We start from the raw sequence: 67,030 nt of genomic DNA on the forward strand, positions 1-67,030 counted from the left end.
CAAAGGTTCGAGTTAACGAGACCATCGAGTAAATTATGTTCAAGTTAACGAGATCATTGAGTATATAATGTTTGAGTTCTGGAGACTCTCTTGTATAACTTTAATAACTTTTGTCAGATTAATTAAGTAGAATTTCTTTATAATTTTGATCGAAAAAACAGGCCTTCGAGAAGCTCTCTATATCACTAATCAATCTTATCAAACACATAACGATGATATTCTTAATTTAGTTTTATATACATTAAATTTTGAGAGGATTTCAAAATTTGGAATAAAGATAACATTTTACAGAAGAACTGGATTTTTTATTTAACACTCATTGTCTCCGTTTTCCCATCTCTCTGAAGTTGAAATGCCAATAACTTAAGGTCAATTGCACCCAAGATTTGGGGGTCAAGATTTTCATCAGTCAAAATTTTAAATTTTTGTGGTACCATCTTTCTAGAGAGCGGTATCATAATCAGAGAATGAATAAGGGTCTGGTTTCGAGTTTGGATTATTCCTGGATATTTTGCATGGTATCCTCTCGATATTTGGTCAAATTTTCACCGGTAACCCGTGGGGGGGGTACTACCCTTCTCGAACGACGGGGGTGCTCCGCTGAGGTTTGAAAAATGGACCCTACGTGGGACTCGAAATTTGCGAAAAAAATGACCCTGAATGGGACTGAAATTCCAAAAATTTCTCAAATTTTCTACTTTTTCCCCAAATTTTCCAAAAATACGCACCCTACGAGGGACTGATTTTTCTATGTTGGTGTTTTTGCGACCTTACCTGGGACTCGTGGAGGTTAAAAAAAGTACCCTGACCAGCGGAGCATCCCCGTAACCCATTTTGCCCTAGTACCACCCCCCCGGGACCGGTAGTGCCTTGAATATCCAATTCTTTTAAAGATATCTGATACTGTGCATATTTGAAAACCAAAAAGATGCTTTAGAAATTTGTCCTGCTGTCACAAAACGTTGTTTGAACGTTCATCTAACGTTATTTGGACGTTATGTCAGACTGCAGATAATGTCAATGCAGTTGAAATGAGAAACTAAGATACACGTTTTTTTTTATAAGAACGTCAAAAATTTTCGAAGTCTTTGGATGTTCTTAGTTTTTTGGATTTGAAGCCTAAAAATGTTCTTAAGATGTTCTTATTTCCAGCATTTTTTGAGCATTTTAATGGAATTTCTTAAGAAAATGCATGTTTTTAAGTCTCCAAAGCCTAAGAATGTTCTAGAATGTTCTTAAACTTTTGGGCCTCGAAGCCTTATGTTCTTATATAGTTTTTCTTATAAAAAAAAAACGTGTACAATAGTAGGGGAGTATGAAATGCTGAAGTTTTTAATAAGAAATTTTTAATTACATTACACATTGTATAAAAATGTTCATCACACATCCTGCTGAAACTGTCAAGTTTATCTCGAAATAGTACCTTTACATAATGCAGAAACGTCAATATGCTAATAATATGAGTCAGGTAATGTTATTCATTACTGAATAACTGTAAAACTTTTGTTAACTCTGTAATATTGGGTGAGTCGTACAGATCAACTATAATCTGCGGAGAAGCTTATCACAACTTAATCAAGGTTACTCTTCTCCCTTTTACTTTGTCAATTTGAATAGTATCATTGTTTTTTTATAAGAACGTTTAATATTTTTGTCGTCTGAATTTTTTCGTTCTAGGCCTAAAAATGATCTTAATTTCACCATTTTAAGAGTATTTTTTTGTTTTTTTCCTAATAAATTGGGAGTTTAAGAGTCTTCAAAGCCTGAAAATGTTCTCAATTTGTTCTTAATTTTGGCCATCGAAGTTAATGTTCTTATATAATATAGTTTGTTCTTATAAAAAACATGTATTTGCATTATGCATTATCATGAGTCTTCATGGGGTATACATGAGGGACAAATTGATTGAATTAAATACTTAGTTATGACTTTTTTCTTTTTATGAAATTTTCGTAAAGGGCGGTTTAAGTCAAGCAGAGTTTTTTTTTGAATTTTTTTTTAATCGCGAAAGGACGCTTGCAGAGATAAAGTTATGTTTTGAAAGCTGAAAAAATTGAAATAAGTTTTTTTTATTACGAAGGAATTGAGAAAGATAATTTTGGACGTTGTAATTGAAACGCTTTTTGCATTTTTTATTTCATCCATATCATTACAGTGGCGTAAATTCTGGATTTCTGGATCCGAATTGTATTAGAAGGATCTATTTAACAGACCCTCTTAAGGAGAGTTTTCAAGATTGTTTTGTTTCGTGGTTTGATTTCAAGCTGGTTTAAAAATGATTTAAAAGGTACTTATTTTTCTAATTAACATTCTAAAATCACTTCTCAAAAATGTTAACTTTCGAATTTGATTTAATTGCTAAGGAGGAGCTTGTTGGATCTTGTTCCTTTGTTGCCTCAATCAAGTTCCCAAGATAACCAAATTGTAGTTGAAAATTTGACCAGCCAGCTTATTAACCAAACAAAATATATAAACTGATTCCCAAGATAGTGCTTTGATTTCTTTAGCCTTAATTCCACGCTAAAGTAAAAACAAATCCACACATGTATATTGGTCAGTCTGTCAGTATTACCGTGAAATAGCCTATCAAGTGATAGGTGTATTCTCTACCCTTAGATCTTTTTCTTAGAAGGTTGCTCTTCGAAGTAGTTTTCGAGGTTGGCATGGGTCAAATTTGTTCCCCATGTATTGCTCAAAATCTAGGTATCTTTCCCATAGTTTTTGAAAATGCTAGTTTCATTAGAAATTGCCATTATATTTTTTCATAAATCCATGTAAAAGTTTTGCAATTCGTTCTTTGACTTAGTCGTCAAGTAAACGATAAAGCGCTTTCACAGCATTAATCTTTGATACGTAATTCGGCGGGACGCTGGCGTGACTAAGTGACTAACTGTCGTAGCACCTTAGCTTTATAATATTTGTATGACAACTTATTTGGGTAAAATTGTATTTTCAAGCCCCAGTTTTCAAGTCTCGGAAAACTGTGTGCCAAAAAAAGAAGCTTAAACCCAGTACAGTGGAACCTCTAATTAGCGGACACCATCGGAGAAAGGGGTTAATGTCCGCTAATTAGAAGTGTCTGCCTTTTAGAAACTTTTGATCTCGGAGCTCCAATTTTGTAATTAGGCTATCCCAGGGTGTCGAAAATACAAAATTGGGGTCTAAAGTACTTATCTGCAGATACTAGGCCATAGAAGAGCTCGAGTGACTGGCAAGAGGTTAAATCGAGGTGGTGGGTACGGACTTGAAGTACCAGTGATTTATAATTCCTTTGGCCCACCTAATTTCGTTGAATGGGTCAAGGGAAAACTGGAAATTTGTAGAAATGATTTGAATAATAAGACTAATAAGTGCTTGAAATAAAAATATCTAAAAACATTTTTTTCAATTTTGGACGTCTGTGACCCGCTTGATATTCAACGTTCGCTAATTGGAGAGCTAAAATAGGGGTTTTGGACATTTCGTGCGAAAAAATTTGTTCGCTAATCAGAGGGTCCACTAATTGAGTGTCCGCCTTTTAGAAACTTTTTTATGAGGATTTGACTAGGAAACGGCCGGGGAAAATTAAATTGTCCGCTAATCAGAGGTGTCCGCCTTTTAGAGTGTCCGTTAATTAAAGGTTTTACTGTATATCTATTCATGAGTCTGTTTGCTTATTCTGCAAAAACATTACACAGCTCCATTAAAAACATTGCAGTGTTTAAACGAACAATTAAGTTACGTCACGCGCTATCTTTTGTTTTGATGATTGGTTGAATAACTACAATCTTTATGCAAGCTCAGCGTTTTTGAAGGAGTAATTCGGAAAAACATAATGTCAATCTGGCTTTAATGATCTTAAAGTAATACCTTTACATCTCATTAATTAGATCTCTGGCATCTATTTTCGATAATAACCTTAAGGGGGCTCAGATCAATTAGTATTTGTTAATCTTGCTTCATAAAAGCGTGGTATTGATGATTGAATTCATTGAGATTTTTTTGATCAGTATTTGCAACAGAGAGGAAAATTAACTGGGTTTAAAGACCAGTGCTTCATTAAAGCGTGCTGTATTGATAATTGAATCTGTTGAGTTTTTTATCAGTTTTTGCATCATCTTTGATAGCATTCGTGTTTCAATCGAGTTGTGTGACCGTTTGGGTCTGAAATAATCTTAATTTTGATTTGGGAGGAAACTCTATCCTTTCCTGACTCGCGAGTGGCAGGATATACTTACTCAAGGTACGGCACCTGATCTCAGGCTTCGGTCTTCAGCTTATCACTTCCTTTTGTGTCTAGTGCATTCTTTTTGTTTTTTCTTTTTTTAATTCTTTCTTCCAAAATGTATGTTGGGTTTTTATTACAGATTGTCATGGTTAGTCGCTAGCTTGTATCATCTTCAGTGCATATAACTTCACTATATTTCTCAAGTAAGAAAAAGCGAAGCCGAATTTTTGCGCCACACTTTTATAATATGAAGGACTGAAGAACGCTGTTTGAACGCAGCATTTTTTTCGAAATCTGGCAATGGATTTTACAGTTACAGTCGCTTATTCGAACTTCTATTATTCGAATTTTTCTATAATTCAAACTTGTTCCCAGTCCCCATCAAGGAGAAATCTTCTTAAAATACTTTATTCAATTCGAATCTCTCTGTAATTCGAACAAAAAAAGATTCTCCCGCCTTTAAGAAATAAGTGACATCCAGGAGTTTGAATTCTATTCCCCTCGTGGTTTTCCATTCAATGGCCAGGAGTGATTTCATTGCAAAAACAGACTATATACAAGAACACAAGGCTTCCATAACCGAAATATCAAGAACGAGTTAAGAATATTTTAAGTCTAAAAACTCATTTTCTTAGAAAATTGCACAAAAATACTCATAAATAGCTAAAATAAGAACATTCTTAGACTTTTTCAAAAGATTAAGAACATCCAAAGGCTTCAAAAATTTTGGATGGTCTTATAGAAAAAACGTGTAACTTTCGAAGATAAGTGAAATGGTCTTAAAGGGACATTTAAGTAGTAAAATGTAAACATTGCGGAACCACGTGTCATTAAAGAGAACAATTAAAATCACGTGTCCAAAACAAACTTGTAAAACAATTGAACAATCAAAATTAGCCATATTTGGTTTGATTTTTTATTTTGACATGTGACATTTGTTTTGATTTTGTATCCGCTGCATATAGTTTGTTTACAAATTTCGCAAGTACTGTTATGTCCCTTTAAAAGCAGGTTTACGAAATTTAATTTGGCTATATTTTCTATGGAAAAACCCTGGTTTTTGCCATCAGTAACAAAACTTTTTTTTCTAGCTTGAAAAACCGGGGTTCCCACAGAAAACATTACGTAATGAATATCATGAATAATTTTAATTAGTTCGAGTCGTTTGATGATTTACACGTATTTCTTTAAAAGAGCATTTCACATTTTTGAAAGTTTTGGATGTTCTTAACTTTTTGAATTTAAAGTCTAAAAATGTTCTTCACATGCTCTTATTATTACCATTATGTGAGTAGGATAATTCCCTAAGAAAAGGTGTTTTAGAGTCCGCAAAGCCTTAAAATGTTTTTAACTTTTTCTTAACATTTTGGCATCGAAGTCTTATGTTCTTATATAGTTTGTTCTTATAAAAAATAACGTGTAGTTTTCAACGATGAGGAGGTTACGAAAGTGGATGATTTTTGACAGCGTTTATCAATCTTCCATGTATCTTACTTTTTGAATATTGCGAATTCAATTTGGTATTGTCTAGACTTGTAGCTTGTGGTCGTGTTCTATCTGTTTGATTTTTATGAGGACACAACAAAACTTTTTTTTGGATATGTATCGATAGACCAAAATTTTCTCGAAAACAAATCATTTCAAATCCCCAGCCATAAAAAAAGCATTAATTACTAACCCCCTTCGAGTTTTGGTCCGTTATATATTTTAACCCCCAATGGCTAAAAGATTCCCACCGGGTCTGTGAGAGGGGGTGTTACAAGTGAAAAAGATAATTTTTTATTATAATTTTCAACTCCAAGTAGTTTTTTTTGGAATTTCAACATTTTCTTTTAAAACTGCGCCCTCGTCAAATGCTCCTAGTCTACTTCACTGGACTCATAGCGTCATCAAAGATTATCAAAAAATAAAGCTCAGCAAGAAGTACTACACTTTATAAACTAAACTCATATAAAAGTAACATTTTAAGCCTCAAAGGGTTATAATCACAGTGATGGTTTGAAAACGAGGCAGTGATTTAACCTAAAATAATGAAACATGTCTGTCCTTTTTAATTAACTATGCTTACAGTTTTCACGGCTTTCCAATACACTGTGTCCAAAAAAAGCGGAGCAGCACTGCCATAAAGAAATTCTTTTAAATTTTTAGATTTTAATGTCCCATTTTGAGTTCTTTTTTACAAAACTTTTCAGTGTCACAGACCCACTTGGACCCCAGCACCACTGGAAAGTTCTGCAAATATTGGGATTTCAATAGAAATTTCTATCCCCACTGAGGAAAAATGTCCACCGGGGCTGTGAAACGGGGATGTTCAAATGCTAACCTTAAAGTCAAATCCTATAATAGTTATCATTCCCCTCCTCTATTTCAGTCCCAGGAAAATGACCTATAGTTGTTAAATGTTGACAAGTTTTCTTTATACGGGTATTTCTTTTTAGGTGGCAGATTTTTTTCTTTAACAAATGAAAATGGTTGTTGATATTTGAAGAGACTTTCCATGAGCAAAATAAGTGATTCAAATTCTTCGTTCACAAAAGGAGGAGGTGGAGAAGGTGAAGACCCTAACATGGCAAGGTAAGCTGGTTCACTTACAAATTATATAAGAACATAAATATTACTGAAAACAAGTCAAAAGAACATTTTAAGGCTTTGCGGACTCCATAATACCCAATGTCACAACTTGATAGAGGGGTTGAGAATATCCATGAATTTTGTTCTGTGCACCCTGGATATACAATCATCTTGTCCTGTACCCCCCTCCCCGACTTAAAATTTTACTGTATGTAGCAGTCTTGAAGATTTATATATCGGACGGAAGATAGAGACAAAAATACTATTAGATGCTAGAAATTTCCAACATGTTTCAGCCAGGACCGTTTTCAAAGCCGATTGTTATGAATAATCAGAAATTAATTATTAGTTTCTCTCTGTCTTTTTTAGAAATGGGAATTGCTTCTACCGGTTGTGGATTCTATGGATCCGATTCTGTCGGGCAATCAGCGATTTTATCGAGAAAATATTCGAGAAACATACTCGATTCATTACGAAACATCATTCGAAAGTCATTATTGGGAGTTTCTGTTTTGTGGTGTTGATGGCAATGGGGGGCGTTTGGTTTAACGCCCTTCAGCGTAACGAAGAACTATTTATTCCACAAGGGAGTGAAGCTTTCAAAAAACTCGATGAAGCTAAGGTGCATTTTCCAGACATTAAGTTCAGAGTACAGGACGTTATCCTAGCTAGAAGCGACAGCAGAAACATAATAAACGATACAGACTTGTTTATCAAAGCACTTGAACTACACAAAGAAATAGAACTTTTAGAAAATTACGGTAATGTGTGTCTACGCGACAAAGATAATAAATGTATGGTCGTAACAACGCTAGAGATTTTTGATTATAATTCAGCAGACATAAACAACATTGAGACTAAATTCAATACGTGGTTACGAGATTCGTCTAAATTACTTAGCAATGGTCGACCTGCGGAACTGAATTTCCCAAACATACTCGGTAATTATAAAGACCGGAATATAACTTCGGTACCACGAGATTATACGGAAATTGTTTCAACTGATGCTGTCCGGATCACATATTACACAAAATATGCGGACACGTCCGGTGATAATTACGGAAGTATTATAGCTTGGGAAGACCGGTTCATTTCAAAATGTGGGAAGGTTCGAGATCAATACGAGGACCTGGGAATGACGTTGAATTATTTTGCCGCTCGTACCAGGGACGACGCTATCTTATCAAGCACGGTCGGTGATTTACCTCTTTTCAGTGTGGCTTTTATACTGATGGTTGCATTTTGTTTGCTTGTGTTTTTCCGTTGGAAGAACGTCGTCACAGGTCATCTAACGGTGGCCATCTGTGGTATTTGCGTTATCATGTTGGGCGTTGGGTGTGGTTTTGGGCTCGCCATGTGGATTCAAACGGATTTTGTAGCGTTCACTGGAATACTTATGTTCTTGATTCTTGGTATAGGTAAGGCAGATTTTTTTTCTGACTGCTTTTAAGAGAAGTTTCTCAATATAGCTGTGTCTAAATTACAACACTTATTAATGTCGGAAGCCTCTAAAGACTCTGAGAAATTAAAGAAAAAATATATGTTGAATTGCGACAATTTTCGTTGTACACATTGTTTTCATAAGAACATCCAAAATGTTCTTAACAGGTTCTTATTTTCACCATTTTTAAGCAATTTTGTCCATTTTCCAAAGAAATTGGGTGTTTTTGAGTCCCCAAAGCCTTAAAATGTTCTTAACTTGTTCTTAACATTTTGGCCATCGAAGCCTCATGTTCTTACATAGTTTGTTCTCATAAAAAAACAGGTATGTGATAAAAAGCGACATAATTTTAACTTGTTTAAAAAAATGGACTGAAGTACTTATTGTATTGAGCATCAACAGTCAAACTTTCGGACAACGGTTTTCCAAAAAAAGGGTCTTTTTCCTTCGCTCAAATTTACTAAAATTTGAGCCGCACTACATGTAAATCGAACATCCCCGAGTCTTAAGATTAGTATACTTTTTCGACCGTAGCTGCCAATTGCCGCGCGGTTATTTTTGTCCATTTTACCAACCTAAAACCGTCCCAGTCTTGTTTTTGCGCCTATAGACAATAGAAAAAGGTGTACAAAAAAGATTGGGATCGAGATTAAGGGGATAATTAAATAATAAAGTGGCACGTGCCTGACTGCGCAACTACAGTCTCAAGGTTGATGCTTTATTCTTCTCTTCCAAAGGTATGGACAACATGTTCATCATTGTGGAAGCTATGGAGTCTGTCGATCCTGATATTCAAGGAGACGAGCGATTGGTCAAAGCCATGAAACATATTGGAGGTAGGTTTGCAGAACCTGAAACCAGATCGTCATTGTTTTCTGCACACCACGCTGAAGCTGTAAAGTGATGCGTTGAAACCTAATTTTTTGAACTCATTGAGATAAATAAAGTCGGGGGAGTAATGACCAAACCATTGAAGCACCAGCTAAACAAACAACACATTGTTACTATGAGTTTGTTCAACCTGTCTTTAATTTCCTTGATAAGATACTTAGATGTATAATTTGGATGATTGATTAAGTCTTTTACTTAATCCATTTCTCCTTGTTGTATCTCTAGGTTCTATTACCATGACAACGAGCACCGATCTGGTCGCATTTGCCGTTTCGACAGTCTCTGATTTCCCAGCTGTTCATTTATTCTGTGTTTACGCCGCTCTTTCCATCTTTTTCGCGTACGCAATGCTTATTACGCTGTTTTTGGCGCTCCTTACGTGGGATATTCACCGCATTGAGAGGGGACAACGTGATATCTGTCCGTGTAAAAAACCAATCGAAGAAGCAAAGAGAAGTCCGAATCCGTGGCTGAAAACTGAAGAAGATTTCTCCAAAAGGGTAAGGGATCCAAAACGAACGTTAAAACAACGTTAGAGCATGAAGGTGTTGTTTGCAAGCTATATTTGTAAAAGAGTTCTTCTGCAAATCTAGCCATTACTAAAATGTTCTCAAAGTCCTCTTAAGTTTTTGTTTGATTGTAAAAATAGATTATGTCATCAAGACTCAAGATTGTTCTACATTCTTTCTTTAACATGTATGTTTAAGGAGTTTATTCGATCTTTTGCGGCTGGGTTAGATTTGGCTTTTGTAGACCTTTTCATAAATTACATTACGAACATCATTTGCCTCGTTTTGAAATTATTACCATGGTGATTAACTCCCAGTGGATTTTATTAAAACTACCTTCTATTCATGAAAAGACATTTAATGTCTCAAGAGACATAATCACCATATGGTAATTGTTTGAATACGAGGCAAGTGATCTTCGTGACGTAATTTATGAAAAGGTCTATTGCATTCATTCATTTTATTTTCATCCAGATGTTGAAGAAATGGGGAAATTTTTTAATGAAGACACCGACCAAAATATTCGTCTTCTTGGCGGCTTGTGGTCTTCTAGCTGCTGGGATTTACGGTGCAACAAAAATCACACAGAAATTCGAATGGAAGAAACTTAGTCGTGACGGATCGTATTTCCGGAATTATGCCGATGCCCGGGATACCAAATTTCCGGCTGGTTATGACGTGTCTGTGATCTTACCTGAAGATGGAACAACTTTTGATTATAGCACAGAAGACGATCAGCTAGCGATTGTTGCACTGGATACCATTGCGGAAGAGAATTCAAAATTCGAATCAATGACTTTGAACTGGATGAAAGGTTACCGTGATTGGGCATCTAACATGAACATAAGTCTTACACAAGGATCTAACTTCTACAATAACTTAACTGATTTCCTATCCGTCGTTCCTATGTTTGAGGCGGACATTAAGTACACTAAGGGCGTTGATGGGCGGGCCAACAAAATCACCGCCTCAAGGGTGGTTTTCTTTTACGAGAACAACAATGACGCAATAAACCAAGCTGAAGCAATGAAGACAATCCGATCCGACTTAGATTTGAAATCCAATATTACCGGAATATATCCGATTTCAATCATGTTTATTTACGCAGAGCAGTTTGCTGCTGTTTTAGACGACACCATTCGGAATCTGGCAATCGCTGGTGGGACCATTCTCGTCATTACTATCCCATATCTGATCCACCCTGGAATTACCGGGCTGGTGTTCCTGGGATTCTCTAGTCTTTTATTTGAATTGTTGGGAATGATGGCGGCGTGGGATGTATCACTTGATGTCATTGCCATGATCATCATCATCATGGCTATAGGTTGGTGACTTCCCAGCTGGCACACAACGTTGTTTCAACGTTCATCTAACGTTATATGGACGCTGTGAACGTTAAACGAACGTTGAAAGAACGTTGTGTGCCTGCTGGGTTCTTTGATTAATTTGTGGTTTTTAATTACATATTTGGTGAGCAAATGACTCCATTGTCTTTCAAGCCCAAAGGGCTAGATGCAAGACTCCTGGATAGGAAAGGAAGCCACTTATTTCCCATCCAGAACGCTCGAGCTTGGTTTTTACACAAACACCGGATTGAAAGTAAAATATATCGCTAGATTTAAAAAAATGAAGTCCTCAAAACCAAAGGAACCGCTAGATACAATCCATTGTCATGATTACGGCGCGTTCTGGATGGGAAATAAGTGGCTTCACTTTTTCTTGCCTGTGAAAGGTTAAAGGTTAGAGGTTCTACACTAGCCCTTCGGGCTTCAAATTCAATGGTTTGAACACTGCTTTTAAATGAAATTTTTATCACTCTTTTTTTGTGTAGGTTTCTCTGTGGATTACACTTGCCACATTGCACACGCGTACATGATATCTCAAGCTGAAACACCTGAGAAAAGAGTCGTCGACGCGTTGTCTACTATGGGAGTCAGCGTTCTGAACGGAGGTAAGATTTAGTATTGAATGTGGTTTGCTGTTTTGGTTTCATTAATCCTTTATCATAGGCCCGGCGGAAGCGGGTAGACTAGGGGGACTTCAGGCTCCCCACTTTTGAGCGAATGAGATATTTTTCTCAAATTCCTAGCGAATTCTATCTCATTTTGAGCCTTCAGCCTCCCCACTTTTACGGTTGTTCCTCCGGGCCTTTATCAGAAAATTACCCCTTTATAAACTATGGGCACCAGCCTTCTGAACGGAGGTAAATTTTTGTTGAATAAGATTTTTTTGCTTTGGTTTGAGGTTAAAAGCTTTACAAAGACAATAACAATAGAATATAATATATTTTGTTGTCAATAAAATGATGACAAGAAATTAATTTTTTCAATGTCTTCCTCGCATTTCCCCCCTTTAAATTGAATAGAAAAGAGTATGAAGCAGATGCACAAATCAAATGAAAAAGTCCTGTAAGAGTCAAATTTAATGATTATGAAATTTTTAAGCAAATAATTTTTCCAAGTACAAGACCATTTTTAAATTCAGTACAACTTTTATTTCCAATCTCTCATTAGGTGTGAGTACCTTCTTGGGAATGTTGATTACGGCTTTTTCCGGTGCTGAAGGTTTCCGCATTTTCTTCAAAATGGTGTTCGGAATAGTGGTGCTCGGTTTAATTCATGGTCTAATCTTCTTACCCGTCCTTCTTTCAAGTAAGTACTTTAAACCTAACATTCTGGAGGGCTAGATGTCTTGCTTTGGCTGAAAAGTGTGCCATACCTTATCGGGGAAAACTTTGTCGGGGAAAAGTAACGAAATTTCGGCCAAGTGAGGAATATTTTTCCCCGACGAAAATTTTCCCCGACAAAGTTTTCCCCGATAAGGTACTTCGGATGGAAAGCCTACCTAGGTCACGTGACCATTCGTTTATGTTCCTCACATCACAATGCAAGGACATTTTATTTTTTGAGACCACGGGATTTTAACGTCAAAGCGCGTCTTGAATTCAGAAGACCATTTGTTAAGCTCATTTGCTATCTATAACCTATTAATAGGCCATTTCACAGTCAGAATGGATCACAGGTAATCAGGACTGATTGCACCTCCATAACGGCCTTTTGTTTCCTGGAAGCAAAAATCTTCAAAACATTTTCAAAACTTTGGACCAATAGTAAGCCGTCATTAGCGCGCAGTGGTCCTGATTACCCATCACGCTTTGCGACTGTGAAATGACCTATGAAACTGGTCTAACTTTTTCAACTCTCCTTTTTTATTTAGTTTTCGTTCGTCGGGATTTACGAGAAGACATGAAAGAATTTATCAAGAAACACGACGACGAGGAACGACGAAAGTCGCAAAAACGATTCCAAAATATGTCGGAAGCCGAGAAACGACGACAATCAGTTCAATACCGAGGATCAAAACCGACTTCTCCCGACAACGATTATAAAATGTACGGTATCGCCGAGAATGGTGACGTCAAAGAGAAAGAGCCAATCAGTGATAAAGTTCCAGAGAAACAGCCAATGAGTGATGAAAAAGATTCGAATGGCGTTCCAAACAAAGGGTATGAGGATGGAAAACAAGGCACTGAAATACCGATTTATTACAATAACGCGTTGGCAAGTTAATTCAGAGTACAGACAACTTACAATGAACGCTCGCATTGATGCAATGATTTTTACAGTAAATATACAATACTGAAATATGCTTTTATAAAAAACATTATTCAAGCTCAGGACAGAATCAACCGTATGAGTGCAGTCAAAAAAGTTCAAAGGTTCTTTAATATTCATCTCAAATCTTATTGATGAAAAACATCAAAGTGTTCTGCGAAACTTCTCTAATTCGGTTCTTTAACTTAAGGAGGATTGTATTTTCAATGTTCCAGAAAAAAATCGTGCACCCCCTGTTGAGGAGGTCCATTTCCGTTCCAAGGGGGGTAAGGTTTGAAATGCAGTGGAATTCCATAAGGGTAGACCAAAATCTGTCAAAAATTAGCGGAATTCCAAGGGGGTAATGATTGAAAATTTGTAAAAATTCGGAATTCCAGAGGAGTATGATCCTAAAATTGCCTGGAATTCCAAGGGGGTAGGTCACAAAAGGTTGGACCTCAACAGGGGGTGCACGTTTTTTTCTGGAAAAGCCCAATATCATTGAATAAGGATTTAAGAACAGATTTGTTTAAATGTGTTCATCATCATGGGTTCATCACCTACTCTTAGGTGCCAAATAAACGGGGGGGGGGTTCGAATAAATGGGGGGGGGGTTGGAAAAATTTTTCAAATTAAATAAACGGGGGGGACCTAATTACCAGGGGGGTTGGAAAATGGACCTTTAAAAACCCTAAAAAGGGTCAAAATAGACTAAATTTAGGCTTTTTAAACAAGGAATTTTCCTTTTTGTAGCTGGGAATTAATAAACGGGGGGGTCCTAATAAGGTCCGGGGGGGTTGGAAAAAAATCGAAAAATTAACAAGCGGGGGGCCCGTTTATTTGGCACCTAAGAGTACATGGTTAGAGATATTTGACGTACAGAAACAATCATTGAGTTTCCTAGGCAAGAAAAAGTGAAGCTACTTATTTCCAAACGTCCTAAAACGCGCCGTAATCATGACGACGGATCGTATCTAGTTGTTCCTTTGTTTTTGAGGACTGTATCTTTTGAAATCTGGCGATAGATTTTAGTTTCAATCCCGCGTTTTTGTGAAAACAACGCGTTGGTGTTCTTGGTGAGAAATAAGTGATTTCATTTCCTATCCAGTCTAGCCCTTTGGGCTTGGAAGTCAATAGGAAAAAACCTTCGATGGTCCTGAGTGATTTAACTTCCAAATATTTTTGTAATTAACTTTTTTTCCAAAGTTGAAATATGAAAAATTGAAATCTCTTAAAATGGGTTTTTACGTTATCATTCTAATGTTTTCTAGCTTTAAAGTCAAAACTATCAATTGAATATCTCAACTTTTGGAAATAGTGGGACAAAAAAAGTTTTGTCCAGGACTATGAAAAGGATCTACATGCCGAATATGGCGGATAACCTCTAACAAAAACTTTTATCTGGCACCCAAATACAGAAATTTTCATCCGACACGCTAAAGCTCTAAAGTAAACATCAAAACCCAACTATCATTTCTCTCCAATTGGAAATTGGGCTTGGGCGTGGGCGGTCGCCAATCCGCCATTGGAATATCAGATAACAAAATATCCAATCTTTTACCATTGTTTTCAAAGGTTTCGTTTTATTAAAACGCATATGTATATTTTTTGTAACATTTTAATATCGCTTCTGTTTTTATGTCAATTTGTTTTATCATATTTTGGAAAATAAACTTTACTCAATATAATTGGAAATGTAAGCACCTTAGTTCCTTCTTCCATTGAGTATGGAACTTTGATGATGGGGACTTTGCTGATGTACTTGCTGCCTCTCTACACGACTGATCTGTGCTTAGGCTTTCCAATGAATTGCATCGCTTAGAATTAAGCTTTGTATCAAGTGCGACTACTACCTGTCGAAATATCATTGCTCATAACTAAAGCATCTTGTATCAAATACTTGGACAGGCTTGGGAAGGGCTTCTTTTGCCTGCATGATTTTCCTTGTTTCGAATTTAAGCTTGTATGAAGTTCTTATACCAAAGAACTTTTTCTTGTAAAAACCTTTTTTAAAGCTCGCATCTAGTGCTTGTACGAGTTTTCAATTATATAAGTCCCCTTGAGTTTCAGCTTGTAATCAAGTATTTGTGTTATTCAGCTTTTCTGTATTCAGCTTTTAATTTGCTTAATTAATAATTGATAGAAACATCAAATCGGATTTGGAAACCAATTACAACTCCCGTCCCTTCTCCCAGCCGGTGGTGATAAAAATAACGGACTAAAAGTTGATGGGGATTGATAATGATATTCCCATATTTTGTATGGCTGGGAATTCTTTTGTTCTTAAGTCAGAAAATTCAGCGCGCTACCAATAGGTCCGTGAGAAGGGGTGTTTAGAAGAACATACATACGAAATTTATTATAACATGTTTTCTTGGTAAAATAAATGAAAAATCTCTGTACAAAATTTAACAAAATTTCTGAACAGTGTTTTTTGGATCTGTACAGATGACGCTTTCTAATTCCATTTTCAAGAGATAGCATTGTTTATGAGAGTTTCTCGTTGAAGGTGAATTTTAATATTATCGAATAATGGAGCGTGTCAAATAGACGATATCGGCTTTCCAAATTTTCCCCAAATGATTACCCATGATGCATTGCGCAAAAGAATTCACGGACGATATTGACTTTCCGTGAATTTTTTGCGCAATGCATCATGGCTAATCATTCGGGGAGAATTCGTAAAGCCGATATCGTCTATTGTAGAACGCTGAATAATAAAGTGTCAACTGTATATATAATCCACTCATTTCAGCGGATTCAAATGCTTGCTTAGCACGTGTTACATGAAAGTTTACAATATTTCTTAACGTAACCATTTGAATCACAATAACCATATTTTGACCATGCTGCACAATAACGGTTGTGGTCTTTGCAACCTAAAAATTGAAAATACAAGTTTAAAGTAATTTGTAAAACCTAAGAATGGGGGAGAAGGGTTTAAGGTCAGTTACTGACCGTTAGGTGCAGTCTTTAACCTTAAGGGTCCTTAAATGCACCGTTAGATTCTAAAGATGGGCTAGTCTTTTGGGTTAGTCATATATATAACTCGAAACTTCATTAACATGAACAAACGTGTGTTTTCCGTTCGAGTTTGAGTTATGAAGACTCCATTGTATTTAAAATAGTTCAGAAATAAATCATTGATCGAACGTAAATCAACACACCTTACATCGTACATCTGATTTTTAGTGATTTACTCGATAAAACTAAGACAAGGTTAGCAAAAAGAATTTAAGTATTTTATGTAGTTTGGTTTTCTTCAGAATACTTACGCCCGCAGACCTTAGGTAGCCTATCAAGATGCGGCACTTACTTGGAGGAGGCTGTGTAGTGTCAGGAATTGGAGGGATCGGATCTTCCGTGGTCTGTGGTTTAGGAGCATCTGTTGGTGCTTTGGTTTGTGGTGCTTGAGTAATAATTGGTCCTGTTCCATCACAGTTCATACGGAGGTTCGATCCAGCAGCATTTTCTATGGCGAATTAATAATGATGTATTCTATGGTCATGTAAAATAACAATGATGTATTCTTAGTATGCTTAAGTCATTTTCTTATGGAGAACACCCGAAAAATCCGGGATTCGACCCCTCTCTGTTACTGGCAATAGCAACACGGTGGTCAAAATCCGTTTTATTTTGGGTGCTCATGTCAAGAAATATGACGTGATCTTGACTTATGTATATCAAGAATTTCCAAATAGATATTGTTGACTCATTGACAAAAAAGCTATCCACGAAAGTCTCTTTAACTTGAACCTCTGTGACTCAATTGTCCTCTTTATATACTCGGGCAAGTTTTTTCGTTCCTTCAGTTAACAAGCACTTTGTAAAACTTTACTCCATAACTCAAAGTTTTATCAACTCGAACAAATTTGTGTTTCCCATCCATGTTTAAATTATGGAGACTTCAGTAGGCGTACCGCGTCTTTGTCTTTGTCTTTGAAAAAACCCTTAAATTCTAATTTCCAATAGTACTGGATGAGTTATAGAAACGTTATTCCAAACTTTTGATTAGGGTGATGATACTTTTGACCAATTGCAGAGTAAAAGGCCACAAAGCAATGTGCAGTAGAATTTCGCTTTATTCAAACCTCTATTATTCGAATCTTTCTAGAATTCGATCTTATTCCCGCCTCCCGTAAAAAAGAAACCCTTTCAATATTCTCTCTATAATTCGATCTTATTCCAAGTCCCTGTCAATGAGAAACCCACTTAATATACTCTCTACAATTCGAACCTCCCTGTAATTCGAAAAAATAAGATTTTCTGCTCGAGTTCGAATTAGAGAGAGTCAACTAAACTCAAAATAAGAAGCTATACGTTACCACCATTGCAATATCTTCCACGGACCCAACAACTGATTGGTTGCAAGTGACGTATCAGGAAGGGTGTTTATTGGAGAGAAAAAAAATTTTAAGGCAAGAAAGGCGTTTATTCGAGGGGGCGTTTAGCAGGGGGCGTTTAATAGAAGTAATATGTACAAGAAGCTATAAAGGGTGTCCCTAATTAAAGTATCGAGTTTGAACATGCGATTGAGTAGAAAAGTTTGTGTGTGTTATCGCTAAAATATAAGAACGTTCTCCATCACACAGGCTTATTACAAAAGGTAGTTACAACGTATAAATTAATCGTAATGACAAAGAAAAAAGAGGGAGAGCTTAAAATACAATTTTGTGAATACACACTTAAAACTTTCTACTCAATCGCATGTTCAAACTCGATACTTTAATTAGGGACACCCTGTATAAGCAGATGCAAGAAGCACTACCTTTGCACCAATGATAAGTGTTTCCACACGGGTATAATTCTTTGATTAAATTATAGAGTCCTGGGTCATAAGATCTCAATTCAGCACGTGTGTTGATTGGTCCATGGACTCCATTGGGTGGATTTGGTCCTTCGATATGATTGTTGAAGTAGCTCTGAAGACCTGCATGAAGGAAATGAAATCGTTGATCAGTTACCAAGAATCAGTTAGACAATTCATCAGGGAAAGTTTCGTCGGCAAAAACAATCAGTCGGAAAAATTTATATTTTATAATAAATTTGTCACTTTTTACCAATGAAAAGTTTTTGACGACCAACTTTTTAATGCGTCGTCCAGACTTGAGAAATTAAGGCTAGAAAACAAGACAAATTGAGGCTGGCAAAAAGTATTAAACTGATAAATTGTAGCTTTTCCATCAGTTTCCTCCTGAACTCAATTTTATAGTTCCAGTGTCCATTTTTGATACGTAATAATGTTCAAAGTTATCAAAAATCATTTTGCAAAGAGATTCCTCGGCAAAAAATAATCAAAAATAACCAGCGGCAAATAAAGAAATTCGTCAGCAAGGTATCAAACCGTAAGGGCAGTCAATAAAAGTATTACCCGAGGGGGGGGGGTTGATTTAAAAACGACCATACGTGCGGCCCAAAATGAGGCCTTTTAAATCGGATCTTTACAGTGCAGAGAAAATTTTGCAACATTTGAGCAAATTTCAGTGAAAAATCGACCCTTATAGTGCACTTTCTTGAACATTTCTGACTATTCTGAGGCAAAACATGGTCAGATTTTCGAAATTTTACACCCTTAGGGTGCAGATTTCTCATCTTTGCTGATTTCGACCCTTACACTTCACTTTAGGAAGCTTGGAAAATATATCCTTAAGGGCCGCACGCATGGTAGGTCATTTACCCCCCCCCCCCCGGGCAGGATTACAAATTTATCGACGGACCTTCAGCAAAGTATTCTCTTGAATCAGTCATAGCATAAGTGTTTCTCCATTTGCCGGATCTGCGAGCTGAATTGTATAATCCCTTCAGTCTTTGGTACATTGATTGCAAACCACCAGCCATACCAACTTCCTGTAAGTATAAAGTGAAAGGAGGTGAAATTACAGTTGGCTCTCTAATTCTTGATTTCCAACTAAAATTTTCTCAGTCTTGGTACTTAGGTAAAATGGGTGTCGGGTATCTGGTCGTCCTTGAAAGTCCCTCAAAGAGGTTTTAAAATCAGTAAAAAGCTGTAAGGTTCCCAAAATTACTAAAATCAAAAATCAACCCTGTCAAAGGGTTCTTGAAATTTGGACTAACATTTGAAAATTTTGGCTGAGATTTTGTGGAATTTTACGAGAGTTTCTTGTAGAGTGACTTTCAGTATTATCAAATACTGGAGCGTTTCGAATATTAGAATGCCAAATTAGAAACATCGACGTATGTCTCAACGTAAGAGTCATGCAGGCCCGGTGGAACAACCGTAAAATTGGAGAGGCTGAAGTCTCAAAATGAGATAAAATTCACTAGCAATTTGAGAAAAAATCTCATTTTCTCAAAAGTGAGGAGGCTGAAGTCTCCCCACTTCCGCCGGGCCTGTGACGATGTACGTTTTAACTATATAGCAAATTACAATAACAGACTATGATGAAGCAGCAAACGCTTGCCTTACATTTACTAATTTGAACCCCAAAACGATTTTTTCTTAGAGGTCGATGATGGTTCATTTAAGTATATCCTAAGTTGTCTTGATCAATGAGAATTAAACACGTTGTTAATCACTTTCCTTCGTTTTCTGCCAATTATACGTATTTGCAACCGATTTAAGCTACAAATAACCTCATGAATTTACAAGGATACTCCTGACTCGTAAAGCTCTTCAGTTAGGCCACAGAGGTTGCGTAGTATTTTCACATAGTAGATAAAAAAACTCGAGAAATTCAACGAATTTAAGTTTGGTGGAAAAACTTTTGGACGTTTGTGGTTTGATTATTAAATTAGCAGAGACCTCTACCCCCAGGGGGTACTTAGGCAAAAATGGATGATGGGTATGTGCGGACGGTAAGGGTAGGTTTTTTCACCTTTCAAAGTCTCTCTGAGGGTCGGAAAAATCAGAAAGTTTTAAATTAGTCTCTCTAAGGGTTGGAAAATTCAAGATTTTTAGGAAATCTTTTGATTTCCAGAGAAAAAATTGTAATAAAGTCTCTCTAAGGGTATGACTTTTTTCAAAAATCGAAAAAAGAATTTCAAAAAGTCTCTCTAAGGGTTACCTTTTCAGCAAAAATCAGTTTCTCTAAGGGTCTTCTTCCTTTGAAGGCTTAAAAACGCTTTTCCCCCAAACGGTGTAACGAGACTCCTTCTAACGAATTATTTTGAAAAACAACTTACGGCGACGCCATGTGCAGCCTCATGGAAAAAGATATCATCACCATAGTAACGGTCTTGTCTTAAACAAAGAACATTTTCCTCTCCTCCACATGAGATGGGCCGTCCAAGGACCCCACCAAGACCCCGAGCACGCTGATTCCACCACGCCGGTAAGTGGCTGAATTCTGGGATTGTAGTCGTTTCTAAATAAGGGGAAAGAAAATAAAGAAAATTAAACTCCGACTTGCATGCCGTCATTTGGACGTTCCTCTTTTAACTTTAAATATGGACGTGGACGTCATGTATATCGACGTCATATACATAACGTTTGACGTTCTTTGTTAGCTGGTTCTCGAATAGCAAATTTACGCTCGAATACGAATTTTCTATGTTCTCCAATAGCAGATTTACGCTAAAATATTAATTTCTTACGCTCTTGAATAGCATATTTACGCACAATCACAAATTTCTTACGTTCTCGAATAGCAAATTTACGCTAAAATACGAAATATTTACGCTCTTGAATAGTAAATTTACGCTCAAATAAAAAGTTCTTACGTTCTCGAATAGCAATTACTGCAAATCGTCCTTCGTTTTTATAAAAGGAATTGCGCAAGTCATATCGATCGGCAAACAAGAACCGTGTGATATGGCAAGCTCGTCGGAGGGCTTTGTCGCTGACACTTCCCGATGAAACGACAGGGATGCCGTAAGCTTCAGTATATTTTTGATAAAATCGATATCTAAAAATAGAAATAAAAATTTTAAAACTTGACCCTACCTGAACTTTTTGACTTTTCAAAGTTTATCCCCTTAAAAAATGGTTTTCCTTTTTGAAATCACGCCTCTAAAACTTCCTAAAATTTCTTATGGAGTAGGTAGGTGTTATACAGGGTGTCCCTAATTAAAGTATCGAGTTTGAACATGCGATTGAGTAGAAAAGTTTGTGTGTGTTATCGCTAAAATATAAGAACGTTCTCCATCACACAGGCTTATTACAAAAGGTAGTTACAACGTATAAATTAATCGTAATGACAAAGAAAAAAGAGGGAGAGCTTAAAATACAATTTTGTGAACACGCACATAAAACTTTCTACTCATAGTTGTGTTTCGACTCGATACCTTAATTAGGGACACCCTGTACAACTTAAACAGCTAGAAATGCAAAAAGCTGACAAATACAAACGATTGTAAGCATTGATTATGTCTGACGCCGTTGAAGTATCATAACAACAAGTCTTTGGGAACGAGGCTTTCAACTACTTTATGCATTTCGAGAAGTGTGTATTCTTATCGCTCGATGATTTTAAACGGATAAAAATGACACCACTGTCTCACAGCCCCGGTGGAACTTTTTCCCACAGTGGGTGATAAAAATTTCTATTGAAATCCCAATGGGGATAGAAATTCTATTGTTCACGGCTTAACATATCCAGTGGGGATGGTTTTGGAGTGCAATTTTTTGTATTGAATTCTAAATGGGGACGAAATCAAAGTCGATTTCCAAGTGGGCTGCAATTGTAAGGGTAATGTCCACCGTGGAGGAAATTTTGACCAAATCTTTCAAAGGGGCTGTGGTCCCAGCGGGTCTGTGACACAGGGGTGTAAAATGCTAAAAAATACTAGGCTACTTTTCTGAACACTGATCCAAATTCCATTTTACCTTGTGATAAAAGTCAAATGACGTGGTACTTGATTTCTGATTTGATCACAAGAATGGGTGTTAGTGGCGGCGCCAGGGCGTTTGGCGTAATAGCTCTGCTGGGCGGAAAAAGATGTGGTTGTGGAATCATATTTCGTCCAATCTGAGAATTTAAATGAAGCATAACAGTGACGTAATCTTTTCGTGAAGAAAAATCTAAACTGGTATTTCAATCTTACACAGGAAAAGTGAGCGTATGATTTAGGTAAGTGAAGGAGGCCTGAACCGATCAGGTCCCTCTCATCAACGTTCCCTCCCTCTCCGACGCAGCTCTTATGCCCGCTCGTTTATTACTACCCATCTACTGACACGATGATTAAAAAGGCTAGTTTACTAGTTTAAGATAAATAAAAGATTTCTCGTATAGTCCTTTAGTTTGACCAGTAAAAATGTATTGAACTTTGAAAGATTCAACATTGAAGAATTGTTGTAATTTACACTCAATCTTTTGCTTACGCCTGATAAAGGTTTTATTTTTATATAAGTGTTTCCGTTTCATACCAGACACATATTTCATATTAGGACAGTGTCTGCCTAATGTAATATTGTGCTGATATAAACAAAAAATATGCTTTTCTTTCCCTCTTTCTGGCCAATCTTGCTCCACATCCATGTCAGTTCAATTTCATAAAGTTTGTAAATTAAAATTGATGAGTAAGCAAACGATATCACTCTTATTTAAAAACAAAACCTTTTAAATAAACATATATACTTACCGTCTTCAAAAAGAGGCTTCTCGACTGTAAAACCATTTGCAAGGTCTAAAACGAGATGAAAATACGTTAGCATTTGAACCACTATCCCATGAAGGGTGAAGTCAATGAAACGAAATCAAACCCTTATATTGTGAAGAGAAAATTGAGCCAAAATTTAGTAAATTCGAGCGAAAAGTCTACGCTTACGGCAGTTAGTCACACTAGCGTCCTGCCAAAATGCGCATCAAAGATTAATGCTGCGAAAGCGCTATATCGTTTACCTGACTCTCAATCAAAAAATTGCGCCGCAAAACTTCTAAAGGAACTCATGAAAAAATTACCCGGCGCTTTTTAATGAAATTAACATTCTCAAAAACTTAAAATTTTAGCCATAGATGAAGAGAAATTTGAGCCAAGCCAACCTTGAGAACTAATTTGAAGATCAACTTCCCAAGAAAAAGATCTACGGGGGAGACGGAACCCACTTACATCCGTGCACTGCCGGATAGGATATTTCCCGGAAATTTCTCCGGATCTCAAACGCTGACCCATTTACATGTGCAGAATTGTTTTTACTTTAGCGTATAAACAAGGCCTTAAAAATCGAAGCGCTGTCTTGGGAATTGAATGACAAAGTTTGGTTGGTTGATTTAGGCTGCTGCATGTCTTATTTTGTTTCAAACTTTCAAGTTTTAATTAATTGTCTTGCGAACTTGATTCAGGTAATTCTCATTCTTGTTGTTGTTTTTTCTGAAAGGTTGATTTCCTAGTGTGGCTAACTGTACGGTGAATTTTCTTATACCAGAACAGAGCTCTAGTTTAGACGGCTTTAGACTGCTTTTTAAGGCTTGGGTAAACGAAAAGTTTTTTCGCGTTTCAGATTGGTGAGATGGAGCATGTTGCATTGCACCAACGCAAAAAAAACTTCTCATGTACCCAAGCCTTTAGAGTGGGCTTAAAGCAGTCACAAAATTGGCTATTTTTAACTTTTTATCTACTTTAACTCAGCATAGAACAACATAGACAGGGCGAAAAGTGGATCGTTTAAACCAGAACTAAATTTCACATTTTTTAGACCGGATAATGACCGGATAATGAATTTAAAAAACTCAAATATATACAATCTTGAAAAAATCTCTTACTGGACCAAATAACTTTAAATAAAAATGCGAAGACGAAAAATAAAATTTTTTGCATCTTTGACGTTTTGATGACTTCTTTTTATCATAATCACAATACTATAAGTATATGAAATTTGACATTTTCCAAAAGGTCGAAACTAGCACAAATTTAGGATAAATCACAGCAATAATTATAGGTAATTAAGTACTTCACAGAATAACAAAACAAAACAAAAAACTAGAAAAGCTCAAGGGGATATGACGCAACTTTTTCATTCAAGTCCGGTTTTCATTAAAGAATCGTTAATAATTAAATGTTTACGACCGGTTTGTAGAGGTTAAAATACCAGCATAATGACAAAAAAATAGGCTAAATACCGTCACCGTCTGATTTCAAAATACCGTCACTTTTTTAGTCAAACCCCGTAATATTGTACTAAAAAAGAAGGGCTAATCCCGTCACACCGTAAAAGTACAACCCTCTATAAAAAAGTGTAGTGGCAAGGATTTTTCTAAGCACTTTTTTACCACCGTATACCGGCAAAAATACTCAATCCAAGATTGAGTTATGAAACTCAATCCGAAATATACTAGTACATAGCTTACACTAACATGCCACCGCAGCAATATAATATTTAAAAAATTCTATAATAAATTGTATAATCATAACAATGTCAATTTCAAGATTATAAGAAATGCATGGGGACAAAAAAATAGTAAGTAACTACACGTTTGGTTAAACGAAGAAATAAAAGATTTTCTTTTTTCCTGAAAATAATAACAATAACACTCCATCTAAATAAATAAAAACGATGGCCTAGTTATAATTAAGGTTTCGACGAAGACATGAAAAAATCTAATTAAAAAGAAATGACTCTTATGTTTTGCAAGCTAAAGTTTATTCCACTTAAATTGGCATTCATTTTTTCTATCATGTGGAAACCATATCAGAGTAATTAGACTACTCGAGTACCTAATAAACGTACAGTAGCGAATAAACGTACAGGGTCGAAAATGGAGGCATGCAAACCTAATTGAAGGATCTTTTTAATGAGGTTAGGGGGTAAATATTGGGTAATTTGCTTTCTTTTGACGAGTAGAACAAACCTCAAAAGTCAAAGATGGATATTTATCATTAGAAACAAAAGTAGGCACTTGAAATTGAGGAAAATTTTTGTTAAAATTAATAAACGTACATGTACGTTTAATAGATACCCGAGAGTATCTTCCTTGAGAGTGGTTTGTACATGGTAGCAAAACAAACTTCCAATTTACATGGAATAGATTTTAAATGTAAGACGGGTTCAAGAAACGAGCTTGTCGGAACAGGTTGACGAGATAAAGCTTTTAATGCTTTAAAGATTGAAACATAAAAAATAATCAGGAATAATTAATTGATTTGATTATTGATTGATTTAATTACTGATTGATTGATTGATTGATTCTCTATTGCTACTTTGCCTAATAAACAATAGTCAAGAGGATACTGCGGATAAAATTTATCAAAAAGTTCTGTGCCATCTTAAATAGGGCGAAATAGAAACCAATCCTAGCTAAGGCCCGGACTCCACTCGCCTACGCTTTGATTGTACTTCTCAAGCAAAATCTTTTATGTTGTTGGTCAAAAGAAAAATAAAGATATGCCATTGTGGTCCATTCAGACGTACAGTCGAGAAAAGTTGAAATGTGCCTAATTTTTTTTAAAGTGCATAGTACTTTTTCATGATGCAATCTTTTCTCCAAACTAAAAGCTGATTGAATCCATTAAGATGATCGCAGCGCAGACAATGAAGAGATGTGCCTTCAGGAAGCTAGACTTTTTGAGTTTATAGCTATATACTTTCACTTTATGGTGTTTCTGTATGACTGTCTGTGTGCCTAGTCTAACCACCGTTAAATGCCTTCGGGAAGGTCCCTCCTAACTTGGAAAGCCAGAATTGGAGCTATTTCACCAAAACTACTGGAGCGCAAGTTATTACGTAGGCTATCACAACTGAAAAAGTTGAATGTATGCGCCTATACAAACTTTTTTCAGGTTTTCCAAATAGATTTACCACACTGAACAAACAGTGAAAACACTCTAAGTGAGGTAAATCTATTTTGAAGACCAAAAAAAAAGTTTGTTTACATCGATTCACATTCAATTTTGGATTCATATGCTACATTCTACTTTTTTGTACTTTGCCGGTATCTTGTTTTACCGTTTCTGTATGACTGTCTGTGTGCCTAGTCTAACCACCGTTAAATGTCTTCGGGAAGGTCCCTCCTAACTTGGAAAGCCAGAATTGGAGCTATTTCACCAAACTACTGGAGCGCAAGTTATTACGTAGGCTATCACAACTGAAAAAGTTGAATGTATGCGCCTATACAAACTTTTTTCAGGTTTTCCAAATAGATTTACCACACTGAACAAACAGTGAAAACACTCTAAGTGAGGTAAATCTATTTTGAAGACCAAAAAAAAAGTTTGTTTAGATCGATTCACATTCAATTTTGGATTCATATGCTACATTCTACTTTTTTGTACTTTGCCGGTATCTTGTTTTACCGAGTTAAGAAAGATATTCCCGAGTTACGACCATATAATGGTCTTTAAAGCTTAAGAAGCTCTATAAACAATAAAGGTAGTTATTAATAAAATAACAGACAATATAAATTACAGTTTGATAAGTTTGAACAAAAATATCAACAAAATGTACATTTGAAAACTTGAGCAAATTTCTTTAAAGATTCCCGAAAAAGAATTGAAATCATTGCTGAAATGAACTTCTGACTAAATTACAGTATTTATTCAGTTTTAAAGACAAGAAACAAAATTAGACATACAAAACACTTTTTCCATTCAATGAATCGAATCAGCTCATCATCATAACCAGTCTGCCATTTTGTTTGTTTTGATTTGCAAAAGTAATATTGTAATCCTTGTTATGGTGATGTTATATACTTTTTCTATAATTTGCATTTATAACACTCGCTTCAGCTTTTCAATCCTAAATCAAAACTAATGAAATGCAATATATAATAATGGTAATAGCATATAACGTAATATGAAAATGTGTATAACATTTACCGCTGTATAATTTACCGCCATATTTTTGCGGAATACTTAATTGGCCGGAACAGAAATACGAACAAACGCGCGCGCAAAGATTCGAGATTCCTGTCCAATATCCTTGCGTGAAGCTATGAAGGCCTCCTCACTCGCTACGCTCGTTGCGGGGGCAAAAAAAAATTTTACAAGAAAAAAGTTTCAAAGCAGTTTTCTCAGAAACGCCAATTATTTGTTTTTAATCAGTATAGAGTAAAGACAAGAGAATGGAAAAAAATGTGTTCTCTCGTTATGTTTCTTGGTAGGCGGTCACGTCATAAATTCGATGTGTTTCATTGTTTTCATCAGAGAATTCATTCATTGCTATGTTTCACAAACTTTTTTGTTTTTCACTAGACCCTTTTATCTATGTATCCGGTGTTTACCAAAATTAAATTCTTGAGGGTGAGATAATTATTGATCTTTTCAAGGTAGAAAAAATTAGAGAGAGAGATAGTCTCGTTCAGTTTGACGCCACAGCTTGATTGAATTATAGCTTCGGCGTGAAAAACGGTAGGGTGTTTTTTTATGCGAGGATGAATTATAGCTTCGCACTTCGCAAAATGCGAAGTGAATTTTAGATTTAGCTACCCAAAAAAATTTCCTAATTCGAAAATGCGAAGTTAAAAAATTATAAGAAAACACCTATTTTGCTACTTCTTTCATTCGTTTATCTATTGCTTTATCTACTTGCCACTTCGCTACTTTATTCATTCGTTTATCTATTGCTTTATCAACTCGCTACTTCTCTACTTTATTCATTCGTCTATCTATTTCTTCATCTACTTGCCACTTCGCTACTTTATTCATTCGTTTATCTATTGCTTTATCAACTTGCTGCTTCGCCACTTTATTCACTCGTTTATCTATTACTTTATCAACTCGGTTACTTTATTCGCTCGTTTATCCATCGCTTTATCATCTAGCCACTTCGCTACTTTATTCATTCGTTTATCTATTGCTTTATATACTCGCTACTTCGCTAATATATTCGCTCGTTTATCTATTGCTTTATATACTCGCTACTTCGCTAATATATTCTCTCGTTTATCTATTGCTTTATCTACTTGCCACTTCGCTACTTTATTCATTCGTTTATCTATTGCTTTATCAACTCGCTACTTCTCTACTTTATTCATTCGTCTATCTATTTCTTCATCTACTTGCCACTTCGCTACTTTATTCATTCGTTTATCTATTGCTTTATCAACTTGCTGCTTCGCCACTTTATTCACTCGTTTATCTATTACTTTATCAACTCGGTTACTTTATTCGCTCGTTTATCCATCGCTTTATCATCTAGCCACTTCGCTACTTTATTCATTCGTTTATCTATTGCTTTATATACTCGCTACTTCGCTAATATATTCTCTCGTTTATTTATTGCTTTGTATACTCGCTACCGCAACTTTCTTCATTCGTTTATCTATTGCTTTATCTACTCGTTACTTCAAAACTTAAATATACTTTGCTTTGTCTATAACCTCTTACTTCGCTATTCTAGAGAAATGAACTGAAGATACTTTTGCATTTTCTTCCAAATAACATCGCAAAATACTAAAAATGTTTCGCAAACAATGTAAAAATTTCGCCTGCGGCGCTCCTTTTTTACCTCGCTTCTCTAGGAAAAATTGCGAAGCTCCTTCGCTACATTAAAATTCACTCGTTTATCTATTACTTTATCAACTCGGTTACTTTATTCGCTCGTTTATCTATCGCTTAAAATTTATAATTCGAACCCTGGGCGTAAAATGGGCCAAAATCTTTCTATTTTTACTTAAGCGGCGTTAATGTTTTCACCTTTTGTTCTTGTTTAAAGCAATCCAGGGCCAAATTTGGAGTAAAAGTTTTCCAGACCCCAGACCCCAGACCCCCTGCTCTAAATCAATCAATTTTTACGCATCTTAAACTCAATCTAATTATACAAAAACGGTAGTAGCTCAAAGTGCTTGAAAAAATCCCTGAGTGGGTTTTCAGGGGGTACCCGATTCCGCAATTCCGCCAATTTTTTCTCCACTTTCCGTCAAACCGTAAAAATGAACCGAAATTCCGCTACCGAAAATTCCTTTGAAAATCAAGGTTTTTGTCAAAAATTTCGCGAATCTCGAATATTTTTTGCGAATTCCAAAATTCCGTAAAACGTTTTGCTAAATTCCGTTTTTCCGCACTAAAATTGCCTAATTTTCCGTCTCTGTTGGAGAACCCAATTTCGGTAATTCCGTCTAAATTTTCGCCAAATTCCGCAACTCCGTCCGAAAAAAGGGCCGATTCCGATCCTCCATCAACCATGAAAACCCCCAGTGTAAACAAGGCATTAGTAAAGCAGCGTTAAAGGATATTAGTCATAAAAAGATACAAACTAACACATTACGAGAACATCCAGTATTTTTGAAGTCTTCGAATGTTTATAACTTTTTGAGTTTTAAACCTAAAAATGTTCTTAACATGTTCTTTTTTACCGTGAAAAGCACAGCTCAAAATCATATATTTACGCTGTGCCGACGAATCGAGATTCTATTCATCGCGCAATCAGCGAAGATAAAAGTAACCATGACGACCATCCAAGATCTTAGATGAGCGTCATAGTCGATATTTTTATTCCCGTCGTTGAAAACACAACTTACAAAAAGTCATCAATGCTTTGTAAAAAGAGTCAGTGATAGAGAATCATAACATAAAGTCTGTCTATTATTTCGATTCAATTAAAGTGACATTTCCATATTTAAAAGTTTAGTAATTACTGTTATACATTTGGGGATCATGTAAAAGATTTGGGGAATTCGTAAAGATTAAACTGCATACTGATACAGTCTGTTAGACATTAATATGGTAATATTTGCTCTTCATCTTTGATTTTTTCTACAGTGATTAGATTGACACATGCGCGATAAAATTTATATTATTTGTCTTCAGAGGTTACTATTTTCTTTGAAAACTTAACCTTTGATACTCAGGGTAGTTCTTTTTTTCACAATTTTTTGAGCATATTTGCCCATTTTTCTAAGAAACCAGCTGTTTAAGAGTCGGCAAAGCCTGAAAATGTTCTTAACTTGTTCTTAACATTTCGGCCATTGAAGCCTTATGTTCTTAATTAGTTTGTTCTTATTAAAAAAACGTGTATCATATAATAACACCTATGTTATTGTATAGCAGGTATCAAAATCTATTTCCAGTTTAACAGTTTTAAAGTTGTTATGGTAAGGTGACATAAAACAGATAAAGTAAATAAAAATGATGTATCAGGTTTTTTAAATACTTCACTCTAGTGGTTTAGATTGTAAACAATATGTTTAATTCGTTTTAGTCCAAATAAATTAATCTCAGTCCTTGTTAGACAGTTGACCATTTTAGGCTGCTTTTCGTTTTTCACTCGGTTGTGTGTTGTGTGCCAGCTGGGAAGGTAGCTGGTCATTCATAGTATCCTTAAAAACACCCCTGTGTCACAGACCGGCTGCCCCCCCCCATTGGTAAATTTGGCAAAAACTTCGTCCCCGGTGGGAAAAATACCCTAGAATTTCAGCCCCACTGGGAAATTTACTTTAATTTCATCCCCATTCGAGATTCAATGTTTAAAAAATTGCACTCAAAAACCATCCCCACTGGACCCTAACTAACCCTAACCCTAACAATAAAATTTTGATCCCCATTGAGATTTCAATCGAAATTTTTATCCCCGCTGTAGGAAAAAGTTTCACCGGGGCTGTGAGATAGGGGTGTCTTAAAAACACGGGGTACAGGGTTGGGCAACGTCAGGTATGTACCGGACCGAACCACCGAAAAATGAGCGGCTAGAAGTTCAAGCATAAATTTTTTTACAATCATCTAAGCGAAATAGCGGCTATTTTTGCGACGAAGAGAAATTATTTAACAACTTTTTCAATTTTTTTTCGTACCTTCATCGCTTCAGAAAATTTCTGTTGGAGATTAGTTTTTTTGTATTACTAAAATAGACCTTTTCCCATATCCAGCACCCTAAGTAACTCCTGCTATCCCCTTGGTGACTTCTTCATTGGCTTTCTTACCGCATTTTAACAACATTTTTTATAAGAATAATGAGGCTCAAAATCGTGAGAAATAAGACTAAAGAACAACGACAATGAGTATGGGTCAAGACATTAAAAACCACTCCCGTAAAAAGCCTAGAATACCTTAATATTTCTGTGAAAATAATAACATGATTTAAGAACATTTTAAGACTCAGTTCAATTGCCAAAAAAATAAAAACAGCCGAGCCTTCCCAGCTGGCACACAACGTTGTTTCAACGTTTATCAAACGTTATATTGACGTTGTAAACATTAGATGGACGTTGAAACAACGTTGTGTGGGTTAGTTGAAATTTACTGGTTCCTTCAAAATGAAGAGTAATTTTCAAAACCCCTGACTCTCAAAATTGTAAAAGGAGCCTACCTGTTATTGCCAATATTACCAATAAAAATTTCATGGTGCTCTCACTGCAGTTCCTCTTTCCAAAATTTAACACTTTCTGATTAACACAACACTGATTATATTTGGACCCGAAGTCATATTTTATAGGTTCATATTTTTTTTGCACACAGAACTAAAGTTCTACCCTAAGGTTCATATTGATCTGCAGTTCCTGATATGATTAAAGTTTTTGAAAACGTTGTCACCTCATTGGTTGAAAATGACGTAATGTTGTAGATCAACCAATCAAGTTCATCCTGGGAAGATTTCTAGAGATGACAAAATTGTTTGAACTTGATATTTTGATTAAAAGCGTTGATGTTTTGATGTTTTCATAGGTGTGTTTAGGTGATATGTAATATGACGTAATGTCATTTAGCAAGTTTCTGTTATTTTCATATACATTTTATCTTTTCGTCACTTGTCATAGGCAAAAATGGGAAAGGCAGGTTCATATTTCAAATAAGAATAAACTGATACGCAAAATAACCATTGTCTTCCCAAGATTCTGATAGTCCAACCTAGCACTTTTAGACAGTCTTTCAATTATTTTTACGGGGTCCAAGGCCTGTCAGCTCAGCTATTTATGTGAACCTTTAGTTAATGACTATTCGGTCATTGCTCAAGGCAGTGGACTTTGTTGACATAATATTCTAAAATCAAAATTATATGATGGTTTAAGATTCATAAATTAGAAATTACAGTTTATTAATTATATTAGAATTTTTTCAAAATTCAGTTTCCAAAATTTTTTTTTGATTGCAATAAAAACGCAAGAAATCAAAAGAAAACCAGCTGAAAAACATTTGGGTTAAGGCGGTAAAAAGCAAGAACTTTAATGAATTTTTAAATTGAAGTTCCTAGCAAAATCAATAAAAAAGGTCTTAAAAGTTATGGCCTTTTGAAGTACTACCGGTATCAGCCTATTTCATGGGATTCGCTCATCTGTTATATGCTATTTTCTTTTCAATTAAATAGATACAAGCCCTCTGAATGCATTCGGGATGGGCCCTACCCACGAAGAATCACGGCGTTGACAGACACTGCGGCTTGACAGACGTGAGCTTTCAAGCCATGGCGTCATGACACTCGAACGACACTAGGAGGCCGCTGCTCACGCAAGACCGAACCTTATGAGTACCACGGCACATCACAATGTCTGTATTTTTCAATTTAAAGGGGAAAAATGCACAAATCTGTGCAATCCAACATTTCATTTTTGTCTCCTTCGTTTGCAAATTGAAGCGTTTCTCATCTTCACTGTCTTTCGAAAATTTCCTGATTCTTTGAGGTTCTTCTATTTTTATTTTTTTTAGGCGTAGCATCAAAGGTAAGACTTTTCCATGAAGGTACTCTTCGTCGTAAATTTTGGTTAACTCCTCTGAATCTTCAGTGGATTCGTCAACTCCATGAAGAATTGAATTGCATGCCGTGGATTGAATCAGTCGTTCCTCCTGTTTTCACTTCCAAATGCGTTTTCGATGTTCTTCTCGATTTTCCTGGACGCGACTGCTGCGTAAAACTGATCTCATTTCACAAAAGAATGCTAAACCATAAAAATAGATTACATACTGCAGTGACGTAGGAAAATATCATGTACTAAAAATACGAATCCTTTGAAATAGGTTATTTTTAACCCTTTCTACTACAAGTATACTCGTAGTCGGTAGTGAACACGTTAAAATCTTAAATTAAGGGCTCTGACCATAGTGAATTTTTAATATTTGCCACTTACAAAATGTAAAATTCTACTTGATGTAGCCAACAAAACTGTGGCATGTTATACATTTTCTGTTAGGCCAATTATCCGTGAGTCTGAAAATTTAAGAATTGTAATGAAAAATTTGATGAAGAAGAAAATGAAGACTTTGGCGAAGAAGAGTATTTCAACTTTGAAGAGCTTATTTTCCGCGAAGAAAAAACATTTTGAAACATTTTTTGCGCTAGGTGGTGTATCTTTTACCAAACTGAAATTTTTCTAAATGCTTATTTGCTTCAAAATCTTGAAAATAGTACTTTTTGACCAGTTTTCGATCCCAATTTTTTATAGAAAAACAGCCATAACTTTTGATGCATTAATTTAGAAAATTTTTCCGGAAATTTTAAACAGTTCAATTCTTTGCGGACAGTTTGAAAAAACTTCAAAATAAAAAGTTAATTACCCATTAAAACTTAGGACTATTTATAAAAGAAGGTGATGCAACATATTACTAACGTCTTTTTACCAGAATTAATCAATCAAATAGTTAACAGATTTTCTAGGGTCTGTCAAAATCCTGTCCATTCTGATTATAATGTACTGAGCTTAAAACTTACTTGCTTTTTCTGAAATCCTCTGGAGTTGCTAGTGACTAAGTGAATGATAAAAAGATGAAACTGCAAAATAATAGCAAAATGAAAGAAATAACAAAAAGAAACATCACATAAACTCACATGGAATTCGATTTCCGACCTTTTTTTAACAGAATTAACAACCTAAACAACTCAACACTGGATTTTTTAACCCTTGAAGAATTTCCATCCCCATTGGGATTTCAATAGGAATTTTTATCCCCAGTGAGGAAAAAAGTCACACAGGGGCTGTGAGACAGGGGTGTGGTTATTAGAATGAAATTGTGCCAGACTGAAATTTCTTTTTCTATAAAAATATTTTATATTTTCTGCATTATTGATTTTCTGCATTCATGTAGGATAATATATACAAAACGAAAAAATATGATACAAACTATATACATGGTTTTCAATAATATTTCAAAAATGTTTAGAAATTTCAAATAAAAATTAAAATGCTCCTTTAAAAACATTTAAAATGACATTAAAAGTCAAAACTCATATCCATTGGTTTTTTGAATATAGTAAAAGTCACGAATCATGAATATTGGTATGGCTAGTACAATATTGTCGATTTAATTTGGCCCATGTTGACGATGTTTTTTTCTCTTTCGACAATCTAGCTTAATATTTCTTTTTCCACAATATATTGTAAAAAATCTACTAATACTTATTCCATAGCATTCACGCAAGTAACATTGGTCCGTTGCAAGGGATTCTGGTCTTTCAAAAAAGTACTGGTGACGAGTTGGTGAAGTTTCTTTTTCCCTTTCTGTGACGTCACAATGAAGTCAATTAACCAATTAAATTGTTCCATTCCATCATCGGCCAATGAGAAAGCTCGTTTAATTTTTATGAGGTAATCAGTGAAATCGACATAATTCTTACGTGTGATGTTACGTAACTTTAGTTCAACATCCTGTATAAAAAGTTTCTGCGCTGATGCTACTAGACGGTTTAAAGGCTCTTTAGAACAAGAGAAAGCTTGTCCGCCGCGTCTGTAAGTTCCAGATGAACATCTTTGAGCGATATCAGTTAAAATCAGGGGGTTGTGTATACAGTTTTCAATAACAGGCACTATTTGCGTCATTTCATCGATACCAAGAGAGCATGCTAACGTACTGATCCAAAAGATATCACAAACAGCTGGATGTTGACAATCTAGTGCACCAATATCTAGTTTCTTTAACGCACGAAGTCCAACTTTGAATGCTCGATCTGGGTGCTTTTTACTTTCCAAATAACGTGCTACGCTAAATAATTGGGCTGCATTGAAACGGTCACTTGATTCGTTTATGATTTGACAAACAAGTTCAAAGTTCTCTAGATTCTCTTCGCAAAGAGTTAACGCGAACAGAACACATGGGATTGGGTCTTTAATGCATGCCTCGATTACCATATTACTAACAGAGGTAATTAACTCCTCCTTTGTATAACTCGATGTCATTTTCAACTGGAAACAAACAGGTTGTGACGTCATAAGCGGCGCCACATCGGCAGCAATCTCTTTAGCGGAGAACAGATCAGTCCAGTTACGTAAAAGAAATTCAACGGCTGCGCGGCCGGTATCTACGGCGCATGATACGAGCCAGCGTATACATGATTTGCGTTCTAATACGTCAGTAATAAGCCGCACGCTTCGAACACCTAGCTCGAAAGCGGCGCTTTGAAAGTCTTGATTGATTATTGATTTCTGATCACGTGTTACCATTGATTGACATAATTTCGCTAATCGTAAAAGTTGTTCGGGTTGATTAACATTCTCTAGGATAGCGGTGAGTGTTAGTTTCAGGTTTTCTGTACCCGAGTGGCATTCCTTTAATAGACAGGCTGCCAACTCACTTTGCTGGTACTCCAAATGCGTTTTAACATACGAGATGACGTCATTATAAACTTCGAATTCCATTAGTTCGTCCTCGATGACGTCATCGGTTATGACGTCATTGTTTTTGTTCAAGTTCAAAGGTAATAAATGTAAAGCAATATCACAGGCCAGTTGTTTATTTAACGGAACGACTTTCTGGAACAAGAAACGTACAAAACAATGGTTCGGTAAAATATCCATTGACTCGTTTTCTTCAGCTTTTTGTAGTAGAGAATCATAGTATTTTTTAGTGTATTTGAGTAATGTATTTTGCAGAACGTCTTTGGATAAGTCTAAGGATTCAAGTTGTGATATAAGTTGCTCGTACCGGTGCGTTAGCCTGGATTGCGCGTATTCACCGTGAGGAATTGTGTATGATTGTGAAAGAGCGATCAAGGCTAGTTCAACTGCTTCAGATTCTAGCCCGTTAGCCGTGAACATGTTATAAGCGACAAAGATCGGTTCGGTGGGCTTGTTGAACATTTTCCAATCATAGAAAGAGTTTCGTGATTGTTTCAATGTTTTCAATATTTGTTTGGCTTTCTGTAATGCTGTAGTGATGTCACCACGCAGGTTCAAGCAATCGATCTCAGCACCAATAGTCCATAGGTCATCTTCTAGAAAAACAGATATAATGAAAATTAGTCCAAGAGTGTAAGAGTTCTTGACCAAAAAGCCTAAATTTCCCTCTGATTAAAACGAAGTCGTCTTTTTGCTTTAATTTATAAGTTTCCACTGTTGTAGTTTCTACGATTCCTAAGACCTTCATCAATTAATCCAATTTTTTGAAAAATATTTGCATCTAAAAGACCTACCTTGGGTGTCGTCATTTAAACATGGTTCAAGGAGATATCCTGACTTCGGGTCATCTCCATTCTCTCGCGGAAACGAGGGTGATTCCCTGACTTTCTTTAAATACTTCATCAATCGTTGTCGTGTGTCCATAGTCATATCGTGGTCAGACATGATACACATCCAGAGTGCTTGTAATTCATCATATATCTTCCGAACGTGAGGCCATGTTTGTACTTCAGGTTGCTCACAACTGATATCCAAAATGGTATCGGTAATTGCGAGAAGTAAATTGATGAAATTGTTGTCTCGGACTGATAACATTTCACGGACCTGTAAAGGATGAAATAATATGCATCTATCAAAAAACTGAATTCTCAAATAAGGAGTGCTAAACAATAGACGATATCGGCTTAACCGAATTCTCCCCGAATGATTACCCATGATGCATTGCGCAAAAAAATTCACGGACGATAACCCTAACCCTAACAATGCATCATGGGTAATCATTCGGGGAGAATTCGGAAAGCCGATATCGTCTATTGGTCTAAGGATTGGCGCCCGATTCAAATCCCTGCTCCCATCGTTCCTCCATTTATTTTTTTATAAGAACAAACTACACGTTTTTTGTTTTTTTAAGAAACTAGTTTTACCAAGCAGCCTCAATGTTTATTATTAAGAAATCGGCCTTTTGAGCCTTAAATGTTTCTTATATGTTTCTAAACTTTTTGACATAATCAGCCTTATGGAAGGCTGGATTGGAAGGTTCTTAAGAAAAACCGAATTAGAAAATGTTATTTTCTCATTCTCAGCCTCAGCATGCATATTTCTTAGATGTTTCTCAGTTTTTAGGCTTCCGAGCCTCATGTTTCTTTAAAAGTGTGTTTCTTAAAAAAACAAACGTGTATATAATAACGTAAGGCTCCAATGGTAAAAATTAAGAACAAGTCAAGAATATTTTAAGACTGTAAAACACCCAATTAGACAAAATGGACAACTGCACTAAGGTCGGCGTGGAATCTTAGATGAGTTGGCTATTTACGCAATAATACAAAACAACAAACTTACCTTATTTAGAAGAGCGATTGTGTTTTTGCCTGAAGTCCCTTCAAGTAAATCATCCGAAACTTGTTTTGTAATGTACGAATTATCCATGTGCCAAAGCCTTTCTTCGCCTGAACAACCACCAGCTGTCGGATCGGGGAAACCGGCTAATCGGGAAATTTCCGATTCGGGTGATCGGATTTGGTCTAGTAGGCGTTGAACATCAGGTAAAATTTCATTTTGTTTTTCCGATATTAAAGTTAAGAGTAGTTTTTGAATTTGTTGATTACTAAGTTCTAATACCGAATCGGATATTGGTGGTTTAATCGGGATTTTGGTTGGATTTCGGATTCTGTAGATTGCGACAGCAACTATATGTGAACACCAGAGTAGATTTTTATTACTGCATGAACACTGCGTGGATGTGATGCAGTTTCGATCAAATGTCATGGAAGCTTTGTAAACGCACAGTTTTTGTCGGTTGCAGATGCCAACTTTCTCATGTACAACACCGCTTAAGTGAAAGCCTGCAAAGATAGCAAAAGAAGAAGTTGATTATAACTTATTTTATATAAAACCTAAAATACATAGATTGTAAAAAGAGTTCCTAATTCAAGGAGCATTATTTTGAAAATTCAGAACTCTTAATATGGGCATCAAAAAGAGACTTTGCTATACTAAGGAGTAAAAAGTCTCGAGCTATGTTATGACTCATTTTAAGTTTGAAGCATGTTACTTTTAAACCTCTCCCGCAGTGAAAGATAGACCCACAAAAGTAAAACTGTTAGCCAGATGTCTAGTGATAAGAATCTATTAAAAAAGAGTCTCGAATTAGTATTTTCGTAGGTATTCAATCAATAAACGTGACCTTTAATTGTCTACAACCAAACAAAAACTTTTTTTCGTTGAGTCATCAAAGTTGAAATACCCCGCAGTGTGACAAAGAGCCACATAAAGTAAAAACATCAGTTGCCAGATGTCTGCAAACAGATAAAAGTATGAGAATTTCTCTTTTTAACAAATTTTCAGACTTGTTTAGTAGAAGGATGTCCACAATACAAGGAGTCTGTCGCCTGCTATCCTGCAGTGTTGGAATCAAAACTTTTTCACACTCTAAAGACATGAAAGGAAAAGTAAAACCGCTAATATTATAACACCCTGACTCAACGAACTTATCACTTTGTCTCTTTGATGAATTGCCAGTGTCAGTGTTTCTTTGTAAAAGTGTAGAGAGTTTACACATTTTTTTATAAGAACATCTAAAACTTTTGAAGCCTCAGGACATTCTTAACATGTTCTTATTTTCGCCATTTTTTAAAGGAACTTTGACCACTTGTAGAATATTGGCCACTTGTCGAATAAGTTTTGGCAGAAGTCTATAGCTCTAGCTCTAGGACTGATTCGGGCTTCTTTTGTGAAAAAAGTATCTACCACAAACATTACTGTTTACCAACTATTTTGCCACAATAAAGAAACATTTTTGACAAAACGAGGAATACACCAAACCTAGCATTGACGTAAAATTATTTTTGGTAGAAGCACACACAACTCATGTAAACAGGAAATATTGTTCCGTAAAAATCCAGTACGTCACAAAAGGGTAACCTCGGTTTGAAGACATTGAAGTACGTCTTCCTTACTAAATACTTCAAAGAAGGAAGTATAAGGCTTCTTTGATCTTTTTTTATTCCTATGATGTGCAACATCTAAAAACAGTACCATTCATCTATGTTTCACTATGTTACAATTTGATTAAAAATAGGGTTTTTATCATATGCCCTCTCTGAGTATTTTATACTCTGTTCCAAAGTGTATCTGACTTCTATCGCAGAAAAGTAACGGCTATAAATTTCGAAATTCCCAAACAAGTCGGATCCAGGTAAAGACACAATATTGCTTACTGCTCTTATACATTGAAGTCCCAGCTGGCACACAACGTTGTTTCAACGTTTATCTGACGTTCACAACGTCCATATAACGTTAGATGAACGTTGCAACAACGTTGTGTGCCAGCTGGGGTACCTTAAACCTTCATTAAAGACCTTGAAGGATGATGATGATAATGATGACCTTAAAAATTTATTTTTACCGATATCAGAGATATATAGCGGTAGGAGGCAGAAGAGGAAGAGAGAGAGAGAGAAATGTTGAACAAAATCCCTGTTTAATTTGACAAGATTAATACTGTCGAGATGGCTCGTCTTTTGCACCCCATGATATTAAGCAATACCTTGCAGGGGTTATGTCTCTACCAAAGCTGTTTTATATAAGAACAAAGTAAGAACATAATGCTCCGCAGCAAAAGAATTTAAGAACATTCTTTGGAACATTTTCAAGACTTTATAGACTCTAAAACGTGCAATTTCTTACGGGATCAGATTAAATTTCTATAATAAGAACAATTTGAGACGACTTTTAGTTTTAAAACCCACTCAAGGTCTCCAAAATGTTTTGACTTCATGATATTCTTATAAAAAACATACATCCTTGATTATTTATGAATCAGAAACAGAAGGCGACCTAATGATTTGGATTCTGTTATTTCCTTGATTCGATTAGTTTTGATGGAGTCTTTTTTGTATTAATTTAGGAAGTATGATCGTATCAAGATGAGACTCAATAAGCCCCTGGGTTCGTCTAGCGTCACTTCATATAGCTTGTTTCTTCCGAGCTCCCTTAAGTGTATCAGTGCTTGACGAGAATAGTCTTACAGCTATTAAGTGCTTTAACTAAAAATAATAGGTAGAAGCCACAAGGCAAACTAAAATAATAAGTTTTCTAATTAGGAGAACAAAGATTAATGTTGGAAAATTACAAGAACCTGCAACTATATAGTGTTCGCCTTGGTTTTATATCTTAAAGGCTTTATCAAAGTGCATTCACCCCTTTTAAAAAGTGTCGGTTTTTTATAGACGGAATAGAGCTCAAGAAAAATCTGCGGAATTTTTACATTTTTTCACACATCTTTAAGCAAAGAGACAAGCTTGAATATACGGCGTGGTTTAGAAACACTAGGGGACGCTTTCGGTCTCCCCAGGACCCTTCATTTGCAAGCATGTATGAAAATCTTTAGATATAATCAATTTTGTTTTCTTTAAAAATTGATTGTTTATGTGTACTCAAAGAAGGCTTGTAATCTATAGATATATCCAAAGCGACTTTCTCCGCGATAGTGCCTTTAAAGACTTTTTTTTTTTTTTGCGGCTTATTTATGTGAAAAGGAAAACGAATTGATAGAATGCGATTAATAAATCATAGTTCCTTTTAAATTCGATTGAATTTGGCTTACTTAAAGGAGCTTTCACACACAAAGGGACCAAATAAGATTATTTAAGTGGAAGATTGTTTGATGATATTTTATCAGATTTAAGATGGCGGAAAACAGTGTTTGAAAGAATTTCTTTGATATTTTGTTAAATATTCATAAAAATTTTTGCTTCTCTCTCAGATCATTAAAAAATTAATCCAAATATCTTGTTAAGAATAATAAGTGAAAAGCTCCGACTCGATCGGTAAAGTAAAAATTTTCGGGTTTTTTGTTTATGACATAAGAAGAAAAATTGGATCAGTAAAATTTCCTACACTTAAATTTCTATGATTGAAAAAGCAAAACATGTTAGTCATTGCAAATTTTCACCTTATCTCTTCTTTGCCGACAAGGTTCTAAATCCTATTAACCGAAACAACGATTTTAACAGATACGAGTTCAACCTCACAGTAGGAGATCTCTTCTGTTCACTTTATTTCATTTGCGAAAGATGAGATTTTGATTTGCCGATAAATCGATCGATGCGAATGAACTTTTCAAAAGAAATCAAAAACAGAATCCAATCGTTAAATCTTTTTGTTAAAAATTCAAATGCCGATGTTTCGAGACCTCTTAAAATCTGACTGCCTTGAATTATTGTCATACTGGTCATAGAAAAACACCCTTAAGGAGTACCCCTCCAAGGGGCCTCCAAGTTAAAATCTGTTAAAAATACTCTCTGATAACCTCATATTAACTTAGATTACCATTCATTCAAATGCTATTTGGGGAATCAGATTTGTTCGACGGAGAGACAGAACAGAGAGATTGGAATTATAGCAAGTTTGAATAAGCGAATATCAACTGTACTGGCAAGGCCTCATCTTGACTCAGAAGGCTCATTTAAATGCATATTTATAATACTGGCAAAGGTCTCGTCTTGAAGCAGAGAATGGGGTGCAATGAAGAGAGACAGGCCAACTGCAATGAGTCATTCTCTAAATGACGCACAAAGTCACATATGCCTTTCCAGTAATACACTTAAGACATCCGTTAAAATCTATCGACAACGGCTGTGCATAACAGCAGGGAGAACTTTACTAAAAAAAACGGATCCCCAGGATTTTAATAGAGCCAAAAAAGAGTCCATTCGTATGCTTAAAACGTTTACAGACACAAGTTCTATATTTAAAAGAGTTGATATTTTCCCCTCCTAATGTTAAGGCTGGGGACCCCTGTAGGCTTATTTATCTAAAAGTTAAAAAATGAATCATTTGGGTGTCTCCAGTCTACTCGTGTAGTTCTAAATACTATCCGAGTTGCCCGTTTGGCTTTTCTTTAAAACACGCTTTGTTTTTATAAGAATGGTGTAAATCCATTTCGTCATGGATATTTTTAACTTTTTTGGGAAAATCATCCTAAAATATTCTTATAGCACCTTCTTAGGTTAGGATCCTAATTCATACTAAAGTCTGTCCAGATATAATTGGCAGTGGAAACAAAAATGCTTGTAACTTTTGATAGTCAAATATAATTATGGAAAGTTTTTTTGTTTGTTTTAGAGAATCAAAAGCGCTATATTTGAATGTATTTTTGGTTGAAAAATTCGCGATTTTTAGCGGTTAAATTTGCGATTGTAAAAATTGAGCTTTTTTTCTACTTATGCTATAACGTTCATTTTTACACCAGTGGTAGTTCAACCTTGGGTTAAGAAGTTTGTTAAATTTCAAGGCGAACAGAAAAGTCCTTCGGAAGATATGGGACCCGAAATACCCCTTGGTAGCACTTTTCTGTGAAATATCAAATCTCCAACTTATTACTAAAAACGGGGGTTATGTTATCTTTTTTGAACAGTGCAATTAAAAGTTGGAAAGTGTTTTAAGTGTTGGTGCATTGGTATTATTGATATCATTGATTATTTCGAAACGAAGTGAAATCACAGTATAATTGTTTTTATTGAAAAGATAAGCATGAACTTATATTGCCTTTGTTATTTTTAAGTCATTAAAAGAACTTTGCTAATTCACAAAACACTAAACACAGTTTGGCTATGAGGTCATTAAAGAGATCGTAAAATGTGTTATGATCGAAAAACTGTTTTATCATATCACTACCCCCGTTTTTAGTAATAAGTTGGAGATTTGATATTTCACAGAAAAGTGCTACCAAGGGGTATTTCGGGTCTCATATCTTCCGAAGGACTTTTCTGTTCGCCTTGAAATTTAACAAACTTCTTAACCCAAGGTTGAACTACCACTGGTGTAAAAATGAACGTTATAGCATAAGTAGAAAAAAAACTCAATTTTTACAATCGCAAATTTAACCGCTAAAAATCGCGAATTTTTCAACCAAAAATACATTCAAATATAGCGCTTTTGATTCTCTAAAACAAACAAAAAAACTTTCCATAATTATATTTGACTATCAAAAGTTACAAGCATTTTTGTTTCCACTGCCAATTATATCTGGACAGACTTTTTTTAGTTCATACGTCTCAAGCATAAAATGGCACTTTTGTAAAAGCAGTGAGCCTAACTTGGAGATAATTAATAATTTATAATTGAAAGTGCTCTTAAAATAGCATTCTTTGCTTTAGTAGCCAAATTCCATGATGGTGATATTCTTAGCATATTCTTAGTTTTTTGGCCATTTTCATCAGGAACATTCTTAGAAAGTGTATTCTTATTTTTAAAAAAGCGTGAATTTTTCAAGTGCATCGTTGAGTTTTCTAAGACCTCGGATAATGAATATTATTCTAGACATTGGTTTAAAAAGCATCTAAATTCAATTCGATCTTAAGTGTGAACTAATCCTTGTTTTGATTTTCACTATTCAACCAATGCCACATACCTAAAATTTCATATACCGTTGGAAAGATAATTTGGAGCACTATAATTTCTGAGAAAATCTTTTGAAAATGAAGATGAGAAAGAAAAAGAAGACATCCTTGACGTCATTTTTGGGAGCAGATGATTTTTCGTCTGACACAATAGAGCATACAAGAACAAACTATATAAAAACAAAGCTTCGGTGGCCAAGATATTAAGAGCAAGCTAAGAACATTTTAAGGTTTTTTGGATGTTCTCATTAAAAAACATGTAATGGAGGAAGGAATCACTTTGAAATTGAATATAAATTACATTTAATGATAGAGCAAACATCCTGCCTGTCTATCAAAAATAACAAATAATCCTGTTATTCTCCCGGGTGTACATCCCTTTTAAAGAATACAATGACAAATATTCAAAATCAAAAAGTGCCGACAAGAAGAATCGAAATTTTCTCAAAGTATTGAAATAAATGTAGGATATTGAAAACAATTAAGAGGCAATCTCAATTTGAATGCCTTATTAAGTTATTAATTGTCATTAAAAACCTGGCGGTAGTGCACCACATAAGGTCTCTGCATCATTTTCGAATTTTCTAATTAGACATAAAACACCGCTGGTATGCAATTATGCTTTGGTAATTAAGGAATTCGAAAAGCCATTAAATGACGCACTTAATTGCATTTGATGACCACTCTCGCTTACTTAATTGTTTGAAATCGACAATAAAAATTAACCTTTTTGAATACTTTAAAGGTATCCATTGTTTGATAAATATATTTTTGAAGGTCTTATCGAAAAGAAAGATCTTTGCGCAATGCACTTTTTTTTTCATAAGAACTTTCAAGATTTTTGACGCCTTGGGATTTTCTTTGATGAAACTTTTTGAGTTTTTTAAGCCTAAATATGTTCTTATTTTCGTCATTTTTTGAATATTTTCGTCCAATTTCTTTTGAAATCGGGTGTTTTAAGGTCCACTTAACTTGTTAACTTGTTCTTAACATTTGGGCCATCGAAGCCTTATGTTCTTATAAAGTTTCTTCTTATCAAAAAGAAAGATCTTTGCGCAATAGATGTTCGAGATTTTTAATGAGTGTTGTCGATTCTGAATGAGCATGTTCTATGATATTTCTTCAATTAGTAAATTTCATTTCATTAATCAATTTCGTTTCGCTTAGAAAGGGAATTTTAATTGATCAATTGATTGATTGATCAATTTATTAAAGTACTTTCTGGACCCTGTTCCACCAGTTTATTTTAAAAATGCAACAAAAAGCTAAAGTCTTCAAAGTATATTTGGAATGCCGTTAGAACTTTCACATAAATATGGATGCTCGAATGAGTCTCTAAACTCTAAACCCTTCAAGCACAGACTTCACACATAATTCTAAGGACATATTTCTTAAACTAAAGAGCCTTCCTTAACAACAAAATTTATGACTCATGGAGATTGGTAAGAGCACTCAATGTCAGCAGCCATACTTAAAAGTCAATCAAACGTTAAGTGTTAGGAGGAGCTTTAGAGGCAGTTAAGTTAAACCACTAAATACTTCAAATGTTTTTTTTTGACATAGTAGCAAATATATTTCAAAAAGAATGTTTAGCGGATGTTTAGGTACTGTTAAGTCTTTATTGACCCTGATTTTTGTACTCGAGTTACAGTGCTATAAATATCATTTGGCCAGTAATTTTTCGACCGTAACGAGAATGATTTGAGCAGGGGGGTCTGGTGGAACCCTCTTGGAAAATCTTGTCTGAAATGACCTTTAGATTGGCTAAACACACCTATTTTAATTTAAAATCTATTCCTCTTTTAATTAGAAGCGCTATATGTATCTAAGCCCTCTGATCTAGATATTTGGACTCTAGTCTTTAGCGGATCGGCATAGTTGATGTGACAGGGGTCTATGTTGTGAAAGTTTTGACCAAGAGAACTCCAGCTCTTTGAGTACTATGAGAAATTTTATGACTTTGAATCAATTTCTAATCGAATTTAAAAACATCAAACTGATTAATCTCAATTTTGAAATATTCTCACAAATAATCAAGAAAGACCATTCTTATTTCAAAAAATATATTACATGAGAAAATCCTTGACAGTTCGTCTTATGTGATTAGAAAACCAGGGTCCAACTTTTTTTAACATATCGAAAGTCTACTTATATCAGCTAATCAAGAGCAAAAATAACGTTTAATATTTTATAACCATGGGGGGGGGCTTGCTAGATGATGAACATCTCCGAGAAGAGTTTCCCGAGTCCGAGCCAATAATTGAAAACCGGCCATTAGGAGGACTTTTAGAAAATGACTGAAACCCTTGGGATATAAAAAGGTGCCGGCAAAAAAAATATATTTCCTTGTCCTCTTACGAAGGTTATTTTTGACTGTTCAAATGTTGTGTTAAGAGATTACGATTTCCGAGTTAACTATTCCTGTATCGAAGCAAATCTCACTCACAAACCTTAGTGAAAAAGTCCGTTAAAACGTGGTTGTTTTTGTAAGAACAAACTATATAAGAATATAAGTATTCGATATTCGAAAGTGAGAACAAGTTGAGAACTTAAGGTTTCCAGAACACCGAAAAATATGCTGTTTCTCTCGAAAATACATAAAAAACACACAAAGAATTCTCAAAATTAAGAACATTTCAAGAACATTTTTACGCTTAACTTAAAAAAGTTGAGAACATCCGTGTTCTTATAAAATAGACGTGTACTACTATTAAGTCACACTTTAAAACAACATAGAAACTCGAAAAACTATGTTTCTCTAAGTTATAATTGAGTGAAACCCTACTTAATTTTGAACAGTTTTCAAAGGTTCCTAACCACTCTCAAAAGTAAGGCTTTTCAAAACTCATTTGACATCGATCAATAATATTTTTAAACTTCCCCAGCACAACGTTGTTTCAACGTTCATCTAACGTAATATGGACGTTGTGAACGTTAGACAAACGTTGTGTGCCAGCTGGGTCTTGAAAGGACAACCTCTTGATTCAAAGCTTCTTTGGATTCGCAGTTCTTTGACCTTGTAATGTGTTTTTCATATTAAGGCTCAATTAATTGGACTTCTTTATAATGACCAACTCAAACACCCGAAACCTTGTTTTCTTGCGGCGGTTTTCCTTTTTTTTGCTAAAACCTTGATAGTAATTCAAAAAGCCCGGATCACAGACCCATTATTTAACCTACTACTTTACTGCCAATTCTTTATCGACCCTGGTTATCCAGCCCTGAAAAAAATCGTCTGTGATATTGTTTCCTGGTCTTGAGACAGGGGTGCATAAAACATAACGTTACAATCCTCTTTTGAGTGCCTTTAAGGCTAGCTTAACAGAAGAGTCACGTATCGATCTAGACAGTGTTTTAAGTGTTGATTGTCAAAAACACTGCTCCTTCAACGTCAAGAAAAGATTCCCAGATTCTAAAGAGACACTGCTGTCATTTGGAAAAGTCAAGCGCAGTGCCAACCTTTTGAGAATTATAGACAATGTCAGAAAGCTATTTCAAGAGTACCTCTTTGTATGATGCCAAAAGCTGTTATTAAAAACGTCATAAGGAAGACATATTTTGTTTTTGTTTGCTTTGAACAACTTTTGGTTTGGATTGGATAACTATGAATTCTTTGAGAGGATTCGGAAAAACATATCTTAACCCAATGGGCACAAACGTCTTTTGGACGTCTAATGTACGTTTCTAGGACGTCCAAAGGTCTTAAAGCCGTCCATGGGATGTTCATAAGACGTTGCGTGCCCATAGGGAAGTGAAAGGTTACAGGAAAGGATGGTGTGTTCATGACGTTCGTTAAAAAAGCAAGTTTACCTACACACTTCAGAATTAAGCACTTATGAAGAGCCAAAATGTCTATAAATGGCTTGGGAAATCTTGACGGTAGAGAAAAAGAAACTTTAGGAAAGAGCGTAAATTTTGATAGCGGTAAACCCTTTTTACGTTAATTTTGGAGAAAACTTTTTCAGAAGATGTCATTTTCTGATGACTAATATCGAAGAGTAACTATTAAACGAATCGGGTCTATCTATGTATACTTTAAACCAATGAAGTATAAGCCCGAAGGGCTAGAAGTCAATCTCCTTGGTAGGATTTGAAGCCAACAAATCCTACCAAAGTTGCGCGGCCTAGAGCGGATCGCCTGGTTTTTACACAAATGACAGATTGAAACTAGAATTTACCGCAAAATTTCGAAAAAAATATCAATCGTAAACAAAGGAATTGCTCGATTCAATCTGTCGTCAAAAAAGCAGTGCATTTTTTAAGGCTTCACTTTTTCTTGCCTGAGAAAGTTTAGATATTGAATTCTAGCCCTTCGGGCTTTAAACTCAATGCTTTAAACTGAAAACATGACAATGTGGTAGTAAAGCTGTATTTCCACGTTAAAGTGACATAAAAAAGTAGACTTTCTTATCTGTGAAATCTCGTGCAACATATTTTAGTGACACTTCTACCACATAGAGAGTTTTGGCGTCTATCCAGTCGAGAGAACTTTTTAAGTACACTACCGTTAACACTTGAACGAAAGAAAATTCCGACCCTCTTCATCCATTCCTCTCATCACGACTTTTGAAAATAGACCTCTCAAAAATACAGGAAATGCAATTTCTCATACTCTTCGTAAGATAACAAGAAGAATGGCATATGCAGGGAAGTCTCCATAAGTCGACCATGCACGGGGAACCGTAGCAAATGTTTTTTCCGTAAGCGGCCTAAGCCCAGATTTAGCGGCCGAAGACCTGAATTACCGGCCCAAGACCTGGGAAACTTTGCGATTTTTGAGACTTGCTTTTTTGGAAAAAGAGGATAAACACACCGTTGTATTCCCATGGAAAAGTATTTCAATTTGATGATCATCTAAAGAACGGTTCTACTAATTTTTTAGAACTTAGGCCGATAATTAAGGTCTGGGGCCACTATAAATTCTAAAGTCCTGCGACTGAAAATAAAAGAGAAATGAAAACTGAACGTTGAAAAACACAGCTTTAAAAGAAAAAAATTAATTCTTACCAATTTGTATGACGTCTTTAACTCCGTCACTATCGTAAATTTTTAATCCGACATTGAAAGGTTGTCGGTTCGTTTCTGTGCTTGTCATGTGTATTCTGTTGGAAGAATAGAGTTTTATGGAAGCTTCATCTTCGGGAAAAGAATGATATAAAATCCTGTTCTGGACTGGATTAGGAATATGTCCGAGTCTTTCTTCAATTTCTTGATATGGATATTCGCCAGCCACTGATTTTGCTGATATATCTAATAGAGAGGCGACTTTTTGTTGTCGTTTGTTTTCGAGTGTCGGCGACGATTTTCGTTGATCGGGTCGGGATCGTTTGTGTCGGGATGTCGGTGTTGCATCTGAATCACAACGTGGTCTCTTGTTGTGACTACGATGTGTAGTCGCTGCTGTCGGTGTCCTCATTGTTGTTAATGTTTTCGTTTTAAAATTTCGATTTTTCAAGATTTATTTGTATACTGTAATGGGAAGATGATAAAAGATGATTTGAAATCGCTTTTTTAACTTTGAAATTTACATTGTGGCAGATGAGCTTCAACCTACAAGTCTACTTCGAGAAAACATCTTTCAAATTCTCAATGTTATTGTTCTAACTCATCTATCGTTTTGATTGAGCACTGCTTGGTCTAACTAAGAAAACTCCTGGCTGTACAAATTACACAAATTATCTATAAATTTTGACCTTCGTCTTCTCACCTTTAGCCTCTCGCGAAGTTTTGAAGCATCTAAACATAAAAAACATTCATAACTCAAGTTTATAAAAACAAAAAAAAGAACAGCAGTGAACTTAAAATGCTTGGCAAAATATAAAAAAAGTCCAAAATTTTCAAAATAACTTAAAAACATGAAAAACAATGACACGAAAATGAGAAACTGATCCTGAGAAAAGCTGCATGCTGCTGAAGTTAAAAACGAAAATAAAAATAAGCATAAACAAGAAAAATAGAACAGTTTAGAGAAGAAATTGAAGATTTAGAAGAAAAGACCTCTTGCTAAGTTTCGTGTTGAAAATGTTTTGATGTTTTTTTGTGACCAAACAGGAACTCATCATATTATTGCAGATAATTTCCCCGAAAGAAAATGAGCATTTTTTCACGGTAGGTCTCCGTCAAAAAATGTCACGAACTTTTTTGGTGTGTGACACAGAAAATAAATCACAGGTCACCAGTTTCAACAATTTAAACAGCCTGGTGAAGAACATCGAACCACGCTTCTAAAGTCCTTTAAAACAAAATCATCAAAATCAAAATCTCAGAAAAAAATCAAATTTTGTCCCCAACTCGTTCTCTCTAACAGCCACACGGTCAATCAATCAAAATCCTTTCCAGAAAACGAAATTCTAAAAGCAAAATCGTTGACATCCAAAAACCTCTCAAATCTCACCTTTACACTACAACAACGACAAAATCATGAATTTTCTCTTTGATAAAAATCACTCACTCTCTCTTTCTATCTCTTTCAAAACGCGCGTTTGTACAGCGCGAGAAATAAGTAGCTGAACAACTTTTCCCAGTACGAGATTTCCCAAACAGCTCAGTGAAGGCGAGAGACCAACATAGTAGTAACCCTCTCATCTTATAAAGAGGTTGATAACAAAAAAAAGAAGAACAGGGCAACCAGCTAAGTTCACTTAATATCAAAACTACATGAAACTTTTTTTCAACATTATTTACTCTGCTATAACTCTCAGCCATCACACCAGAGAGGCGAGTTATGAAGAGAACCCCTCTCTCTTTGTCTCGTTTTCAATAATCAAACGAAGACACAGGGTCCAACCAAGGACAATGACAGCCGATAAAAACCATATATTTACATATGAACATCTTCAAACTCTTCCTCCTGTTCCTCCTGTTCCTCGTCCCGTAATAGTTCAATGAGAATGAAAACCATTCAAGAAAGACATGTCCATCAACCAAAACGCGAACTAAACATAAAAAACTCTACAAACTTTTCACTTAAATTTACTCACAGCGCATAGCTCTCAAAAAATAGGGTGAGCAAAATCCATTTAAATGATTCAAAAGTGATAAGTTTCAAAAAGCCGACGAACTCAAACCCCTCGACAATCATGTTATAGACTTTACTATAAATAAATTAAGTTTATTCGGTCGGCAGTGCTCCTTAATAAGAACTTCATATATAATACAATACACAAACAAGTTGCTGTGAATTTCTTGAAAAAACATATGTTAAAAAAGGGGGTTTCTATTAACAATATTTTATTGTTCTATTTAGAACAATAGACGTTGAACAATAGGCAGTACATTGTTTCTATTCATAGTAAATGATCAATTATTAAATTCTCCTTACATTGATGAAAAAGTGACATCATTTTATCACGAAACCGCGACAGACATGTCGATGGCGCCTTACTCTCTGAGACCAGACAGGGAACATCGTTTTTTATAAGAACAATATTAAGAATAACTTTTTTTCGAGAATCTAAGAATTTTAGATGTTTTAAGAAGGCAATTGCTACAGTCAAAAAGCCAAGGGGAAGGCAATATTACAAATATTGCAGTTCTAAAAATGCCGAAAAATATTTTTACAATTTTATAAAGTATCTAAACTCTCAACTTGGTAGATGATCCTCCTTTAGAGTCTTGTCTTGATAAGAAATAAAATCCTTTACAACAACGAATCTTATAAAAAATATTTTGTTTTATATAAACTACACGATCAAAAATATTTCAGCAATGTGTATAAGTATATAAGTCCCCCGTTGCTCATATCGCCAATTTTGTTAACTCGTTTATAAATTTCTTCATATACAAAGCCACGAGTTACTTTCAAACGAGTCTCGCTCGCTAATACGTGTCCCTGACTAATGATTCCTTAACCCTTTAAGTGCCAATGTCGATTATAGATAGCAGACACGGGCTATACCTCCTGTAATGCTTAGTTTGAGTTAGAAATCGTCATTTTTGGTCTAGCTAATAGAAATTGGATTGCGCTTCATGGTCAACCAAAAATAAAGTTCAAAGAAAGAGGAGACTCTAAGCTATCCAACGAGCTACGAACAAGCTTCTAAACTCCTTCTAGATCCGGAGATATAAGCCTTTAAAGTTCGAACAACTTTTAGAAAAAAACGACCGTTGCACTTAAAGACAGCCGAGCACCAGTTGAACTTTTCACCACATCGGGGATAAAAATTCCTTTCGAAATACTAATTGGAATACAAATTCTATTTCTATTCTACATAAAAATTGAGATGTTTTTGAATTTACACATACCGAGTCAAAACATCTATGAATAAGACCGTGTACAAGGCGAGAGGTAGGTAGCTACACGTTTTTTTATCAGGAACACGTTTATAAGGAATACTCGAAGCTGAAAATGGTCCGAAAAAAAGGAGTTGTTAAGGAACTGCTCAGGCTGAGAATGAGAAAACAAGTTTTAAGGGACAGTATAAGATGGTTATCCAAACTTAGCAGCTATGTAAATAAGTAACTCGATAAGGAACTTTGAGGCTGATGAAATTCTCTGTAAAAATAAGGAACTCCAGGCTCAGAGCAAAGTTAAGGATCCTTATAAAAAAAACGTGTATCGAAAGGGGAGCGTGTTCGGGTCGTCTCCGACTGCGGTGGCAGACTTAGTCACTTACTTACTACTTTTAAATACATCAGCGGCAGAAACATGAATAACCTTCTTAATGCTTAATACAAGATTAATCAAAACTCTAAATCTTTAACATGATTTTTAGATACTGTCGTCTACAGCCTGGCGCTATGAAATACCCTTACAATCTTAGTGCAGGTATTAGTAAGTCTACAGACTACAGACACTTTAAATATTTGACATTCAAGCGTATATTCAATGAGATGTTTTTCACATGGGAAAGTTTACAATCGTGATACCAGTTTGTTACAGATTATGAGTTTAACAGGGAAGGAACTTTTCACTTTTATCCGAGAATATTGAAGATCTAAGGCAAAGAACTTTAATTTAATCAACTTAAACATCAAAATCATACGACCGCAGTTCATCCTTAAAGGTTTAAACAGCTCTATGTTTTACTGTAAAATTGTTGAGTTTCATACTGCATCCAATGAACGCCCAGGTTTGCCAGATTCTATATCCCACCACCATCCTCATCTAAAGTAATTAACACTTTTCGTTCTTCTATAAGGTTTTACTGATAGAGGGGTGATAATAAAAAATACCCGCATTCTTTTTCATAAGGGAAACAGTGCATTTCTTTTTCTCCATAATCGAGTATCCTATATAGGAAAAATTAGCAAAACAACAAAAGACGGTGACGAAAAAGTCAACAAAATCGCCGGCAAGCCTAATAGTGTTCTTGATGTTATGTGCAATCCATGATATTCACGACGTAATGTTTTCTACGGAAAGACCCCGGTTTTTGTCAGTAGTGGCAAATTTTACACATTTTTTGTCTAGTTTAAAGTTGTCACTACTGGCTAAAACCGGGGTATTTCCATAGAAAACATTACGTCGTGGATATCATGGATCCAAAATTGTCTTATCTTCTCAAAACTATCCGAAGAAAAAAATGAATTTCCTAGCAAGTTACGAACAAAAACACCACAACAACACAAGGAAAAAGAAATTAAAAATCAAAATCGGATGTGGGCTGCTCAAAACCTATCATATTAATAAAATTAATAACATCATTAAAAAATTGAAGGAATAATTTGTTAATAAATCCCGTCGTTGTCTAGCTTTGAGACGCCTTTCAAACCGTTAATGATTTCTCGTAAAATATTACCCACTGTCTCCTTTCAAAATTTGTTAACATTTTTCCTGTCATTTTTAAAGATCGCTGCTGATTGGTTTGATTAAAAGGATGTAAATTCCAGAGCTTTAGCCATTGTAATTTCGAAAAGTTTTGTTTTTTTACGAGAGCATCCAAAATTTATAAAGACTTCGAATATGTTCTTAACTTTTTGAGTTTGAAGTATAAAATATTCTTAATATCTTCTTATTTTCACCGTTTTGTGAGTATTTTTGTATAATTTCCTAAGAAATTGGATGGCCTTTTAAGCCTTATGTTCTTATACAGTCTGTTCTTATAAAGAAATATGTCTTCATTCGACAATTCAAGACGAACGATTCGGCATTTTAATGGATGTATGAACGTCTCCATCAAAACATTTGCAAAAAGTTTTTCTTTAACTCTTTATGCAAAATGCTACACGTTTTTATATAAGAACAAACTATATAAGAACATAAGGCATCAACGGCAAAAATGTTAAGAACAAGTAAAGAACATTATAAGGCTTTGCGTATTCGAAAACACCCGATTTCTTTGGAAAATGGGTAAAAATGATCACAAAATGGTGAAAGTAAGAACAAATTAAGAACATTTTTAGGTTAAGAACCCAAAAAGTTAAGAACATCCAAAGGTTTAAAAAATTTTGCATGTTGTTATAAAAAAAATTTTTATCATGATTAAATATTCTAACCAAGGCAATCAAGGCAACTCTTAAAAATAATGCCTGCTGACCACGACATCCTATTTATAATTCGGTTAAAGCCGTTAGTCATTTTTGGTTTGACACTAATGTTGTTATAATTTCACGCGAGACTCGCTTTGATGAACATTGATTTCCTGCCTGATTCTAATACACGTTTTTTTTATAAGAACATCCAAACTTTCGAAGCTCCTCGAATGTTTTTAACTTTTTGAATCTTTAGCCTTAAAATGTTCTTATCATGTCCTTATTTGCGCCCTATTCAGAGTATGTTTGTCCATTTTCCTAAGAAAATTTCTTCTTAACTTGTTCTTAGTATTTTGGCCATCGAAGCATTGTGTTCTTATATAAAAAAACAGCATTCACTTCATACCACCAAGACACTTTGAATGGTGTGCAAACAAGTCATAAGAGAACGAGACTAAAAAAGCCTCTAAGTAACCCTGGATAGGAGGACCTACGCACTTGGCCGAGAGGTCTTTCCTGTTTTGCTAGATGAGCAACATCTCAAAGTCCCACAACTAACGACAAAACGTTTTTTGACTGAACTATATTAGAAATTCAGCAAAAGTGACGAAAGATTCCAGTTGGCATACAATATTGTTACAATTGTCCAAATCAGATAATAGTGTTGAAATTATTACACAACAAAGCAAAGCTGGTCCACCATCTTGGACAAGCACTACAGAATCCTAACTGTGATAATTTGTTAAATAAAGTATCGTTAAAATTTGCTAAAGGATAAATTTGCGCTGTTTGAAACGCAAAAATTTTAAGTATTCAAAGAACCGAAGCGCAGAAATTCGTTCCAAAGTTATTATTCTTGCCTTTGCAAAGCTCCTTATCCACTTTATGTTTGAGTTTAGATTTTCAAATATTGAACACAAATTTGTCTTAAAAACTCTTAAATCTCGATTTTAAAGGGTTTCCTACAGTGATTGTAGACTTAAACTTTATGATGTTGACAAATCGTGTTGGTGATTTCAAGTTTTACAGGCAATTACTATGCATTTTATGTAATCCCTAACAACAATATAAACGTTATTTAGTTTATTTTCTTAATCACCCGGTGCGATGTTTGAATAGGTTTTACCAGCTAAAATATCACTACATTGAAATCTTCGGTGGAGGTACACTGAAATCTTCAGTGGAGATTTCAACGCAAGAAGATTTCCTATGCTGTTATTGTTACAAAATCCAGATATGTCGCTGTTGACGAATCAAAAGGGCCAATCCCAAAAGTTTTTCTGTCTAGATAGCCTTAAATTTTGAGATTGACCCTTTTTGCATAGTGAGGAGGTGAGGAGGGTCCCATCTACATGAAACAGGGTCAATCTCAAAATTTCATACTCAGACAAACAGAAAAATTCTTAAGATTACTCAAGCAATAATTTTGAGATTGGACCTTTTGATTTGTCAACGGTGATATGTGGGGTCGGATGGACAAATTAACAAATTGTTCAAATAGCGTATTTGTCCATCCAACGAAAATTTTCAACTTAATCTAGAGGACGTGGAGCAATTCATCTTTGCAAACTTTTAGGTACTTTCCCAAATCCATTTAAATGGCTTTCATAAGCAGAAAAAATCAGGCTTAAATATCTTTGTTGCGCTGATTCATCAAACCGACGTTTTGTATAAGATTCCCATTTCCGCACTAAGATTTTTGCCACTTTTCCGGAATCTTTCTGTAACTTTTCTCGGGATAACCGGTATGAGATTGGAAGGGTTTTGTTTCTAAAGGTACGGAAAATCTTTTGTTTACTCACAAAACTACCTAAATTTCTGATGCTTATCTCTCAACTAGCCGAAGTCCTGGTCTTTTTCCGTTAGAAAGTGGCAAAGCAATCTGAGTGTGGAAATAGGAAGCTTATGCATAGTGACAATAGCTTTTCTGGATTGAAACTTGATGGTCATTCACCCCGGATATTCAAAGGTCAACGTAAAAGACAAAACAAGCAGCCAAAAAAGCTTCGAAAATCTCAAAGCTTCACCTTTTCTCTCTTGAAGATTTCTCTCTAGCTCTTCGGGGTTTAAAGTCAATGGTCATTCACCCTAAAGGTCAACGTAAAAGACAAAACAAGCAACCAATACTAAAAAACCATCACACCATCCAATGAATATGACTTTGCCTCATCAAAAAATATCCATATCTAGATCTAACAACGATTTAAAGATTCAAAAAACTTTAATAAGGAGAGAAAGGGTTTAGACCAGCAACAGCGAATGGGTGGGCAAACCCAATCACCTCCTAGCTGGGTCCTGATGCCCCCTAACTACCCTTTCCATAATAGCACCTATTGATAGTCTTCAACTATCGTCCTATAAAAGCAAAATAAAAAACACAACAAATTTATATAAAGAGAGTCTTGCAGGGTTGGAAATTTTGATTGCTTAGCAATTTTAAAGTCTCCTCGGAGCTCTGTCGACATTTCCAGCGTGAGACTACATTCCTTCAAATACGATGTGTTCTTAGAAAACAGAATCCTATTGGTTGATAAGTAATTCGATTATACGTTTAAACCAATCAGATTCCATCTTTGTTGAAACTTTTGTGGAAGATTCGTTCCCTTTGCACCAGACGATTTTCCCTTAAAGGGTGAGAATAACTAAGAGTAGTGATCTGATTGGTTAATATCTAATCAAATTTAATAGTTAAACCAATCATATTAACCCGTGTATAAAAGCTTGTAAGATGGGGGATATTTTATCCGTTAATTTGTTAATGGGGGTTTCATGTAGCGATTGGATTAATGGGAAGAGCAATTCAATTTATGAGAGACATACTCTTTGAGTTTCTCTTGTAAGAAAATAACTCTGATTCTCTTGTAAGAAAACATACATTTTGAGTTTGTTGTAAGAAAATTACTCTTATTTTTTTTATTAGAAGTCTTTGATTTAAGTTACTAAAAAACATGCACTTTCTATTTGTTATAAGAAAGTTTTTTTCACATTCACAAAAACCATAGAGACAGTCTCTCAATCCCAGCTAACTAAAATCTTTGAATATTATAATCAAATTTTTGTCCTCGCTGAAAATAATTAGATATGCAAATCCTCACTGCCAAATACCGTGCTAATTTTTCCATCCACAAGGATTTTTCTGGCTCGAAAACAATGGAATGCAAATACAGCCATAAGAAAACATGAGAATCTCAACGCCTATCTATTTTTGGTCAGTTATTTTCACCTCAACTGGGTCGAAAAATCCCACCGGGTCTGTGAAAAGCGGGTGTAGTGCTTTTAACACTGTATTATCTTCTTCTATCACTTTCAAAAGAACTACGATCGAAGATAACATTTATTTTGAATTTTGACCCGAATAACATCAGTGCTCATGATACTTGAGAAAAAATGGAAATTCCCACGAAATCTTACAGCGAAAAACGATTTGGGGGTGCTCTAAGGTTGGAAAAGGGTAGAGTTTTAACTTTAGACTTAAGGATCTGAGGATCCAAACGTTCAAAGATAGTCCAATAAGGCTTAGAATATGGCCTGGAAGTCTACAAACCCCTCCCAAATTGAAATATTCGATTACATTTAACAAATAGCCCAAAAGCGACTTTCTCCCGAACAAATTTCTAAAAACAGGGAAACTTTCAATATATTTTGACCAGGATGGTAGAGCATCTAAATCAGTTTAGATGACGCATTGGACATGAAAATTAGTAAACATGCATGACAGAAACTTCGAGACAAAGTACTTTTGGAGACTGAAAATCTACATTTTCAGTAAAAGGGGGCGCTCCCGACCCCTTTTTGAGTCATTTTTAAGACTCCTTATACATTTGTAGAACTTAAAACTTAAGTTTACATCCCCCATTGAAAAACTCACTAAATAAAACATTTTATATTTAGTATAGTAAATTCATAAATTTGAAGAAACCTTTAATATAAAGGCTGTTAGATAAATGGCGACTCGTCCCTATTGATCAATTATATAGTAGGGGAATCTTAATCAGAATAGGGACAGGCAGACTCAGAGTTGGCTCTATGACCACACTTCCTTAGGATCAAAACATTTAGAATAAAGAAAATTCTGGCAATGAAGAGATGGGCTGGCTCCAGTATTTAAGCTTTTGCTAAAAGAACAAAATGTATAAATGTTAATACACTCCTGTCTCATAGCCCCGATGAAACTTTTCTTACAGCGGGTACAAAAATCTCGATTGAAATCTCAATGGAGATAAAAAGAAATAACTAATTTTGAATGGGGAGGAAATTAAAGCCCATTTCTCAGGGGGCTGAAATTGTAGGGTATCTTTCCCACCGGGGACAAAAATTTTCCTGTGGACCTGGGGCCTCAGCGGGTCTGTGACATAGGGGCGTGTAAATATGAAGATTTGTTTTTGGCGGACTAAGTTATATTGACCCTCATTTCATGAAACTCCCCAGTCTCAGATGTTATTTTCTTGACTATTTTAGATCCAGATAGGGATTAGATCCATCATTGATGAATGTCTCCTGCAAATAAATCTCCGAAGCCTCCACCGATTATAAAATAGACAAATTGAAAAGGCTTGAGACATTTTAGTCAGTGAAATAGTCATGCTCCACCCTGAAAAACACTGCAACCTCTGTTTTCTATCGTTTTTAGGCAGCTCAACATAGCAGATTATCAAGTCATCGACCAATATTTCAAATTTTTACCCCAAATTGCTCATTTTGAGCATTATATTTTGGTCCTAAAGTTTACAATCTGGCCTAAAATGAAAGTGCTCAAAAATCAATGATCTTGCAAATCCTAATCAACTATAACCATAAATTCCTCCTCGAGAAATGAATGAAACAGACAAAAAGGTAATTGCCAAAAATCACCAGTGATCTTCATCTTAATATAACCAACCTGAGTTGCTCACTACAAATTTTTCTTAAACTGGAAACACTTGAGCCAAATTTCTAGCAAGATACAAGCAAGCGCCCTCTTAACATTTTCTAAAAGCTTAACTTTAAGATGTTTTGATCTGTTCTTTCAAAGTCTGGAAGGCTACCAACTCAAATCACTTGTCAGCTATTGAATGAATAATAAAATAGCGGTTTTGCGGTTCCAAATGAAAGAAAAATTTGTCGACAATTTGGCGAGGGACACAGCTGTGAGCTGGCGACATTTTTTATCAATATATTTTTTCGAAATTTATAATTGGGGTATGGAATACCCATAAAATATTTTAAACCACTGTTGTGGTTTCAAATTGCTTCACGGACAATCAAATTGAGATCCCAAGCTGATTGCGTGATGAAAGCTTTATTGATACTGTATTAGGATGATTTTTTTAGCTTGTTAGCCTGGTTGGCGAGTGGTCCAAAGCTCCAAGAATTCCCGCGCCTTTTTTCATTTTAGTTCATTCTTCTGAATGAATCCTAAATCACAAGAAATAAAAGATTCGTCTCTGATAGATTTCCTATTTCCAGAAAATTTCGAACAAAATGTGCTAAAAATGCCTCTCTCAAAGGAAATATTTGTCACCTCTCAAACTTAGTACCTCTATCTTAAAATATTAACAGATTGCGGATTGCTTCAAAATTTGTTTTCAAAACTAAACTTCACTATAGTGTCCCAACTGAGAGAAAAGACTCTTACATGACACTGAAACAGGGATGTCTAATAGGAACACTAAACTATGATCATTTTTTTTTTTCGTTTTTAAGAGTCCCTTACCGCCAAATTTTTCCCTCTCTTACGTTCAATTTTTTCTCTCAAAGGTGTCTGGACATCGTTTAACAATGGAGGGTGGGTCCGATGTAATGATGGTTAATACTTTTAGGGGATTTTCCGGAGTGGAGGACCGACAAACGTTTGCATAGGTCATCATTTTTTTGTGTCGAGATATTCCCCAGCTGGCACACAACGTTGTCTCAACGTTCATCTAACGTTATATGGACGTTGTGAACGTTAGATAAACGTCAAAAAAACGTTGTGTGCCAGCTGGGTCAGATGTTGTGACATGGTTCATGCTCCTGAAGCGGAAGTTATAGCAGAAATAAATTAAATGGTGAGTTCGCCGGTAATTGCGGGAAAATTTACCGATGATTTCGTTGAAATTATTTTCGACTAAAATTTAATATTCTGTTCATTCATGCGCAAAATTAAATTATTCCCAGACTTGGTTTTCATCCGCTTAAGTATTAATTTCTCCTCAAAATAGTACTTTTCTCTTAATTTTCTTCAGCCCCGGGGGAGGGGGGGGTACTTAGGCAAAAATGGATGATGGGTATGTGCGGACGGTAAGGGTCGGTTTTTTCACCTTTTAAAGTCTCTCTAAGGGTCGGAAAAATCAGAAAGTTTTAAATTAGTCTCTCTAAGGGTCGGAAAAATCTGAAAGTTTTAAATTAGTCTCTCTAAGGGTCAGAAAAATCAGAAAGTTTTAAATTAGTCTCTCTAAGGGTCGGAAAATTCAGGATTTTTAGGAATTTTTTTTATTTCCAGAGAAAAAATTGTAATAAAGTCTCTAGGAAATTTTTTTATTTCCAGAGAAAAAATTGTAATAAAGTCTCTCTAAGGGTATGACTTTTTTCAAAGATCGAAAAAAACATTTCAAAAAGTCTCTCTAAGGGTCACCTTTTCAGGAAAAATCAGTCTCTCAAAGGATCGGTTTTCGGAGGTCCCGTCTTCAGCTAAAATCTATAAGAAATAAGTATTTTTCACTTCTGTGTGGCATTAGTTTTACTATCGAAAAGGAAGTCGAAGAAGCCGCAAAAGAGAGAAAATATTACCCTCGCTTGCCAACATTGCAAACAATAAGATATTAGCTTACGCAAAATAAGCGACTACTATTTAGCGTCCTGCGTAAGTGTTCGCATCTAAATTTATCGCCGGGTAAAACTTTGATATAAACCGCTAGTCAATATCAAGGAGCTAAGAAAACACTTTTGATTTTTTACAACAGGGTTTCCCTCCTCCTCAATATTATAAGTTTTCTATCATTGAAGCCAATGGTTTCACCGCTTCTAAAAATCCTCTGTAGAGCTGGATAAAGGTAAGGGAGGTCTGTGTCGGTCTGTGGTTTATTTTATTGCCCGATCTTCCACACACAAAAACACCGAAAAGAACAATAAAACACAAGGTTGCCAACAAGATATTGCAAAATAAACTTAAATTTATAACGCGTTTTGCAATAATAAATTTCGATAAAATTTTTACGACTTTTTAATGACTTAAAAACACAAAAGAAACATTTGTCCTTTTTCTAAATTTGCGGTTTTCCATGGCCAACCGCGGTGTTATTTTACGACTTATAAAACTCCTGAAATTCATAATAAGACATTAAATTACTTAATTAGGAAATCGCAATTAATTTCAATTATCTCAATACCACTTAATGATTGATAATTAATTATAACAACCTTCCGGTACTTACATGATTAACTGCCAACCTCGCTGCGAACGAAAAATTTGATTTTAGGCATTTTTTATGCAAACCTTTTGAAATAATTAATTTGCGATTCCGCAGAAATGTATAGACCCAATCCCATAATTTCCCTCGTCTTGTGGTGAGATTCTTCAAATATTTGAGACAAACGATTATCAAAGACAAATTAAATCATATCCATTCGAAACAAAACTCAAAAGTGGGAGCCCTACACGCTTTTTTTCAATAAAAACAAATCATCAAAGAACATAAGGCTTCGATGGCCAAAATGTTAAGAACATTTTCAGGCTTCGCGAACTCGAAAACAGCTAATTTCTTAGGAAAATGGACAAAAATACATAAAAAAAGTGGGGAAATAAGAACATGTTTTAAGAACATTTTTAGACTTCAAAAATTTTGGATGTTCTTATTTAAAAAACGTGTATTTTGAATAGGTTTTCAGAGTACAATACTAGCTACCTGTTTTCTTGAATAGGAAGACCAAACATAAGTAACTACTTCTCGTTAGATTTGTAAACAAAGAACAATAGACATCATTTTCAATTTTATTTAATGCTTACATGGGAAGGATGCTGACAGTACAATAAACACCTGTTTTGCAATGACATAATATCTTTTCCGCCAATTTTTTCTATTTTTCTTTTGTTTGCGGATTTTCATATTTCAACAAAAAAATACCTAGACTTTTCCATAAACTTGCCGATGCGATATGTTAGGTAAAACATCCGATTTTTTAGGAAAGTGGACAAAATACTCACATTAAGATGAAAATTTGAACGTGTTACGAATATTTTGAGGCTTAAACAAAAAATGTTAGGAACATCCAAAGGCTTCAAAAATGTTGGATGTTCTTATAAAAACATAAACGTGTAAGTGTTCTAGGTCTTCTTCCCGAGAAAACCCTAAATTTTAGGTTTGAAAGACGGAATAAATCTGTCTATAGACCTTTTCATAAATTACGTCACGAGTAACGCTTACCTAGTTTTCAAAATATTGCAATGGTGATGGATTCCCAAAGGAGTTCATAAGAAGTTTACTTTATTTATAAACTAACACTTGAAGACTCAAGGGATTTGATCACCTTGACAATGGTTTTAAAACGAGGCAGTCGTTGCACTCAAAATAATTTATGAAAAGACCTACTTTCCAAATGTTTCTCTATTTTGTCATCTTGATTTCTGATTTGCCAATGATCATATTGGATGAAACTTCGGTCACGTAACAACCATTGAATTTTCCTTTCAAAAAACATGCCGCACGGGAACTTAATCATTAGCTCAAAAAATATTCGCTATGTTTTCTTCGGATATAATTATCAATTTTCATATGACCGGGAAAGAATTAATTCTAATTATATTGAGTGTCCTTGTCAATTATTATATTGATCAATACAGTCCCGTGTCACAGGTCCGCTGTAAAAACAACCCTATAGTCTGAGCAACACAGGGAAATTGACTTTGATTCTATCTCCATTTGAAATTCATTTGGAAAAATTGCACTCTAAAACCATCCACACTAGATTTGTTTGGCCTTGAGTAATAGAATTTCTATGTACATTGGGAAAAGACAAGCCTTAAAGCCTCAAGCCTTAAATTCATCCACTCAAGATTATTTTTTCAATGAAGCATTACTTTTCAATTTTTTTGCTTTTGAAATTCCTTCCTGTTCGACTTACACGTACCCACACCCCTGTCTTACAGCCCCCTCCTCAGTGGGGATAAATAAATTCCTATTAAAATCCCAATGGGGATAGAAGTTCTTTTGTATCAAGGTACTTTTCCTTTGGAGACGAAATTTTTGCTAAATTTTCCAGTGAGCCTGGTGTCCCAGCGGGTGTTTACCCTGAGGTTGAGTACAAAGAAAGCAACTATCCTACACTCTATGGAAACAAACCATGAATGTCTGGACTAATCCACAAACCAATAAAATGCAGTTCATTCTCGCTAACTTCTACTCGTATGCAAATCTTAATTTGTTTGAATTATTGGGAGATTTAAGAAGGTTTTTTCCGGATGGGGATTGGGAATAAGTCCGAATCATAAAAAGATTCGAATGATATAAGTTCGAATAGGTGAGATTCTACCTTAACACTGAAAACAAACCAATCCATATATGTAACCATCTAAAAGAATATATATTTTTAAGATATTTACACCCCTGTGTCACAGACCCGCTGGGACCCTAGCCCCACTGAAAAATTTGGCCAAAATTTCGTCCTCGGTGGAAAAAATACCCTGGAACTTCAGCCCAATTGGGAAATTGACTTGATTTCATCCCCATTTGGAAATTTTCGACCGTCCAAAACCATCCCCGCTGGATATTTTAAGCTCGGGAAGAATATAACTTCTTTCCTAATAATATATAGTTTAACATATAATTTTCCCAAAATTCAATTCCTTGAAATGCGAGGAATTATAAAATTTCTGAGAATTTATAAATATTCAGCCAAAGTCCATATCTCCATACTTGTACGCGAAGTATCTTTTTCTGCAATATTTCCCATTTAGGAAATCTACGATTTCGCCATCCACAAGAAAATAACACATTCACAAAAATAAGATATTTTCAAGTAGAAAGTCTAAGCTAAGCGTGGTATACAGTACACTGTGAGACATAACCACAAGCTCGACGGGAAATATACCATGCTGCTCCATAGTCCAGCAGTTCGAAAAACCTTCCTCTTTCTGTAAGAAAAAACAGTGAAACGATGACTACATAAATCTATTGTTCTCGGAGAACTTTGTTTAATTTCATTGTGTTAGAAAATTTGTACATTCTGATTTTTCGGGAAGGCACAAGACAATTTTCAGAATATTGCAGAATATACAAACAAGAACCATCCAAATATGAAAATGAATTTAATACAAAGCAGTCATTTCCTTGCTTACTTATATATTCTATATTCTCGAAATATTCTTATTAAAAAAATACACTGTATGTCCCATGGGGAAGTATATATCAAGAAAAAATATTTGAAAACCACGAGTCAATAGCATGGATGTATCCAACTTAGAGTAGCCTTGTAGGGAGTACATCGTCGTATTCATGAGGAGAGTAGGATTGGCGCCGTCTCAGCTAGACTTAGTACATTCATCTCCCTAAGCAACTATCTTATATAGAGTATTATAATGTATTGTGAATTGTGAATAGCAAACTAAGACTGCATACACGTTTTGTTTTTTATAAGAACAAACTATATAAGAACATAAGGCTTCGATGGCCAAAATGTTAAGAACAAGTTAAGAACATTTTAGGGGTTTTTGAACTCTATAACACCTATTTCTTAGGAAAATGGACAAAAATACTCTCAAAATGGTTGAAAATAAGAACACGTTAAAAACATTTTTAGCCTTAAAACTCAAAAAGCTAAGAACATCTGAAGGCTTCAAAAATTTTGGATGTTTTTATAAAAAAAGCATGTCTTTAGAAAGATTGTTGTGTATTTCTATTCAGTTCTGTGGCTTGCTCCGTTTTTGATTCTCATCTTTTATAAGATCATGACAATTTTTTTTAAATGTTCTTAAGATGTTTTTAATTTCACCATTTTGTGAGTGTTTTCTTAGAGTTCATAAACCCAATAAAGCCTTAGTTCTTAATATTTTGGCCATCGAAGCCTTATGTTCCTATAAAGTTTGTTCTAATAAAAAACGTGCATGTCTTTATTCTTAACATTGTCTAATTTGAATATTTTGTCTTCGAGGTCTTATGTTCTTATAAATAGTTTGTTGTGTGAATACGTGTAATGCAGAATATATGCTTTCTTACTAAAAAATATTAATTTAGCTGCTTTTTTCGTAAATTTTTAAGAATTTTGCTTTTGTTCCTTTTGTTCTTTTTGTCTAATCCTTTCCAACGATATATTAAAGTTGACATTTTCAAATTATAACAAAAAACAATATAATTTTGACGTAAGAACCATTTTTATCCTATTTTCCACCCCTATCTCACAGCCCCGGTGGAACTGTTTTCCTTAGTGGGGATAGAAATTCTTAATAAAATCCCGATGGGGATACAAGAATCCAGTACTGCCGTTACAAAACAAAAAGAGGTAAGTTACAAAACTTTTTTCTTCTTCAAAATTCAAGTGCAAACAGTGTTGTTGATGTGTAAGACGAATGTAGTTATCGAGTACAATCATTACAACAAATATGGATATCAATATTAACCAATCAGAGGCGAAATCGGAACTCTCAATAAAAAATGAACCAATGAGAAGCCTTAAACAAAATCAATTGTTAATTTACTGTTGAGGCGTTATGTAATAGTTATCAGACACGAGGGGCAAATCACTAAAATAAATCTCGCGTACACAATTTTATAAATCAAAAATAAATCAAAAATGAATCAAAAAATAAATAAAAAATAAATCCAAAATAAATCATAAATCTCGTACACCATTAAACAAAAAAAAAGAACAACATTTGTTAAAAATTGAAGCAGAAGCTTTTCGGTCGTACACCATTTTTCAAGTGATTTGCCCCTCGATCAGACAGTTGCGAGTACAATACAAGAAATATTTTACTAAAGTCTATTCACGATAAGTGTGCACTCTTTTTTCATTTACCTATAACTTTTGAATGAATTCTTCAATCTTTAGAAATTTGGTATCATTGAAGAGATATTCGCAAGTGGAACAATTTGAAATAAAAAAATCTTTGAAAAAATTCTAAAAATGAAGATGAAAATGAAGAAGAAAAAAATGAAGATCTTGTAGAAAGATGCTATGACTTTCATTTTCACTGAAGTGAATCTTTGATCATCAAACGTCATCACTGTGAAAAAATTTCTCAAAAATAATCATTCAGTCAAAAGATATCAAACAAAATTATAAGCTGATTGAAGTCTAAAAACGCTGATTTCTGCTGTTTTCTGCTGTTTTTTGGGGTCAATAACGTATCAACTTTGTATCATAACTTTATATTGAAAAAATATTTTAGTGAAATTTCTTCACAGTGATGACCTCCTAAGATCAAAGAATCTCTCCAGTGAAAATGAAAGTCATAGCACTTCTCTACAAGATCTTCAGTTTTTTCTTCTTCATTTTCATCTTCGTTTTCAGATATTGTTTAAAGATTTTTTTATTTCAAATTGTTCCACTCGCTAATATCTTTCTAATGATACCAAATTTATAAAGATTGAAGAATTCCTTCAAAAGTTATAGGTTAATGAAAAAAGAGTGCACACTTATCGTGAATAGACTTTAGTTCCAATATTTTTTTACACAATATGTCGGAACCATTGAGTTTCAAGCCCGAAGGGCTAGAGGCGAGGCAGATTTTTTTTTCCGTCAGCGGACGCAGACTTGAATTAGAGGTTGCAGACCCTGATTTAGTGGCCGAAGACCTGGATTAAACACCGAAGAATTGATCCAACGGTCGAATACCTTTTTTAACGGCCGAAGACCTGGAGAAAATGAATTGTGGAAATTTGTTATAAATCTTTTTTATAAATTCAATCAAGATTTTTATATGATGTTTCAATGGGAAATAGTACTGAAAACAAATTAAGTTAAAAGATTTTAAACTAAAAAAAATAAAAATTTATATCAATAACTCGTCTCGTACTACTCATTTTTCGTCTTCGATACCACTGCACTAACCACTGGACCATCGCAACTGATGCCTTGCCGGGTGGTTCAAGCTAGTTTAACTGACCCTAATTTATCTATTAATGAGTATCAGGTATTCGACCGGTGACTTTATTTATCAGTTCTTCGGCCGTTGATTCAGGT

The 67,030-nt window shown here is 35.1% G+C and overlaps 3 protein-coding genes across 6 annotated transcripts; 1 reads left to right on the plus strand and 2 right to left on the minus strand.

The window, feature by feature from the left end:
- Nucleotides 1-2,062: 2,062 nt before the first annotated feature.
- On the plus strand, nucleotides 2,063-13,457 carry LOC136807971 (patched domain-containing protein 3-like). 2 transcript variants are annotated; one of them, XM_067064597.1, is made up of 9 exons: nucleotides 2,063-2,287; nucleotides 6,646-6,781; nucleotides 7,148-8,196; nucleotides 8,957-9,055; nucleotides 9,336-9,610; nucleotides 10,094-10,943; nucleotides 11,451-11,570; nucleotides 12,133-12,270; nucleotides 12,836-13,457. In XM_067064597.1, the coding sequence occupies exons 2-9, from the start codon at nucleotides 6,705-6,707 to the stop codon at nucleotides 13,186-13,188; spliced, it is 2,961 nt and encodes a 986-aa protein (XP_066920698.1). In that variant the 5' UTR covers nucleotides 2,063-2,287; nucleotides 6,646-6,704; the 3' UTR covers nucleotides 13,189-13,457. The 2 variants fall into 2 exon arrangements, with proteins under 2 accessions (XP_066920698.1, XP_066920699.1); XM_067064598.1 differs by lacking the exon at nucleotides 2,063-2,287 and adding an exon at nucleotides 4,112-4,222 and having other exon boundaries at nucleotides 12,836-13,433.
- A 2,489-nt stretch (nucleotides 13,458-15,946) lies between these two features.
- Nucleotides 15,947-31,456, minus strand: LOC136807985 (uncharacterized). 2 transcript variants are annotated; one of them, XM_067064615.1, is made up of 9 exons: nucleotides 31,349-31,456; nucleotides 22,753-22,797; nucleotides 21,998-22,139; nucleotides 20,893-21,077; nucleotides 20,356-20,537; nucleotides 18,930-19,059; nucleotides 17,981-18,142; nucleotides 16,529-16,684; nucleotides 15,947-16,091 (listed from the first exon to the last, which is right to left on the minus strand). In XM_067064615.1, exons 1-9 carry the CDS (start codon nucleotides 31,380-31,382, stop codon nucleotides 15,985-15,987), a joined length of 1,143 nt encoding a protein of 380 aa, XP_066920716.1. In that variant the 5' UTR covers nucleotides 31,383-31,456; the 3' UTR covers nucleotides 15,947-15,984. The 2 variants fall into 2 exon arrangements, with proteins under 2 accessions (XP_066920716.1, XP_066920715.1); XM_067064614.1 differs by lacking the exon at nucleotides 31,349-31,456 and adding an exon at nucleotides 23,874-23,951.
- Nucleotides 31,457-34,004: 2,548 nt separating this feature from the next.
- LOC136807983 (zinc finger SWIM domain-containing protein 4-like) lies at nucleotides 34,005-48,954 on the minus strand. Of its 2 annotated transcripts, none has more exons than XM_067064611.1 (4): nucleotides 48,491-48,954; nucleotides 37,422-37,924; nucleotides 36,377-36,686; nucleotides 34,005-36,178 (listed from the first exon to the last, which is right to left on the minus strand). In XM_067064611.1, the coding sequence occupies exons 1-4, from the start codon at nucleotides 48,897-48,899 to the stop codon at nucleotides 34,368-34,370; spliced, it is 3,033 nt and encodes a 1,010-aa protein (XP_066920712.1). In that variant the 5' UTR covers nucleotides 48,900-48,954; the 3' UTR covers nucleotides 34,005-34,367. The 2 variants fall into 2 exon arrangements, with proteins under 2 accessions (XP_066920712.1, XP_066920713.1); XM_067064612.1 differs by having other exon boundaries at nucleotides 34,021-36,175; nucleotides 48,491-48,948.
- Nucleotides 48,955-67,030: the final 18,076 nt, after the last annotated feature.

The sequence above is a fragment of the Clytia hemisphaerica genome, unplaced genomic scaffold (genome assembly GCF_902728285.1).
Source record: "Clytia hemisphaerica strain Z4C2 unplaced genomic scaffold, Clytia hemisphaerica genome assembly, whole genome shotgun sequence".
NCBI lineage: Eukaryota > Metazoa > Cnidaria > Hydrozoa > Leptothecata > Clytiidae > Clytia > Clytia hemisphaerica.

Coding starts and splice junctions, on each gene's coding strand:
- LOC136807971 (XM_067064597.1), top strand. CDS start 6,705: ATGAGCAAAATAAGTGATTCAAATTCTTCGTTCACAAAAGGAGGAGGT. Junction 8,197..8,956: donor GTTCTTGATTCTTGGTATAG/GTAAGGCAGATT, acceptor TCTCTTCCAAAG/GTATGGACAACATGTTCATC. Junction 9,611..10,093: donor AAGAAGATTTCTCCAAAAGG/GTAAGGGATCCA, acceptor ATTTTCATCCAG/ATGTTGAAGAAATGGGGAAA.
- LOC136807983 (XM_067064611.1), bottom strand. CDS start 48,899: ATGAGGACACCGACAGCAGCGACTACACATCGTAGTCACAACAAGAGA. Junction 36,687..37,421: donor CAATCGCTCTTCTAAATAAG/GTAAGTTTGTTG, acceptor CATCCTTTACAG/GTCCGTGAAATGTTATCAGT. Junction 36,179..36,376: donor TTTAAATGACGACACCCAAG/GTAGGTCTTTTA, acceptor CTGTTTTTCTAG/AAGATGACCTATGGACTATT.
- LOC136807985 (XM_067064614.1), bottom strand. CDS start 23,928: ATGCAAAAAATTTTATTTTTCGTCTTCGCATTTTTATTTAAAGTTATT. Junction 19,060..20,355: donor AGGCTGCACATGGCGTCGCC/GTAAGTTGTTTT, acceptor TTATACTTACAG/GAAGTTGGTATGGCTGGTGG. Junction 16,092..16,528: donor CACTACACAGCCTCCTCCAA/GTAAGTGCCGCA, acceptor TTCAATTTTTAG/GTTGCAAAGACCACAACCGT.